The 72,089-nt window shown below is 38.0% G+C and overlaps 2 protein-coding genes and 1 non-coding gene across 3 annotated transcripts; all 3 read left to right on the top strand.

Annotated features, from left to right (window-relative positions):
* The first annotated feature begins 11,619 nt into the window (after positions 1-11,619).
* On the top strand, positions 11,620-28,507 carry CRISP2 (cysteine rich secretory protein 2). Its single transcript, XM_007193857.2, has 7 exons — positions 11,620-11,688; positions 16,071-16,187; positions 16,979-17,066; positions 20,842-20,987; positions 21,719-21,816; positions 26,039-26,127; positions 28,380-28,507. The coding sequence occupies exons 1-7, from the start codon at positions 11,620-11,622 to the stop codon at positions 28,505-28,507; spliced, it is 735 nt and encodes a 244-aa protein (XP_007193919.1).
* Positions 28,508-42,150: 13,643 nt separating this feature from the next.
* RHAG (Rh associated glycoprotein) lies at positions 42,151-62,717 on the top strand. Its single transcript, XM_028161765.1, has 10 exons — positions 42,151-42,313; positions 51,593-51,776; positions 52,321-52,471; positions 54,194-54,341; positions 54,531-54,697; positions 56,830-56,967; positions 57,513-57,634; positions 61,562-61,635; positions 61,846-61,919; positions 62,637-62,717. Exons 1-10 carry the CDS (start codon positions 42,151-42,153, stop codon positions 62,715-62,717), a joined length of 1,302 nt encoding a protein of 433 aa, XP_028017566.1.
* Positions 62,718-64,611: 1,894 nt separating this feature from the next.
* Positions 64,612-64,719, top strand: LOC114235510 (U6 spliceosomal RNA). The gene has a single exon (XR_003621668.1). It is a non-coding gene; the product is annotated as a U6 spliceosomal RNA (small nuclear RNA).
* Positions 64,720-72,089: the final 7,370 nt, after the last annotated feature.

The raw sequence follows: 72,089 nt of genomic DNA, 5'->3' as shown, positions 1-72,089 counted from the left end.
GTTTTTTAAATTCCTCGTAAAAAATGAAACAGAAGAAACGAAATTGAGTTATTTGTAGTGAGGTGGATGGAGTTAGAGTCTGTCATACAGAGTGAAGTAAGTCAGAAAGAGAAAAACAAATACAGTATGCTAACACATATATATGGAATCTAAGGGGAAAAAAAAGTCATGAAGAACCTAGTGGCAAGACAGGAATAAAGACACAGACCTACTAGAGAATGGACTTGAGGATATGGGGAGGGGGAAGGGTAAGCTGTGACAAAGTGAGAGAGTGGCATGGACATATATACACTACCAGACGTAAAATAGATAGCTAGTGGGAAGCAACCGCATAGCACAGGGAGATCAGCTCTGTGCTTTGTGACCACCTAGAGGGGTGGGATAGGGAGGGTAGGAGGGAGGGAGATGCAAGAGGGAAGAGATATGGGAACATATGTATATGTATAACTGATTCGCTTTGTTATAAAGCAGAAACTAACACACCATTGTAAAGCAATTATACTCCAATAAAGATGTTAAAAAAAAACAGCATGAATACTGTCAATATATCACAAGGGCCACATTAGGTTTTGTGATATACATCATAATATAAAGAGCACTGTTAGAGCACAAGCTGGGAGCCATTAAATCATTCTAAATCACTGTTACATTCCATTAGTGTCAATGGTGAAACCACATAATAGGCTTTACTACAAACTTCACCTTGGTAGGCCATTGTCTCTAATAACCACTTCTCTATGATGTGGTGTCATACACAGAAATCCAGGGAGATAATAAAGTCTCCCTTATTTCTTTTTTATTGGATAGGTAAAGTTAAATTTAGCTGTAAGTAAAAAAAAAATCCTGAAGCTTTGTTCACTAACTGCGAGTTGCTGCTATTTGGACAAAAAAAAAATTAGGCAGACTTTGGAAGAACAGTTTGAAATACATTTAAAACCTGGCAATGCTGAGGCCAGGGTAGGCTGGGCAGTACCAGCAATTACGATGTCATTTTTGAAATGCAGTTTAGCACATTTGTGCGCCTCTTTACACTTTGGTTCAGGAGCAGAGTATTGATTATAGAAACACTGTAAGTTTCAAACCTGCCTTTTCCCTCATTCTCCCCTGGTTTGCGCTGTACCCTTTTAAAAAGTCATTTGGGCACTTTGTTGAGGTGAGGTTGGTAAGGACTTCAGCTCAAACTGAGATCAATTTTCAAATGTTTCAGGGAGACTTGTTGTACAGTGTTCTGTGCCCCTCTTCTTTACAAAGAGAACCATTTATTCCCCTCCCCCTACTACGAATTTAGTCACAATCCCTTCACTCTATTTCTTAGATACACTTACAAATATAATGCTCACTGCAAAGATTTCTACTACACAATAGACACCTTTGTTATTGGCTAAGGACGTTTTAGGATAGGATAAAATAAGTGAAAGTCAGATGCAATTGCATAAATGAATAATAATATAATGAATGACTGAAATAATTCATCATTTAATAGACTACCAGATCAAAGACAAAATTCTTTATATTCTCTCTGTATTAGCTTTGATAAATTGTAAAGTGTTTAAACAATTACTGATTGTAAATAAGTACTTATTTTTTTAACATCTTTATTGGAGTATAATTTCTTTACAAAAACAACAATCTACCCTTTGCAGGTGAGCTTTGAATAAAGCCAGTTTAGGGCATTGAAATAGATTATTACTCTAATGGCTCCACTTTGCTTTTGGTCCATTCTTTAGGAACAGACTTTAAAAAAAAACAATAATACTACATGTATCCCTCTGATAAGATGATGTTTTAAACTTAGGAAGAGAAAGCAATAAGGCAAAGAGGAACAAATAACAAATACATTAAGGGAAGTAGAAATAAGTCACCAGGAGTTGAATACTTCAGAAGGATAAACAAATAAAAATCATAGGGAGGAATCTGTTAGATGTACGTTTATAAGAATTATCTAATAAAAGGGAAAAAAATAAATAAATTTGGAAATTATAAAGTAGATAAAGTATAAGAAATATAGAAATCCGGTCTCATACCTGGTAGACTTATTTAAAGTGTCCTCATGCCATGAAACACTTTTAGATTTCTCTGTTAATAGTGTTAGATTTCTTTGTTAATTTGCTTACCCAAATCAGATGTACCAGATTGACATAAAAACATGTCTCTCCATCCCTCCAATTTCTCTTCCCTTCCGTTTTCTTTTCTTCTTTCTCTCTGTCTCTATCTCTCTACCTGCCTCCCTCCCTCTCCTTTCCTTATCTTTTTCCCTCTGTCTCCCTCCCTTTCCCTCTTCTTTCCCATCTCCCTCCTGTTAGCTCTCTTGCCCCCTCTTCTTCTTTCTTTCCTTCCTTTTTAAAAAATTAACAGTCTTTTTCAATGCTGGGTTATGCATAATATGTTTGGAAATAGCAATGCAGGAAAGTGTTAACATAGCACTTCATGGAAGGAAAATTAAAAATAAAAACTTGAGCTATTACGGCTTTTTTTTATGAGGATTCGAACAGAAAAAAGCATAAGCTTGATTTGCTGTCTCTGTTGCCTAAAGAAAGTCTTTTAGCTAAAGCCTCACCTCTGACCTTGTTTTTTACTTTCAGGGTATATTGTATTTCTCTTTTTTGTTACATGTCTGGTTTGCAATGTCATTGGTGTTAATAGGAAAAAGAGAGAATTGCTGTTTGAAAAGTCCATGCTCTGCTTTATGAAGGCTAGCTTTATTTTATATTTTTGTGATATTTTCTTTTTTTGCTTTTGAAAAAAAATCATGATAAAGGTCAACTCTTAAATACGTTGGAAAACTTACCTGAGTCAAAATTACATTTAAGAAATAATAGATGTTATCTTCTGATGTCAAATTGGCATATCAGATTTTATCACTTAAGAATTTAATCTCAAAGTGTCATAAATAAACTGGTATCAGAATTAAAAGGAAAACATTGTTGATGTTTGTTCTAAAGCGCTGGTTTTAGGCTTCAAATGGGGAACACACTAGGTTTGATTTGTATCACACAGTTATCAGACAGAGTAGTTGTGTCTTCCAGATCAAAGGAAAAAAAAAAACTCCAAGTCAAGCCATATATTATTGCTTCTTAATTTCCTTTACCTTCTGATTCCAGAGAAGATTTTGCTGAAGGCTTAGTAAGAGTAAGAATCTACAGGGAATGCTTCACTTGTGGCTTTGCCTAATTCTACATTCCTTCTAGATGGAAATGGTGACGGTTGGAAAGTTGTGGGGAAAACTTTGCAGTAGGATTACACTATGGCTAATCTGCCAGGATCAAATAACCTACTTATTACTGAATATGCTAATCTATTTTCCATATTCTATACATCCATTCCAATTTTAAGAAACAGTGCTTAAGGAATCTGGATTAATATGTGATCATAAAGCCTGCATGGAAAACCAAGAAAAGCAATGCCATTAAATACTCTTTCATAGAAAAAAAAAAAAAAGAATTAGAGCAGGCTAGGAAACTGGAAATGCCCAGCCCGGGGATGGGGGTGGGGAGGTAGGTGGGTGAAAACAGGGGAGAGAAAGATCTGTGGGGTGAGGGGTCTTCTGATCCTCCATGCCTCTTCAGGCACTCAGGTTGGTACATGGCCTGATTCGGTTCAGACAGACGACAGAGTGGTCAGTTTTGTTGCTCAGCACCTAGCCACCAAAGACTCAACATCCTGTCTAAGATATCCTATTGAAACTCGTTACCTATTGTAAAAGACAAATCATTCTATTTATGTGAAACACTGAGTCATAGCAGAAACCTGAAGTCATTTCTAACTCTGGTTTTTCATGAGATCAAACTAAGTTTTAGTTTCTTATTTATGTTTTGAACGAACAGTTATTAGAAACTGTATATTACAAACAATTAGAATTGTGACTGAGGACTCTTCTGGACTTTATGTAATCTGCTGGCTTCCAGGAAAAGACATGAAGAGATATAGGTAGGACCCCCTAAATCCACTCAATACACGCCTGGCTATTTACAGAAATTACCTTCTAAAGAGTGTATGGGTTGGAGGCCTAGATAAGGAGTTGAGAGTCTTGAAAGTGTGCTGTGATATTCCAAGGAAGTTGGTCAACCAACAGTTAACTGAGCTTCTTTAAGAAGCTCATATCGGGAGTAGAAGGACGTGCTCTCACTCCCTCTTGCGAGAGCACCAGAATCACAACTGGCTGCTGGACAATCATCGACAGGAAGACACTGGACTTCACCAAGGAGGATACCCCATGTCCAAGGACAGAGGAGAAGCCACAATGAGACGGTAGGAGGGGCGCAATCAGAGTAAAATCAAATCCCATAACTGCTGGGTGGGTGACTCACAGACTGGCGAACACTTATACCACAGAAGTCCACCCACTGGAGTGAAGCTTCTGAGCCCCACGTCAGGCTTCCCAACCTGGGGGTCCAGCAACGGGAGAAGGAATTCCTAGAGAATCAGACTTTGAAGCCTACTGGGAATTGATTGCAGGACTTCGACAGGACTGGGGGAAACAGAGACCTCGCTCTTGGAGGGCACACACAAAGTAGTGTGCGTATCGGGACCCAGGGGAAGGAGCAGTGACCCTGGGGGAGACTGAACCAGACCTGCTGGTGTTGGGGGGTCTCCTGCAGAGGCAGGGGGTGGCTCTGTTTCACCGTGGGGACAAGGACACTGGCAGCGGAGGTTCTGGGAAGTGCTCCTTTGCATGAGCCCTCCCAGAGTCTGCCATTAACCCCATCAAAGAGCCCAGGTAGGCTCCAGTGTTGGGTTGCCTCAGGCAAAACAACCAACAGGGAGGGAACCCAGCCCCACCCATCAACAGGCAAGTGGATTAAAGTTTTACAGAGCTCTGACTGCCACAGCAACAGTCAGCTCTACCCACCACCAGAGCCTCCCATCAAGCCTCTTAGATAGCCTCAACCACCAGAGGACAGACAGCAGAAGCAAGAAAAACTACAATCCTGCAGCCTGTGGACCAAAAACCACAGTTACAGAAAGATAGATAAGATGAAAAGGCAGAGGGCTATATACCAGATGAAGGAACAAGAAAAAACACCAGAAAAACAACTAAATGAAGTGGAGATAGGCAACCTTCCAGAAAAAGAATTCAGAATAATGATAGTGAAGATGATCCAGGACCTCGGAATAAGAATGGAGGCAAAGATTGAGAAGATGCAAGAAATGATTAACAAAGACCTAGAAGAATTAAAGAACAAACAAACAGAGATGACCAATACAATAACTGAAATGAAAACTACACTAGAAGGAATCAATAGCAGAATAACTGAGGCAGAAGAATGGATAAGTGACCTGGAAGACAGAATGGTGGAATTCACTGCTGCAGAACAGACTAAAGAAAAAAGAATGAAAAGAAATGAAGACAGCCTAAAAGACCTCTGAGACAACATTAAACGCAACAACATTCGCATTATAGGGGTCCCAGAAAGAGAAGAGAGAGAGAAAGGACCAGAGAAAATATTTGAAGAGATTATAGTTGAAAACTTCCCTAACATGGGAAAGGAAATAGCCACCTAAGTCCAGGAAGCACAGAGAGTCCCATACAGGATAAACCCAAGGAGAAACACGCCGAGACACATAGTAACCAAAGTGGCAAAAATTAAAGACAAACAAAAATTATTGAAAGCAGCAAGGGAAAAACGACAAATAACATACAAGGGAACTCCCATAAGGTTAACAGCTGATTTCTCAGCAGAAACTCTACAAGCCAGAAGGGAGTGGCATGATATACTTAAAGTGATGAAAGGGAAGAACCTACAACCAAGATTACTCTACCCAGCAAGGATCTCATTTAGATTTGATGGAGAAATCAAAAGCTTTACAGACAAGCAAAAGCTAAGAGAATTCAGCACCACCAAACCAGCTCTACAACAAATGCTAAAGGAACTTCTCTAAGCGGGAAACACAAGAGAAGAAAAGGACCTACAAAAACAAACCCAAAACAATTAAGAAAATGGTCATAGGAACATACATATTGATAATTACCTTAAATGTGAATGGATTAAATGCTCCAACCAAAAGACACAGGCTTGCTGAATGGATACAAAAACAAGACCCATATATATGCTGTCTACAAGAGACCCACTTTAGACCTAGGGACACATACAGACTGAAAGTGAGGGGATGGAAAAAGATATTCCATGCAAATGGAAATCAAAAGAAAGCTGGAGTAGCTATACTCATATCAGATAAAATAGACTAAAATAAAAGAATGTTACAAGAGACAAAGAAGGACACTACATAATGATCAAGGGATCAATCCAAGAAGAAGATATAACAATTATAAATATATATGCACCCAGCATAGGAGCACCTCAATACATAAGGCAACTGCTAACAGCCATAAAAGAGGAAATTGACAGTAACACAATAATAGTGGGGGACTTTAACACCTCACTTACACCAATGGACAGATCATCCAAAATGAAAATAAATAAGGAAACAGAAGCTTTAAATGACACAATAGACCAGATAGATTTAATGGATATTTATAGGACATTCCATCCAAAAACAGCAGATTACACGTTCTTCTCAAGTGCGCATGGAACATTCTCCAGGATAGATCACATTTTGGGTCACAAATCAAGCCTCAGTAAATTTAAGAAAATTGAAATCATATCAAGCATCTTTTCTGACCACAATGCTATGAGATTAGAAATGAACTACAGGGAAAAAAACGTAAAAAAGACAAACACATGGAGGCTAAACAATACGTTACTAAATAACCAAGAGATCACTGAAGAAATCAAAGAGGAAATCAAAAAATACCTAGAGACAAATGACAATGAAAACACGACGACCCAAAACCTATGGGATGCAGCAAAAGCAGTTCTAAGAGGGAAGTTTATAGCTATACAAGCCTACCTCAAGAAACAAGAAAAATCTCAAGTAAGCAATCTAACCTTACACCTAAAGAAACTAGAGAAAGAAGAACAAACAAAACCCAAAGTTAGCAGAAGGAAAGAAATCATAAAGATCAGAGTGGAAATAAATGAAATAGAAATAAAGAAAACAATAGCAAAGCTCAATAAAACTAAAAGCTGGTTCTTTGAGAAGATAAACAAAATTGATAAGCCATTAGCCAGACTCATCAAGAAAAAGAGGGAGAGGACTCAAATCAATAAAATCAGAAATGAAAAAGAAGTTACAACAGACACTGCAGAAATACAAAGCATCCTAAGAGACTACTACAAGCAACTTTATGCCAATAAAATGGACAACCTGGAAGAAATGGACAATTCTTAGAAAGGTATAACCTTCCAAGACTGAACCAGGAAGAAACAGAACATATGAACAGACCAATCACAAGTAATGAAATTGAAACTGTGATTAAAAATCTTCCAACAAACAAAAGTCCAGGACCAGATGGCTTCACAGGTGAATTCTATCAAACATTTAGAGAAGAGCTAACACCTATCCTTCTTAAACTCTTCCAAAAAACTGCAGAGGAAGGAACACTCCCAAACTCATTCTATGAGGCCACCATCACCCTGATACCAAAACCAGACAAAGACACTACAAAAAAAGAAAATTATAGACCAATATCACTGATGAATATAGATGCAAAAATCCTCAACAAAATACTAGCAAACAGAATCCAACAACACTTTAAAAGGATCATACACCAGGATCAAGTGGGATTTATCCCAGGAATGCGAGGATTCTTCAATATACGCAAATCAATCAATGTGATACACCATATTAACAAATTGAAGAAGAAAAACCATATGATCATCTCAATAGATGCAGAAAAAGCTTTTGACAAAATTCAACACCCATTTCTGATTAAAACTCTCCAGGAAGTGGGCATAGAGGGAACCTACCTCAACATAATAAAGGCCATATATGACAAACCCACAGCAAACATCATTCTCAATGGTGAAAAACTGAAAGCATTTCCTCTAAGATCAGGAACGAGACAAGGATGTCCACTCTCACCACTATTATTCAACATAGTTCTGGAAGTCCTAGCCATGGCAATCAGAGAAGACAAAGAAATAAAAGGAATCCAAATTGGAAAAGAAGAAGTAAAACTGTCACTGTTTGCGGATGACATGATATTATACATAGAGAATCCTAAAACTGCCACCAGAAAACTGCTAGAGCTAATTAATGAATATGGTAAAGTTGCAGGATACAAAATTAATGTACAGAAATCTCTTGCATTCCTATACACTAATGATGAAAAATCTGAAAGAGAAATTATGGAAACACTCCCATTTACCATTGCAACAAAAAGAATAAAATACCTAGGAATAAACCTACCTAGGGAGACAAAAGACCTGTATGCAGGAAACTATAAGACACTGATGAAAGAAATTAAAGGTGATACCAACAGATGGAGAGATATACCATGTTCTTGGATTGGAAGAATCAACATTGTGAAAATGACTATACTACCCATAGCAATCTACAGATTCAATGCAAGCCCTATCAAATTACCAATGGCATTTTTTACGGAACTAGAACAAATCATCTTAAAATTTGTATGGAGACACAAAAGACCCCGAATAGCCAAAGCAGTCTTGAGGGAAAAAAACGGAGTTGGAGGAATCAGACTCCCTGACTTCAGACTATACTACAAAGCTACAGTAATCAAGACAATATGGTACTGGCACAAAAACAGAAACATAGATCAATGGAACAAGATAGAAAGCCCAGAGATTAACCCACGCACCTATGGTCAACTAATCTATGACAAAGGAGGCAAAGATATACAATGGAGAAAAGACAGTCTCTTCAATAAGTGGTGCTGGGAAAACTGGACAGCTACATGTAAAAGAATGAAATTAGAATACTCCCTAACACCATACACAAAATTAAACTCAAAATGGATTAGAGACCTAAATGTAAGACTGGACACTATAAAACTCTTAGAGGAAAACATAGGAAGAACACTCTTTGACATAAAACACAGCAAGATCTTTTTTGATCCACTTCCTAGAGTAATGGAAATAAAAACAAAAATAAACAAATGGGACCTAATGCATCTTCAAAGCTTTTGCACAGCAAAGGAAACCATAAACAAGACGAAAAGACAACCCTCAGAATGGGAGAAAATATTTGCAAACGAATCAACGGACAAAGGATTAATCTCCAAAATATATAAACAGCTCATTCAGCTCAATATTAAGGAAACAAACAACCCAATCCAAAAATGGGCAGAAGACCTAAATAGACATTTCTCCAAAGAAGACATACAGATGGCCACGAAGCACACGAAAAGATGCTCAACATCACTAATTATTAGAGAAATGCAAATCAAAACTACAATGAGGTATCACCTCACACCAGTTAGAATGGGCATCATCAGAAAATCTACAAACAACAAATGCTGGAGAGGGTGTGGAGAAAAGGGAACGCTCTTGCACTGTTGGTGGGAATGTAAATTGATACAGTCACTATGGAGAACAATATGGAGGTTCCTTAAAAAACTAAAAATAGAATTACCATATGACCCAGCAATCCCACTACTGGGCATATACCCTGAGAAAACCGTAATTCAAAAAGACACATGCACCCGAATGTTCATTGCAGCACTATTTACAATAGCCAGGTCATGGAAGCAACCTAAATGCCCATCAACAGACGAATGGATAAAGAAGATGTGGTACATATATACAATGGAATATTACTCAGCCATAAAAAGGAACGAAATTGAGTCATTTGTTGAGACGTGGATGGATCTAGAGACTGCCATACAGAGTGAAGTAAGTCAGAAAGAGAAAAACAAATATCGTATATTAATGCATGTATGTGGAACCTAGAAAAATGGTACAGATGAGCCGGTTTGCAGGGCAGAAGTTGAGACACAGATGTAGAGAACGGACATATGGACACCAAGGGGGGAAAACTGCGGTGGGGTGGGGATAGTGGTGTGCTGAATTGGGCGATTGGGATTGACATGTATACACTGATGTGTATAAAATTGATGCCTAATAAGAACCTGCAGTATAAAAAACCAAACAAACAAAACAACTAATACTAAACTTTCATTGGGTTATTTGTATGGAAATATGTTAATATAAATGTTTCAGAAATTAAAAAAAAAAAAAAAAAAAAAAAGAAGCTAATATCTTGGGACTTCCCTGGTGGCGCAGTGGTTAAGAATCCACCTGCCAATGCAGGGGACACGGGTTCGATCCCTGGTCCGGGAAGATCCCAAATGCTGTGGAGCAGCCAAGCCCATGCGCCACAACTACTGAGCCTGCGCTCTAGAGCCCACGAGCCACAACTACTGAGCCTGTGTGCTACAACTATTGAAACACCTAGAGCCCGTGCTCCACAGCAAGAGAAGCCACTGTAATGAGAAGTCCGTGCACCACAATAAAGAGTAGACCCCGCTCGAGGCCACCAGAGAAAGCCCGCACTCAGCAGCGAAGACCCAACACAGCCAAAATAAATAAATAAATAAAAATAAATAGATAAAAGAATTTACCATTGGCATAGGTTAATTAACTCTTATAAGCCTCAATTCCTTCATCGGTAAAACACCACCACACCTGTGAAGGTATGAGAGTGAAATTAGACATTGTATTTTGCCCCACACTGTCAATAATGTTCATTCCTCTCCCTTTGATAATCACACTATTGAGAAGAAAGGCAATACATGGAAGAGGTACCAACTGTCCACTATTTACAAATCAATAAGGTCTGAGAAGTACTGCAGATAAATAGTTTAGAATTTTCTTTTCCTCCAAGAATTTGGGAGTAGCAATTGCATAGGAAGACAGTTAATCTAAGCAGTATTCCTTTAATTTACAAAGTGAGTAATTTTTATATGATGAATGGTGGAGAAGAGAATATGAATGCTTCCTAAACTTTATATTCTTGTTGCTTCATCTAAAGGACCAAGGATTTTTTGACACATTGAGAAAGCACAATGTGGGCAACCCAATGCTGAGTGTCTTTTAAAAAGTTAATGAAGATATTAAATAACCTTTGTACCCAATCATGTATTCAGCAAATTCGAACAGGCTATCTTTTCAATATATTAGTTCTATTTGTATTTTTTCTATACTGGGAAATTTGAAAATATAGACAAGTGTAAGGAATAAAATAAATATAACTTCTAATGCCTCCATTGGAGAAATAACTACTACTAAAGTATTTGTACATTTCTGTGTAATCACAACCCTGAAATCTTGATTAGAGTTGTGTATAAATAAAAGGACAGAAAGATCTACTTTTCATAGACAAGAGGAAAAAAACTAAGAAATGGTATACACTAAAAATAAACTTTGCCCTAAAATTGAAATGAATAATCGATACAAGATCATAATTAACTGTGTCGAAATCTGTTTTTTTCCATATTTTTTTTCTGATGGGCTTAGGAGCAATAGAAGTGGGCAGAAAGAAGTGGTACGTCCCTCGCCTTTATAGGTATAATTCAAGTGCAACAGTCAAGTTCTTCAGCTTATTTTTTATTGTTCCTATCAGAGACAAGGTTGGTTCTATTATGATTCTACTGGCACCATATGACAGTCCTCTCTTGTTACATTACTTATAAATTTGGGAATCACGGCTCCTTTGAGATAACCAAGATCATTACGTTAGTTCTTCCCTCCTAGTTAGAGGTCCATGTACTACATGTTTCAATGTAGACTTTTGTTCTCTTTGACTTACTTCCTAGCAATGGCTTTACTCCCAGTTGTGCTGTTTCTGGCTGCTGTGCTGCTACCATCTTTCCCCACCGAAGCAAAGGTAAGGTTAAAGTGGAAAAATCTTTCCAGAGCTATGAAGGCAGCTCTGTGGGATGGCAAGGCACTTTGAGAGCGGAAGTAATGAGAGTGTCTAGTACATCACAGAGTACTCATTGGTAGCTCAGAGCACTTAACGCAATTATCTAGATGAAAGTTTAAGGATGAGCAGTCCAGTACAGCAGCCACCTGTCACACATGGCTATTGAAGACTTGAAATGTGGCTTTTCCAGAACAAGATGTACTGTAGGTATAAATTACACACCAGATTTCAAAGATTTAGTACAAAAAAAGAAAAATATTGCATTATTTTTATATGGAGTGTATGATGGAATGATATTTTACAAAATTAATGCATTAGGTCCTTAGGGCTGTTGTAAGAAATTAACACAAGTTTGGTGGCTTAGCCCAATAGAAATTTATTCTCTCACAGTTCTGGAGACCAGAAGTCTGAAATCAAGGTATCAGCAGGGCCATGCTCCCTCTGGAGGATCTAGGAGGGAGTCTGTTCCATGTCTCTCTCCCAGCTTTTGGTGGCTTCCACCAATCCTTGGCTTGTGGCTACATCACTGAAATCTCTGCCTCCATCTTCACATCACCTTCTCCTCTTGTGTCTCGTATAAAGACACGTGCCATTGGATTTATTTTTCATTCAGTATTGATCCCTGTCCTTAGGAACATACAAGTAGGCAGGAGAAATGGACGCACAATGAAATCATGGAGATAAAATGTGGTCAGACCCATGTTCACAGTATTTGCAGAGCTTTGAAGGGGACTCAGTATTGGGGGAGCAGAGAATAACTTATCCCAGGGTGTCAGGAGAAGATCAACCAAGGACCCTGTCTATTCAGACTTACACTTCAAAAGCTTACTCATGCTGGGACTTCCCTCGTGGCACAGTGGTTAAGAATCCACCTGCCAATGCAGGGGACACGGGTTCAAGCCCTAGTCCGGGAAGATCCCACATGCCGCAGAGAAACTAAGCCCGCGTGCCACAACTAATGAAGCCTGCATGCCTAGAGCCCGTGCTCGGCAACAAGAGAAGCCACCACAATGAGAAGCCTGCACACTGCAACGAAGACCCAATACAGCCAAAAATTATAAATAAATAAATAATAAATTTATTTTTTAAAAAAACTTACTCATCCTCATGTAACATCAGCCTTCTGTGTAAATTTAGGCTATTAAATTGCTATACCTTGTGGGAGCAATTCACACACCCTACTCCACCTCCAGGTTTAGGACCCATCCCCTCCAACACACACACACACACACACACACACACACACACACAAAGATACACCAAAAATATCAGGACCTGATTTAATACCTTATCAGTTATATTTCTGTTTCTAAAAGGAACAAAGTCAGCAATAGTCCATTTACTGGATGGCTTTGCTCCCTCCAAATGGCCTTGGAGATTTTTTTAATGGGGTCTTTTGAGCGACCCTATAAAATCTACCTATAACAGGTAGAATCACCCATAGGCAACATCGTTCTCAATGGTGAAAAACTGAAACCATTTCCACTAAGATCAGGAACAAGACAGGTTGCCCTCTCTCATCACTGTTATTCGACATAGTTTTGGAAGTTTTAGCCATAGCAGTCAGAGAAGAAAAAGAAACAAAAGGAATCCAAATCGGAAAATAAGTAAAACTGTCACTGTTTGCAGATGACATGATACTATACATAGAGAATCCTAAAGATGCTACCAGAAAACTACTAGAGCTAATCAATGAATTTGGTAAAGTAGCAGGATACAAAATTAATGCACAGAAATCTCCTGCATTCCTATACACTAATGATGAAAAATCTGAGAGGGAAATTAAGGAAACACTCCCATTTACCATTGTAACAAAAAGAATAAAATATCTAGGAATAAACCTACCTAAGGAGACAAAAGACCTGTATGGAGAAAACTGTAGGACACTGATGAAAGAAATTAGAGATGATACAAACAGATGGAGAGATATACCATGTTCTTAGATTGGAAGAATCAACATTGTGAAAATGACTATACTACGCAAAGCAATCTACAGATTCAATGCAAGCCCTATCAAACTACCAATGGCATTTTTCACAGAACTAGAACAAAAATTGCACAATTTGTATGGAAACACAAAAGACCCCAAATAGCCAAAGCAATCTTGAGAAAGAAAAACAGAGCTGGAGGAATCAAGCTCCCTGACTTCAGACTATACTACAAAGCTACAGTAATCAAGACAGTATGGTACTGGCACAAAAACAGAAATATAGATCAATGGAACAGAATAGAAAGCCCAGAGATAAACCCACGCATATATGGTCACCTTATCTTTGATAAAAGAGGCAAGAATATACAATGCAGAAAAGACAGCCTCTTCAATAAGTGGTGCTGGGAAAACTGGACAGCTACATGTAAAAGAAAGAAATTAGAACACTCCCTAACACCATATACAAAAATAAACTCAAAATGGATTAAAGACCTAAGTGTAAGGCCAGGCACTATAAAACTCTTAGAGGAAAACATAGGCAGAACACTCTTTGACATAAATCACAGCAAGATCCTTTTTGACCCACCTCCTAGAGAAATGGAAATGAAAACAAAAATAAACAAATGGGACCTAATGAAACTTAAAAGCTTTTGCACAGCAAAGGAAACCATAAAAAAGACGAAAAGACAACCCTCAGAATGGGAGAAAATATTTGCAAATGAAGCAACTAACAAAGGATTAGTCTCCAAAATTTACAAGAAGCTCATGCAGCTCAATATCAAAAAAACAAACAACCCAATCCAAAAATGGGCAGAAGACCTAAATAGACATTTCTCCAAAGAAGATATACAGATTGCCAACAAACACATGAAAGGATGCTCAACATCACTAATCATTAGAGAAATGCAAATCAAAACTACAATGAGGTATCACCTCACACCAGTCAGAATGGCCATCATCAAAAAATCTACAAACAATAAATGCTGGAGAGAGTGTGGAGAAAAGGGAACCCTCTTGCACTGTTGGTGGGAATGTAAATTGATATAGCCACTATGCACTGTTGGTGGGAATGTAAATTGATACAGCCACTATGGAGTGGGAATGTAAATTGATACAGCCACTATGGAGAACAGTATGGAGGTTCCTTAAAAAACTAAAAATACAACTACCATATGACCCAGCAATCCCACTCGTGGGCATATACCCTAAGAAAACCATAATTCAAAAAGAGTCATGTACCACAATGTTCATTGCAGCTCTATTTACAATAGCCAGGACATGGAAGCAACCTAAGTGTCCATCAACAGTTGAATGGATAAAGAAGATGTGGCACATATATACAATGGAATATTACTCACCCATAAAAGAAACAAAATTGAGTTATTTGTAGTGAGGTTGATGGACCTAGAGTCTGTCATACAGAGTGAAGTGAGTCAGAAAGAGAAAAACAAATACCATATGCTAACACATATATATATGGAATCTAAAAAAAAATGGTTCTGAAGAACCTAGGGGCAGGACAGGAATAAAGACACAGACATAGAGAATGGACTTGAGGACACAGGGAAAGGGAAGGGTAAGCTGGGACGAAGTGAGAGAGTGGCATGGACATATATACACTACCAAATGTAAAACAGTTAGCTAGTGAGAAGCAGCCCCATAGCACAGGGAGATCAGCTCAGTGCTTTGTGACCACCTAGAGGGGTGGGATAGGGAGGGTGGGAGGGAGATGCAAGAGGGAGGGGATATGGGGATATATGTATACATATAGCTGATTCACTTTGTTATACAGCAGCAACTAACACAACAATGTAAAGCAATTATATTCCAATAAAGATGTTAAAAAAATAAAACAGGTAGAATCATTTTACTAGAATACTAAATGCACTTCGACTGAACCTCAACATTCCTTCTCTAAATACATTCTAAATATATTCTTTCTCTAAAAACAGACACCATGTCAGGTCAAAGTTCCCCTTAAAGTCTAGGATGAGTCTTGATGTCCACTCTTACCCCACTGCTGCAGCCTGATTGAATGTGGATGAATCTGTCTTCATGTTCTTATTGTATACCTTTGTACACAATATTATAAAATATTATAAAACATTATCACTTGTATGTCTAGAAAAATCACACTGAGGGTTCCCTTGAAACTAGAAATTGGCATTTGCGGCCTCAGAGGAGTTTTTAATTTGTCATGCCGTGAATTCCATTCCCACTCTCAAAACTTCAAACTACTTCTTCCCTATTTGTCATTGCCTTGGTTCAGTTCATTGGCAGTGCTTAACAACTCATAGTGGCTTGAACTGAGCACTTTGTAAAGTCATCTCAGAGCCCTTGAATTAACTTATTCACCCTTAAATGCAATTTTCAAAAATGTTTAAAAAATAACCCTAATTTTATTTCCCTGTAGGATCCAACCTTTACTGCTCTGTTAACCACTCAAACGCAAGTCCAAAGAGAGATTGTAAATAAACACAATGAACTAAGGAAATCAGTCTCTCCACCTGCCAGCAACATGCTAAAGATGGTAAGAAGCAAGAGTATAAATAAAGTGGTGTGAACCAGCAGTGGTAAGAGCAGGCAGCTAACTGACATCTCTTAAGACTTTTGTGGCTTACAAAGTTCTGTCTCTATTTTTCTATTTCATTTAGCTCTGTCATGGGCAGGGCAGAAATGAATTTTCCTTTATAATGGTTAAAGAACTTGTCAAGATTACAGGGCTCTTAAGTTGGGAAGGCAGAATTTGGAAGCCCAATCTTCAGACATGAAATGTGAAGGTGTTACATTTTTGGCTCACTATCTTCCCTAGTCGAAAATAAGAAATCTCCTATCCTTCAGGATCAATGCCATTTAGGGTAAATAACAGCCCATTTCCCAGGGAATAGTCCATAAAAGCTAGATATCTCCCATGTGGACACAGCGGGCTACAAATGGAATTGGCTATAAACTAGGTCAGCTCATTACTATTGAAATGTAGTCAGACTATCTCACATGTTAATTAGTATTTAGAGCAGCACCATTATTAAAAATCTTAGGTGTGGCTGCTATGCTATCATAGTCAGATAATATTGTATTAGGTATTTCTCTCGGTAGACATACCTGTGGACTTGTCTTTGTGTGGAAACTGGCACTGGGACAGATAAAGACACACACACACACATACACACAAACAAAAAGGTACTTTCATACCAATGATAATTAGATAATACATCTACAGAAGTTTTAAAGTAATGCAAATCAGCCTACCAATTAGACTTTAAAGCATATACTTCACTGGAGTTGAATCTTTGTGTATTTTGTTTTTCTTGTGACCTTTAGGAATGGAGCAGAGAAGCAGCAGCAAATGCCCAGAAGTGGGCAAACAAGTGCACTTTAGAACACAGTAATCCAGGTGACCGGAAGACCAGTATGTAAATGAGTCAATGTTTGTTGAATAAATGAGCAAATAAAATATTAGATAAATAAAATAGGATAGACCATTCTGGGGCATTGTATTCAGAAGACTTTGTGAATAAATGTTGCTTATATGGCTGTATTTTTAAAATTAAAGTATCTGTATATAGAGAGATACGATAAGTACTATTTCAACTATAAGTTGATTATTTACATTATGCAAATTATTTCTTAAGCAGCATCTCATTTGCTCCTCTTGATCAGCTCATGGTGAACAGGTCATGCATAATCATTTTCCCGATTTTAAAGATTAAAAAATAAGGATGCGGAAGGAATGAATTATGCAAGAACACAACTGGAAGGAGTATCATATACTGGAAAGTTAACCAGGCTTCCTGATTTCTCACCCTTTGCCCTTTTTGTGATATTGTGTAGCTGTATGGTGTTTTGAAATCAGATTATTTTGCATTCACAAAATGTGTTAAAATATGTTGAACTGTTCTGAATTTTACTCTAAAAATATTTAAGCTTTTTTTAATCAGGATGAATATTTTGGGTGTGTTGATTCATTTTTTAAAGTTTTGATAACAAATTGTCAAGTATTTTTTATAGACTGTGCCTATAACGCATAGAATAATATACTAGACTCAAAAAAACTTTAAGACGTATCTTACCAATGATCATAAAAGCCATGAGAGAAAAAAAACTTGTATTCACAAACCTTACATAAAATGTTTCACATTATCAAGCATGATATACACATAGGTAAGCCCAATTTAAAGGTAGTGAATAACTTACCTGTTATTTCAGTAGAATTATTCTTGTTTATATTGTTGATGCAAACATTATGATGAAATTACAACAGGAGGCGACTGTGTTCAGTAGAACATTGGAACAAATGGTCTTAAAGATCCAAGTCTACTGTTAGTTTCTTAGTTTCTGTCTTTCTCTATTAAAGGAGATATCCAAAAATATTTTATACTCTCTTTAAGCAGCACATAAACATTATATTTCAAGTCACCAAAATGTAAATATTAAGAGAGGGCTGAAAAGGGTAGAGAAAAGTTTCTGGACTGCAAGGCAGTTCTTTCTTCTTTAAATTAATTTTACTGTGGTAAGAACACCTACCTTTTTTTTTTTTTTTTAGTTTTTAAAAAATTTTATGCTGCTAAGAACACTTAACATGAAATCTACCCTCTCAAGAAATGTTTAAGTGTATGATACAATATTGTTGATTGTAGGTGTCATGCTGTCCATCAGATATCTAGAAATTATCTTGCTTACCAGAAAGTTTATGCCCATTGATTAGTAACTCCCCATTCCTCCTTCCCCCCACCCCAGCAACCACCATTCCACTCTTTGATTCTATGAATCTGACTATTTGAGATACTTCATATTGATAGAATCAGGCACTAGTTTTCTTTCTGTGACTAGCTTATTTCACTTAGCAAAATATCCTCAAGGTTCATTCATGTTGCTGCATGTTGCAGAATTTCCTTCTTTTCTAAGGATGAATGATATTCCATTGTGTGTATATACCACATTTTGTTTATCCATTCATCTGCTGATGGACATTTAGGCCATTTCCACATCTTGGCTATCGTGAATAGTGCTGCAGTGAACATGAGAATGCAAATATCTCTTCAAGATCCTGATTTCAATTCTTTTGGATAAATACTCAGAAGTGGGATTGCTGGATCATTTGGTAGCTCTACTTTTAATTTTTTGAGGAACCTCCCTACTGTTGCCTACAACAGCTACACCATGTTTTATTCTCACCAACAGCATACAAGAATTCCAATTTCTCCACGTCCTCACCATCACTTGCTGTCTTTTGTTTTTTGATAACAGACATCCTGACAGGTGTAAGGTTATATCTCATTGTGGTTTTGATCTGCATTTTTCTGATGATTAGTGACATTGAGCATCTTTTCATATACCTGTTGGTCATTTGTATGTTTTTTTTGGAGAAATGCTGTTCAAGTCCATTTTGCTCAAGAAAGATTCTTAGTCATTTCCTCAGGCAGCCCCCAGAAAAGATGGATCTCTGACAGTCCATCCAACTCTTTCCCTCCCCAGGGAGAGGCTAAGAGCTGGAGTATTTTGTTTGTTCACTCTGTGCTGAACCAGGAAGGGAGGCTATGGCAACTGCCAGCTCAAGTATCTGTCTCTGTTCTCACTAGCCGCAGGCAGTGAGTTTATGCTAGGTCTTGATAGTATTCCAAAACAGGCAAGTCAGGAGCCAGTCCTTCAGGCAGCCTCTGGAAAATGTGTGGCATCAGATGACCAAACCAGCTTCTTCCCTCCCCAGGGAGAAGCAGGCAGCTGCGGGTTTTGTCGGCTTTCTCTGTGCTGAGCTGGGGAGAAGGGCTACGGCATCTACCAATCCAAACTGCCATCTCTGTTCTCCCCCAGGGAACAAGACTGTGCTCCAGGACTGGCAAGAAAGATGCCCGTTCTTTGGGTAGCCCCAGAGAAACTGGAGCACTGGACACGTTGATCAACTCTGCCTCCCAGGGAAGAAAGGAAAAAATGAAAGGATTTTTTCATTTGCTTGCTCTGTGCTGAGCCAGAGGGAGGAGTTATGGTGTCTACCAGCCCAACCACCATCTCCATTCTTAGCCGACTGTCTGACCTCCAAGACTAGCAAGACAGAAGCCAGCCTTCTGGGGCGTCCCCTTGGAAACGTTGGGTTGCTGGACACATGAGCCAACTCTTTCCCTCCCCTGGGAGAAGCTGGGAGTTAGAGGGTCTCTTCCTGATTGTATAACACTCTGCTGAGGGTAGGGATTCTCGCAAGAGGGTTTTCCAATCTTCTAGAGGCTTCAGTGAGTCTCGTTTCATATCCCTCAGCGTAAGGAAGCCTTTAGTTTTGTTTTTGGATTTCTGACAAGGGCAATTTGTTCATGAATTGTTGCTGAATCAGTGTGTGTATTGGGGAAAGGAGAGTCCAGGGCTTCCTACCTCACCATTCTGCTGATGTCACCCTCTGCAAGGTCCTTCCTGCCTAATTCTCTGAGGGGAATTTGGCCTTCTGACATTATGATTCTTGGATTAAGGGAAGATCTACAAGTTTTGAACACCTTCCTGATGTCAGTTGCCTCTTGATTGGGACTCTTAAAGACTGCCCATAAACCTTTTTTTTTCAAAGTTTATGCAGATTCATAATCATAAATATTTATTCTGGGTCCTATATGTGAAAAATCTCTGCTGAGGGTGGGTAAGAGGAGAGAAAAAATAAAATTTGGTTGTTGCCTTTCATAAGCTTACAATACAAAGCTGAGAGCACACACATTATACCTGTAAAGAATTTAGCATGAAAAAGAATGCATCTTTGACAATCCAGAGGGAGAAGGATTTTGTTTGGTTTGGTTTGGTTTTAATTTTTATTGAAATATAGTTAATTTACAATGTTGTGTTAGTTTCAGGTGTACAGCAAAGTGATTCAAATATACATATATATATATATTTTTACATTCACTTCCATTATAGGTTATTACAAGATATTGAGTATAGTTCCCTGTGCTATACAGTAGGTCCTTGTTAGAATAAAGTCTTCTCAACCTATTCAAAGTTTGCATATTGTGGCCAGCCTCAGTGGGCTAGGTAGATCTGTCTTCTATTCAGCTTTACAGTTGAAAAGGAATGGAAGCATCTTTTTCATGTATTAACAGTTAGCAAATACAGGCACTGAGTTTGAAGGGCAACATCCTTGTGTTCATATAGTTGACTCCTCTTGCCACGGCATGCTTTTTTGTTTTCTTCATGAGTGATCTGTTCACACTTAGGTACAAAATGTGGTGAGAATCTCTACATGTCAAGTAACCCTACTGCCTGGTCAGATGTAATCCAAAACTGGTTTGAAGAGCACCACAATTTTGTCTATGGTGAAGGACCGAAGAGCTCCAGTGCAATTGTTGGACATTATACCCAGGTAACCAGAACAAATGAAAAACTTCCGCCACAAATGCTCTAACAGAGAAAGTTTCTCCTAATGATGACCAACTCCAATGTTCAATCTGGGGGAAGGGCTTGAGTATAATAGAGTCCTGGCATTTGGCTGGTATTTCATCTAGAACTGTCATTTTTTTTTCCATGGGCTGCAAAATTCTTGGCAAGGAAGTACACTCTGTACTTTTCCAACATTATAAATGGATAAAGTAGTGGATGTACATGAAATTTAATATTTTTAAAGTTTGTGACTTTGTTTCAGTAATTTAAATATTTCCATAAGGTGTACGGCTACAAACTATAAGAGTCACTTTTTTTTTCAAATATTTGGCTGCGTTGGGTCTTCATTGGTGTGCGCAGGCTTTCTCTAGTTGCCGTGAGCGGGGGCTACTCTTCGTTGTGGTGCGTGGGCTTCTCATTGCAGTGGATTCTCTTGTTGTGGAGCACAGGCTCTAGGCACGCAGGCTTTAGTAGTTGTAGCATGCAGGCTCAGTAGTTGTGGCACGTGGGCTTAGTTGCCCCGAGGCATGTGGGATCTTCCCGGACCAGGGATGGAACCCGTGTCCCCTGCATTGGCTGACGGATTCCTAACCACTGCATCACCAAGGAGGTCCCAAGAATCACTTTTTTGTTTTACATTTGCTATTATTTGTTTTCTCAGTATTTTCCCCTCTTCTTTAATGTACTCTCATGTATTCCCTTGTGCATTTGTAGATTGTTTGGTACTCATCTTTCCGTGTTGGATGTGGAATTGCCTACTGTCCCAAGCAGAAGAGTCTAAAATACTTCTATATTTGCCAATACTGTCCTGCGTAAGTATATACTTTAAAGTCTAATGCCAATAATTCCATCAGCAATTTAATATTTTAAAATACTCTTACATTTAACTAACCAAAATAAAAAAGCATATTTTAATAAAGAGAAAGGATAAACCTTTGGAAATACTGCTTAAGGTAAGATACATTCAACTTATCAGAGAAGAGACCAAGTTCTCATTTCCAAGAGTAAAAGCTGAAACTCTCTTTCCTCAATTATGAAGTCATGTCTTTTCTCTCAATTGTCTTTCCCCAGGGCTCAAGGTTATTCTCTGGGCACGTGTAGTATGCATTTCTCTAGATTTGATGTCATCAGTTCTCACTAATTTCACACCCTAGGTGGGTGGAAGCTTGATGATTAAGCAAGAGGCAGTAGTGGAGTGAAAAATAAGGGATAGTAAATTGTGATTTCAGCCCTTTCTGCTGAAACGTTCCTATTCTTACTTATCTTGAAAACCACATACGTTATTATCATTAGAAATGATTCATTCTTCTGGGTCTCAAAGGTTTTTCAAGAGATCTTTAATATATTTCAGAGTCCAGAAAAAGGAAACATCTTAAGCTTTTGTTTCTCAGAAGTTTTCACAAAAAACTCCATAATGAACAATTCCTTACAGTCTTTATTTATAACAGGAAACATGCTCTTTCATTAAGCAAAATGTTTGAAGTTCTCCACAACAAATCCTATGGATAAACTGAAGACCTAACCTCAACATATCTGCTAGTCTTAATTTCTTTTAAAATTTGAAGTTCTTGACCACTACAGGCAGGGAGGCCCCAAACCAAGCCTCATACAGGATTTATTTGATACTATAGATGACCCAGGGGTATGGGTCTCCAGTTTGAGAAATATGACCTCCAAAGTCATTTTCCTGAAAACAGCTATTAGAGTTTAGTAGAAAGAATAGATAGGTCATTTGGGGAAGGACAACACGGGCCTAGGAAGACCCTGAGCTCACCTCCTCCCATGCACACACTGAATCTACACCTACACATATAAAGAAATTGCTCCTGAAGACCTGAAGGCTGATTTAGCAGCTTCTGTAGATAGAAGAACCACATAGAAATTAGTAGGAAAGATGGAGACACTGTATCCATGGGAACCCCACCCCCATTTCAGTGATCTGCAGTAGGAGGGATATAGCTGAGGGGCTTGAGAACAGAGTCACCTGCCCTGGGACACAGCAAAAAAAAACCCAGCAATTTAAAAAGCGCTCAGACTATACAGAAGGAAAATCCATCTACTATCCTGAGAGCTTCTTCCAAATGAACAGGGAACTGCTGGAGCCCTCTCCAGAGTCGGAGACACCAGTGAGGACCATTGTTTGGTCCCCCTGGGACTCCCCCGGTCCACACCTTCCCCAGCTGCAGCCCTAGCCATCCCACCAAGGCAGCCTTAAGCACAGTGCTCCCCAGGGACTTCCTCTAGCCTGGCCCATTCCAGTTCAAGCTGGACTGCTAAAGCCACCAGGCACAAGCAGTCACAGGGGATGCTCTTACACAAGGCCACTCCTTCAAGACCAAGAGCAGTAGCTGTTTAGCCTAAATCATAGAAAAAAACCCAAAATTTAGCAACTATACTCCAATAAAAAAATTTTTTTTAATAATAATGAAAACAAAATTCAAACAAAATGAGGAGACAGGAATATGTTCCAAACGAAAGAACAGAATATAACCCCAGGAAAAAACTCTAATGAAATGGAGATAAGTAATTTACCTGATAGGGTTCAAAGAAATGGTTATAGGATGTTCACTGAACTAGGGAGAATAATGGAAGAACACAATAAGAATTTCAGCAAAGACTTAAAAAATAAAAGAACCAATCAGAAATGAAGAATATAGGAACTGAAATAAAAAATACACTAGAGAGAATCAATAGCAGATTATATGATACAGAAGAACAGATAAGCGATCTGGAAGATAGAATAGTGAAAAATCACCCAATCAGAACAGCAAAAAGAAGAAAGAATTTTTTTTTTAAATGAGGAGAGTTTAAGGTACCTCTGGGACAACAGCAAGCTACCAACATCTAGGGGTCCCAGAAAGATAAGAAAGAGAGAAAGGAACAGAAAACATTTAAAAAAAATAATGCCTGAAATCTTCCCTAACCTGAAAAAGGAAACAGACATCCAGGTACAGGAAGCTAAGAGAGTCCCAAACAAGATGAACCTAGAGTTACACCAAGACATAATTAAAATGGCAAAAGTTGAAGCGGAAATTTCTAAGGCAACAAGAGAAAAACAACTAATCACACAAAAGAGAAACCCCATAAGACTATCAGCTGATTTCCAGGAGAAACTTTATAGGCTGGAAGGGAGTGGTAGGATATATTTAAAGTTCTGAAAAAACAAAAACAAAAAAAGCTTACAACCTAGAATATTCTGTTCAGCAAGGTTATCATTCAGAATTGAAGGATAGATAAAGAGTTTCCCAGACAAACAAAACTGAAGAAGTTCATCATCATTAAACTGGCCTTACAAGAAATGTTATAGGGTCTTCTTTAAGCAGAAAAGAAAAGGCCACAACTAGAAACAGAAAATACATATGAAAGAAAAAATCTCACTGATAAAGGCAAATACATAGTAATGGCAGTGGATTAGCCACTTAAAAAGCTAGTATGAAGTTTAAAAGACAAAAGTGCTACTATCAATTGTAACTGCAACAAGTAGCGAAGGGCTACACAAGGTAAAAAGATGTAAAATATGACACAAAAATCATAAAACAGTTGGGGGTAGTAAAAATTTAGTGCTTTTAGAAAGCCTTCGAACTTAAGTGACTATCAGCTTAAAACAGACAGCTATAGATACAGGCTGATATATATGAACCTCACGTTAAGTACAAAACAAAAACCTACAATGGAAACACAAAAAATAATGGAAAAGAAGTCCAAAGATAACACTAAAGGAATCCATCAAACCACATGGGATGTACAGATGGTAACTGGAATTATTGTGGTGATTTCATAATGTATAAAAATATCAAACCACTATGTTGTACACGTGAAACTAATAGAATATTGTGTGTCAAGTGTAACTTAATAAAAAAATTGATAGATCCTTGGAGAATGCATCCAAACTCACTGCCTGGCTGTGAGAGGGGAGGCATCGGGAACCAGGCATCTGAAGTGAGAGCTGAAGTGAATAATGAGGAAAGCGGGAGTGAGAGAACCTCCAGAACACTTTTGTGTCTATGTCACAATTTTTCCAAGGGCTACCACATGGACAGCCATGTTCTGTGCAGGAAGACAGATTCAAATACATCACTTTGGGCCCTTGGCTCCCTTGACACTACTGAGATTTGCATTCCCATGTGTTTTCCGATGAATTAGATAAATTTAACAGCCAATAGGATAATCATCATTGATGAGTTACAAGTTAGTCACTGTAATTGACTACACCCAGGCTACTGGCATTTATCAAAACTTTTTAATCTAACGTTCCTTTTTCGGTAAACATAAAAATCTCTCACGCACTACCTCTGGAAACTCACAAACCTTCCCCAGCTCTCCCTGACCCACAAACACACACACCACAAACTACTTAAATAGCACAATGCCATCTCGAAATTAAAAATATATATGTTGGAGCTTTACTGCCCCTAGTTCATATTAGAGGAATTAGGGTATTTATCCTTTTTCAAATATAAAATTATATTGCAATATTGAGTATTCTTTTTCATACTGCAACCTCCTGGCCTCAGGATCTTTCCCTGTCTCTCAAAGGGATATATTTATCCCTAGCTAGCTCTTTGCGGGGCACGGCCTTACCAATCTGACCAAGTCTACTGGGAGATGAAAAGTGTATTGCTGCAAAAAAGTTATCTGAATGCTTTAGACTAGTTATGCCAATGTAGCTGCCCAGCCTGAAGAATTAGAGTCAAGGAGATGGGTCGATGTGTGTGAAGTATTTTCTTAATTTGGATGTTATGTAAATTACATGTTGGGAATTGTAATTTTTCAGTTTGGTTTTGTTGGTTTTTTTTTTTTTTGGCCCGGCGGTGCGGCTTGTGGGATCTTAGTTCCCCGACCGGGGTCGAACCTGGGACCACAGCAGTGAAAGTGCAGAATCCTAGCCATTGGACCGCCAGGGAATTCCCCTCAGTTTTGTCAACAGAACTAAAAACATTACTTATATACTTATATATATTTAGTGATGATGTTGCCCTTGGCAACTAAACAGTAAAGTGAAAAATATTTGACAGTGTGTATTTTACATTACAGTGGTAATAATGTGAGTAAAAAGAATACCCCTTACCAACAAGGAACACCTTGTGCCAGTTGCCCTGGTAACTGTGACAGTGGACTATGCAGTAAGTTTAAAGTGATTAACTTGTTATTATAATCAAGAATTGATGTTTAATTTTCTTTTTATGGATAAAGAAATCTCCCAAAGTAACCAATTTAAATAACATCTTTATGCCAAGACAAAAAGATTACCCAACAGAGTGTGTTTAAGTAAACATTTTACACATTTCAATAACCTACATGTTCTCTGTAATGAAAAGAATACAGGCATACCTCAGAGACGTTGTTCCAGATCACTGCAAGAAAGAAAATAGGGCTATTAAGCGAGTCACACATATTTTTTGGTTTCCCAGTGCACATAAAAGCTATGTTTACACTATACTGTAGTCTATGAAGTGTGCAAGTAGTATTATGTCTAAAAAAAAAACCAATGTACATTAAATTAAAAATAATGCTTTTGGAAAAATTGCACCAATAGGCTTGCTCAATGCAGGGTTGCCACAAACCTTCAATTGTAAAAAACACAATATCTGCAAAGTACCGTAAAGTGAAATGCAATACAATGAGGTATGCCTATATTACCATATGTAAGATAATGAAACATCTAGCATCCATTTGTCTCTGTGACCTCACAGAGCTTATTAATAACTATACATTCATGCTTCTGATAAATAATTTCATCAGCGTTAGTATCATTACACCAAAGGTAGTATTTTGAAAGAATAAAAATGTATAAATCTAAGGATGTGAGACCACATTGTGTCTCAGTCTGTACAGGCAAACTGAATGTTTCTTTTGTGCAAATGAGTTCCTCATGCTGATTACTGCATTTTTTTCTATAGTATAATTGGAAGCATGGTGATTAACATAATAAATGATCACTTGCCCTATAAATTAATCATGGTTTTGTGCACATTTTTAATGACAAAATCCAACCTGTATATGATATGGGTTCATAGAATCCATAAAGATATTGTTGCAAAAGGAGGGAATAAAATAAATGTCATATGTGTCATTTCTAAAGTTGTCACGATCTGAAGTAAAAATAGCTGTTGGTTTTTAATAGTTGGGATACTTTTATTAAAATTATTATGAACAGTAGAGTTGACTCATTCCCTGAGATTTTTACCCAAATGCATTCACCTTTAGTCCACATTCTTTCTTACTGAATTATAGAACTATAATTCAGACTATTGATGATGTCAAAACTATAAATTAACTAAAGGAAAAAAATCAGCTAAAAACACATGGAATACTTCTACCTCTGCTGAATGCTATATTAGCTAAGGAGCTTGGAATTTATCCTATTAGCAATAAGCACTCAATTGAAAGGTTTTCAGCAAAAGAGTGACAAGGTCAGAATCATGTTCGATAAAGAGCTTTCTAGCAATGGTATGTAGAAACTATTGGATGGAAGTCAGCAAGAAAACTATTGAAAAACATGGGTTAAAAAGAAATTGAATGTCTTAACCTCATTACTGGGAAAATGAATAAAGAACAATTGGACAGGGCTGAGAGACAAGAAGTAAAATAGCCAGTGTTTGTTACCAGTGCTGGTTGGTGCTGGTCAGAAGTAGAAAAGAAGGAGTTCAGATTGATTCAGTTCCTTGCCTGAATGACTGAGTAGTCAGGGAGCCATTCCCCTGGGATTGTGGGAGGAGAATAGTCACCTTGGATCCATTGTGGGTAGGAGGATGAGTTTAGTTTGAGATTTGTTGGGTTTGGGGTCCCTGGAGAACATCCAAAAAAGAAACATTAGAAAGAAAGAGGGCATATTATCATTGTTTTACATCTCTATCTTCCCACTGGAATCACTTTCTCCTGAAAGAAAGCATTGGTGTCTGAGGCAGTGTGTCCAATAGGATGAAATGACAAGGATGTTCTCTATCAGCATGTATCTTACAAGTAGCCACTAGTCACACGTGGCCGTTGAACACTGTGGCTGGTAAGATTAAGGAACTAAATTTTTAATTTCGCCTAATTTAAAATAATTTAAGTTTAAATAGCTCTATCTGTCTAGTAACTCCTTCCATATTAGATTCTGTAGGTATTTTCATTTTACTCTCTTTGCTAAGGGAGAAAAATAGGTCAATTCATTTTAGAAACATGTCACCAAGTTCAAAATAAAAAGTGATGTATTAATCAGTGAGCTCAACTAAGGCACCTCATATGTTCCTCAAGAAGTGAAAGGCCCCTTGTGGCGTAAGTGACGCTGACTTGTTTGTCCAATCTTACCCACTCATACACTTTGAATATGTGGATTGTTTTTTCGCTACTGAGAAAAATGATAATGAGGTATCATCTGTTTTTGTTACAGCCAATTCTTGCGAGTATGAAGATCTCCTTAGTAACTGTGATTCCTTGAAGAAAAGAGCTGGCTGTGAAAAGGAATTGCTCAAGGAAAAGTGCAAGGCTACTTGCCTATGTGAAGGCAAAATTTACTGAAATGCCCAATTTGCATTGTGCAGGACTAAGTGGAGAAAATCTGCATCATTTAGTTGACACATACCAAGAGGGAAATTGTAGGCATGTTAGTTACAAATTTGATTCCAAACAGTAATGAACCTTTTTCTCCAGGATATTTACAGAGATGTCTTTCATACGATTTACAAAAGTAAGCTAGTTTATGACAACAACTTTGGACTGATACAAATTTGTCACCTTACATTTAATTAACTGAATCAAGTTGAGAATTTTGAAAGTTGTACAACCACAGGACTTAGTCACTAGAATTTTGGATTAAAATAAAGAATTACATGTTTCCTGAAACAACATGCCAAAAAAAAAAAAAAAGACTGTAACATTGTCATTCCTACTCCAAGACTTTTTACATGTTTAAAGAATGAATTCAAAGATTGACATCTACCTTTGTCTTATGACATCCTCTTTAAATAAAAGCAAACAGCTTTTAAAATAAAGAATTTATCTAAGCAAACACATGGATGTGATTCTTGAGTCATATTTTATAATATTAATATATAACCCCAGCTAGACTAGCCCAATATATGATTAGACAGAGCAAAATTTCCGAAAACATTTGCCTATAAAATTAAATTTTGGGAATTCCCTGGCAATCCATTGGTTAGGACTCTGCACTGCCACTGCAGGGGGCCAGGGTTTGATCCCTGGTCAGGGAACTAAGATCCTACAAGCTGTGTGATACGGCCAGAAAATAAAAAAATTTAAAAATTTAAAAATTAAATTTTAACAATAACAAAAAGGAATCAGTTGTATTCTCATTTTGCTTTTTGCTTTTTGACATTTTGCTCCCTTCCGCACTGGTTTGATATCCTACCTTTTGTATAAAAAGAATAGTAAATACAGAAATACACATGCAATTTCACATTTATGCAAAATGTACATGAAACATGGGAAATATATACCAGAAACTAATGAGATTGGTTATATAGAGTGGGTGGGTGAGAACGGGTTGGGCAGGATGGAGGGTGTCAGAAGGCTAGAAGAAAATGAGTGGGGTGTGACACTTCTCTATTTCCTTTTATATAGTTTTAGCTTGTGAATTTTGTTTCACATACTCTTTAAAATAAAATATCATCAACAAGGGTGGGGAGAAAAATCCAAAATGAAATAAAAACAAGAATAAAATAAACTGTATTGCACATAGATCAAATAATCACCATAAAGGGTGGGAAAAAAGAATCAATTCAACTGTTTGAATGTCATATTTGGACTGTATGTCTTCTATATTTATATAAACAAATGTTCAACTCTAGTCAGTAAGATTTTGTTTTGTTTGTTTTTAACATAGACACATGGATTAGTAATTCTGAAACTATGTATCCTACAAACACACAAATAAATATAAATAATGGAGCCAGGATTCTCACTGTTGGAGAAAGGCTTTACACACATGGAAAGAAGGAATACAGGATTAAACCCTGTGTTGTTGCATTGGAATTGGAGGTATTAGTGTGAATTTGTAGTTTTTCACATATACATAGAGGTGTTAGAGAAATAGTGAACAGAACAGAAGGAATTCCTGCCCTCCTGCATGGATAATTTTTGAAACTGGAGGATAAGAACATAAGGGTTCCCAGAGTCACTAGGGACACAAACCATTCTTTGGGATGATAAAAATTATTCGTAAAATGTAACAACAAAATGTAGTCTTAACCACTTTTAAATGAAACACATAGTGGCTTTGAGTTAAAGAAAGTTCCAGGGACTTCCCTGGTGGCGCAGTGGTTAAGAATATGCCTGCCTATGCAGGGGACATGGGTAAGCCCAGGCGCTACAACTACCGAGCCTGCGAACCAGAACTACTGAGCCCACGTGCCACAACTACTGAAGCCCGCGCACCTAGAGCCCGTGCTCCGCAACAAGAGAAGCCACCGCAATGAGAAGCCCACGCACCGCACCGAAGAGCAGCCCCCGCTCGCCGCAACTAGAGAAAGCCCGTGTGCAGCAATGGAGACCCAATGCAGCCAAAATATAAAATACATAAATAAATAAATTTAAATCGATGTGATGCTAATTAGAAATTTTTTTAAAAAAGTTCCAGAATAAAACGGTTTCACGTTGGCCCCATGAGGTATTAATCCTTATCCCGGCAAGGTTGGCAGCCAGCAACAAAGACGGTAGTAGCTGGCGAGCAGTCACTTCAGTGGCGTCCAGAAGACAAATTCATCTTTGAGATCTGGAGCTATTGGAAACATGTTCACTGAGAGTCCCCAAGCATCAGAATCCTTAGAGTCCCAGATCTGTGAAAGAAGGTGGGGTAGAAGAGTAGACAAAGAGCAGATGCTATGGGGGAGGTAACAGGATCTGTTAGCACACGTGAGAAAATCCCTGCGGGCACCCAGCAGCAGTTGGGTGAAAAGTGTAGGGTTTATGGCTCTTTCAATAGCAGGCAGAAGGGAACGCTCTCTTTCCTGTCACATACATGCACACACATACATGAAAACAACTGATGGAAACTGTCTTAAAACCAAACCCCCTAGTACTGGGAAATACGCTTATAAAATGTACTCTGGATCCATGTATAGAATATTTAAATGTCATCAGGTACTGATCTCGCCATTTCACATTGAGATCATGTTTCTCTTTTGTAAGTGAAATAACGCATGTAAGATATTTAGGAGTAAGAGAGACTAATGGTGCTCAGTAAATTCTAATTTACTTCTCTGTTTCACCTTAGTGCTACCAAAGTTAATTAGAAAACATTCTACATTCCAGGTGATATGCTGATTTTTTTACGTTCATTTTTTGCACTTTATCCTCGCAATAGTCCTTTTGTCTGCGTTTTGCAGGTGAGTGAACAGGGACAGTAGGGTGAAGTATTTTGTCCTGATAGGGACTGCCACCCAACATCAGAGCACAGACTCAACCATCATGCTTTTAGGGAATACACAATGCTGTTTCCTGATCTAGACTGAAATTAATCGACAGTTTGGATTAAAAATGCATTCAGACGGAGGATTTAATGGGAAATGAAATAAACTTTTATACAAAGTTCTTAGGTTCTTTGTTCTATATTCATGGAGATGTGTTTACTTTGGACAATGTGACATTTAAGACTTGTATTAATAGTTCAATGGTAGTCAGGCATGGACTACCTCCTTAGAATTTTATAAAATTACATCATGACTCAAGCCTATTGACTTCCATTTCTATTATCTTAAAAACCTGTTCTATAGTTATAAAAAAGGTGACAAGAAATAAATTAAAACTTGAAGAGAACTAATTAGGCTGGGTGAGAGCATGAAGGAGACTTCTGGAATTAGTATAGCTGGTTTCATAGCTATACACATATGTAAAAATTAAAGTGGCTATATACCCTTAAGATTTTGTGCATTTATTGTATATTAGTTATGCTTCAATTTTTTAAAAAAAGATGCAGGGAGGGAGGGAGGGAGGGAGGAAGGAAGGAGGGAAAAAAAAGGAAAAGGCAAAAAAAATAAAAGAAAATAGGTTACTATGATATGGCAAAGAGCACAGGTTTGGGAAGAAAATCTGGTTTTTGTTTGGTGCATATTATGAGTGGAGGTATGGAGTGGCAGTTGAATATATGAGTCTAGGATTCAGTCTAGAATGGAAATAAAAATTTGGAAATCATCTCTGTATAGTTGATACCTACAGTCATGATATTAGATTAGATTCCTAGGAAGTGATTGAAGGAATGTGCTAAATCCCAGAATATGCTGAAGCTTGGAAAATAAGATATAAAGGTTCACCAAAAGTGTCAAAACAGGAGAAGAAGTGGAAAGGACTGAAGAGTATAATGTAAATGAATGTCAGAGAGACAGATTACTGTGTAACTCCTATCATTTTTTTCAATCAAAGAAATGAATCTTTAAATTCTCTATGCCTGTGCAATTACCTGAAGGAGGAAAGGAATAATTCAATCTCTAAGGAGACACAAATGGATCATCCAGATGCTTGGGGAATACTGGAAACCTTTTGAAAATGATCATGAAATTACTGTCAGTTGATAGCTATCAGTTAATCTTGAAAAATGATGAGGAAGGAGAGCCATATAAGGTGACTGACATGACAAATGGAAGGAACCAGAAAATCTGGAAAGCTTGATATTAACCTGTGGGAAATTCCTATGATTTAAAATATTTTTCTTATCTTCTTATATTTAAAATATTTAACTTATCAACCCAATCAGGTTATACAAGCTCCTTGGAGTTATGGACGACTTTTCTCTTATGTCCCCTAAACACTCAGCACCCTGTAGAACAATATTTGATGTTCAGGGGATGTTTGTTGTGTTGAGTTGTTTCTAAACTCCTTTTCTATTTCTTATGTTATTATTTTTATTTTTAAATTCCAGATGGATTTTTTTGGTATATTCACCCTGCAAATATGAAGAACCAGAGCTTAAAAGGACCAGAGGTTCTATGGCCTACTCTCTTTTTAGAGATGAGAACACTGAAACCCTTTAAGAGGTTACAGAAGTAATTAGTGCAAGTTACAAGTCTAACATTGATTCTAAACCCAGGTTCCCTGAGTCCAATTTCAGTAAGTGTTTCACTAAAACTACACTTATTCTTAAATATCATCATTGCTTACCTCTCTACCATAATCATATTTGCCTTCATTACCTATTTCCTTATTCAGTATCAATCCCTCAAAAGATTATCTGCTTTGATTTTTTGGCATTTCCCCAAGTATATCTTTATTCATTGTTAAATTTGGTCTATGTTTAACTAGAACTCTGTTCAGTAACCCACACCCAGTACTCTGCTCAACATTAGCTACCGAGTAGCAACTTAATAAATGGATACATGAACAAATAAGTAAATGAAAAAATAACTCATTAATTGCTACAGGAATGTATTTTGTGAGACTGACACAGATTTTTTCAGAATCCAAAGGGTTCTTTACCAGAAGGATGTGTTGCCAAAGAATTCCTTAATGTACTTCCTGCTAAAATTGTACGTGAAAGAACACTACCTGCTCTCTAATTTAACAAAAAAAAGAGAATAGTGTCGGCTCCACCTTTTTGGTAAACATGGACCATCACTACTGTTTCTGTGGGGAAGAGGAAATAAGAGCCAGCTTCCCTTTGAAACATAGTAAATACAAGGAAGAAACATACATAAAGGAATACTGAAAGTTTAGTTGATTCCCAAGTCCTCTCTCTCTCTCTCCTTAATACGATGTTTATTGTTTTAAAATGTTAAGTTGATATATTGGTTGTTTGGTGCCTATAAAATTGAAAGAGAAAGTAACAGTGTCTAAAAATGTAGCATAAAGGAACATACCACAATATATTTATTTGATGGAACAAGAACATTGAAGTTAAAAGGCAACTCTGAGCATTGATATACATCATTATATTTATAATTGAATATCCAACTGAATATCCAACACCATTATGCATATCTCTGGTAAAAAAAGAAAAAAAGGATAGTCTTTCATTCAAAAATATATTAAATATATATTGAGGATCTACTATGTCCCATATGTACTGATTAGTTGCATTGGGAAAGCCTGACTTTATGGAAGGTATGGATCTCCTCAACATCTTAAAACAATGTGGGCAGGTTTTGTAATGTTTTCTAAATATAAAGAACTCCAGGACAGGAGGTCATCATTATTATCAGGGATGCACATTTGATTCAGCTTTTTTATTGGCAACTTGGAGTTGTGAGTTAGGATGCTGACTTGCCAAGTTTTAGGTCGAACTAGAGCTGGAGAGGATAACAAACTCAAAGGCAACATGAAAGTCATCAGTGGGGTCAAGTCAAACCAATGTACAAAAAGAAAGGAAGGAAAGAAGGAAGAAAGGAAGGAAGAAGGAACATTAATTGCATAACTCAATAATAAAAAAAATAATATGAGAAAAGACAAGGGATACCTAAAAAAATTATGTGACCATCAGAGGGATAATTTCTGCAACTTGCCAAGTCTTACTGCAAAACAACATAAATAAGAAAATCCAATAGAAAGATAGGCAGAAGTCCTTATCAGATGATAAAAAAATAAATACAATCACCAATAACATATGTAAGGAGGCCTGGCTTTATATATAGATATAGAGAAAGAAAACTTAACATTTTTCATGTATCACATTGATGAGAATTTGAAGTTTAATAGTACCCAGGGTAAGGGAAGAAAGCAATCACTTCCTTATGGGAGTACACATTAATGCAAATTTGAGGACAATTTGACGATTTTTTAAATGCACATATTCTTTGATCAGCAACTTCACTTCTGGGAAATTCTTCAATAGCTATATTTACTTTATGTATGTGAAAATGTCCGAACAAAATGATTTGATTGCAGTATTGCGTGGAATCGTAAAAATTTTTTAAAAAGGCTGAAAACAGCCTACCTGCTTAAATCTACATCAGGAAGGAACTGAATAAAGACCTTCTGGGATGTCTACAGGAGGAGTCAACACATTTTTTTTTAATTTTATTGAAGTCTAGCTGATTTACAATGTTGTGTCAATTTCCGCTGTACAGCAAAGTGACTCAGTTATACATATATATATACTTTTTTCATATTCTTTGCCATTTCGGTTTATCACAGGATATTGAATATAGTTCCCTGTGCTATGAGGTAGAATCTTGTTTGTCCATTCTCTATATAATAGTTTGCATTTGCTAATCCCAAGCTCCCAATCCTCCTCTCCGCCCCCTTCTCCCCCTTGGCAACCACAAGGCTGTTCTCTATTTGATGAACTCTTTTTGTAAAGGTCAAGATAGTAAAATTTTTAGGATTTGTGAGCCACATAAGATCTCTGTCACATATTCTTCGTTTTTTTTCTTTAATATAGTATTGGCACAGACTTCTGATCTAGAGAATGGGATACCATGGCCAATAAAAATCATTCATGTACAAAGAAGGAAAAGTCATGTGAAATATTGTTTGGCAAAACCAAAAAGAACAAAACGTGTTTTCTTTATCTAAAGACCTTCTTTCTTATAATACTGGAAAAAATGATATCCATCAGGCATATGTACATATATTTACCTTTTTCCCTCCTGCTCAAATGGGAAAACTGTCCTTGCTCCATCCAAAGCCAACCATGGCACCCATGCTCTGGAGCCCAATTCCTTTTGCTCACACGAAAAGCTTTTTTTTTTTTTTTTTCCTTCACAGGAAAATTTCACATTGTTGTCTTTGTTAATTCCTTCATTTAGACTTTCCCATTTTTCTCCTCAACCCACTCCATTCCAGCTTTCATCTCCTCTAGGCCTCTAAAATCATTCTCATTAGGGTAAGTAATACCTGAAAGACTTAGTAAAAGAGCGCCAAAGACAATTAGCCGAAGAAAAAGAACAACAGTGTCAGAGTCAGACAGACTTGCATTTTAATTGAGTCCTGGAACTTTTCTAGGTGCTGTTAGATTTTGGGAGTGATTTAGTTTCTTGGTTTTCCCACTTGTACAATGACAATAAGAAACAAACCTACCTTGATGGACTGTTTCAAGAATAATAATTAACCTGTGTAAACACCCTGGCAGCTATCAGGTGCCAGTGGACGTTTAAAAGGTCACTAAATGCTTACTGGAAAGACACATTAGTGCCTGAAGCCCAGTACGCTGATGTACCTTGATAAAACGCAATGGGGAAAGAACCGAGTCCCGGGAGGAAAAAAAAAAAGTTCTGCCATACTTTCTGGGAGGCCCTTCAGTTCTAACCTTATCTTTGGAAAGCAGCTTGCTCAAGACCGTGCCTGGTTTACACGACTTCCCTTTCATTTTAGCTGTACCCTCCCTTGGGCCTAACGGCCAGGACCCTAATCAGGCGGGATCTCCCTGGAACCCAGATACAAGTTTCTGTCCCCACCCTTCTCCTCTACTATCACCTCCTTCTCTTTTGTTCTTTATTTTAATTTTGTACAGTGGAATTGCAGCTACTGCATTTTATTATGCGTGAATTTAGGGTAACATGTTTGGGACCTAATCCTTTCTTGGCAAGACTGTGGAGAATGAATATTTTTCAACATTAAAACTCTTCTTCACCTTAACCAAGTAACCAAGGTTAACATCACCAGTGATAAAACATATCCATATCTCATACTCCGTGATATGATAGGAGGAGAAGGGCAGTTCACCTCTGGAGTAGTTAACCCTAAAATCCATAACCCCAGTCTAATCATGAGAAAACATCAGGCAAACCCAACTTGAGGAACATTCTGCAAAATATCTGAGCAGTACTCTTCGAAAACATCAGAGTCTAAGAAGGCACGATGACTAAATGCAATATGGGACCACGGATTGAACCCTGGAACAGAAAAAGGACACTAGCAAAAAAGTCTGGAGCTAATAGTATTGTACCAATGTTAATTTCCTGGTTTTGATCATTGTACTATGATGATGTTAGATGTCAACATTAGAAAAAAACTGAATGGAGGGTCATAATGAACTCTCTGTTATCTTTGCAATAGAGATAAATCTTAAGTTATTATTCTAAACCTAAAATTATTCAAAATAAAAAATTTAAAAATCTCTTCTGATTCCTAATGTTGATAGGATATAAACACTTTAGTGGCTTTATTAGTTAAATAGTATGCCTTCATTTTTCCAATTTATTGTCCTTATACCAAGGTTTCAAATTTTTCCCCCAAACTGCCCCATACATTTGCCACTTTGTTAGCTGTTTAATAACCTAGATTTCACATCTCTTTTTGATTGATAAAGTACCTGCAGTATATTCTCTCTCATCTAGTCTTTACAACTTCTTGAGATGGAAAGGAGTCCTCACTGCCACATTAAAGATGAGCAAAATGGTGACAAAGGCAGTTTGAGATTCACTTTATGGTCTATGAGTTAGCAACAGAGTTTTGTCAGGAACCTGGACTGGTGCAATTCAACAACACTTTAAAAAAATGATGAGCAAAGGATCTGAATATACATTTCTTTAAGATATACAAATAGTCAAAGCACATGAAAAGATATTCAACATCATTAGTCATCAGGGAAATGCAAATCAAAGCCACGAGGTCATAGCACTAGAATGAATGGCTGGGTCAAAAAATCAGACAACAGCAACTGTGGATGAGGATGTGGAGAAATCAGACTCCTCATACACTTCTGGTGGGAACATAAAATGGTGCAGCCACTTTGGAAAATTGCCTGGCAGTTCTTCAAATGATTAGTCTTAGACCTAGAAATCCCACTCCTCAATATATCCCCAAAAGAAAAAAAAAGTATATCTACAACAAAAACTTGTATGTAAATGTTCATTGCAGCATTTCTCATAATAGCCAAAAGCTAGACTGAAAATTTTTGAGGCAACAAGGAGTGACCTCCTTAAAAAGGGGATGTTTTTATAGAATGTCAACTGTGGCTCAACACTTAACCCATAGTAATGATCAGATTTGAAGATTCTTTGTACCTGATCATTGGTTGATGAGATTCATCCATTTAACAGGCAGGGGTAAATACATGTTAGTGATCCCCACTCTTTCCATAGTAAAAACTACATTTAAATAAATATAGAATTATATTTTAAATATATAAGTGTATAACAGTCCTCAACAGGATAGAAATGTAGTTTTCATATCTTTTGATTTGAAAAGTACATAGGGCATATTTTTTTTTCTCAGTGCAAAGTTTGAAGTTCATAGCAATTTTTAGTATTCTGTAATAAAGCCATTATGTATCAGGGACAAAGTTTGGGGACATCTGTCGAATAACTATATGCAAACATAAAATATTCTCTATTATCTAGATGTCCTCACTGGGAAAAAGAGTGCCCCAAGTAAGAAAGTTGACATCTATCTTAATTTGATAGTACCTTCCAAATTAAAGTAAAATAAAATATAATAAACAGAAGACAGAGCTAAAATTGGAAATGTCTTCCTTTAATATTTCAGAAGATTCTTTGACATTTTTCAGTACCTTGAGATCAGCAGGAACCTAAATTATCTTACATAGAAAATGAAATGGTATAGCTGAAAGAAGTTAAATTTAGGAAATTGGACAGACATGTCTGGCCAAGCTCTGCCTTCTACCTGCTGTGCAACCTTGAGCAAGTTGCTTAAACTCTCTGAGCCTCAAGTTTATTATCTATCTATAGAGTTCTCTTCTACTTGGCAAAGTTAGTTTTACTGTCTTTGTTAAGGATCACTTCACAGGTCCTCTAGCTCTTCTTATGCAACGCCGATCATATGAGGGATGTTGAATTAACTTTTCTAAGGTGCACAGTATCTCCTAGGAAGATTTTGACTAATATTCCTCTAATTGTCCCTGGGATGTAGAGTTAAGGAGATTTATTGCTATAAACTAAGGTGTCCATGAGAATTACCAAGGACAAGAAATGATGAGGAGATTCCTGAGGTAAAATTACATTGAAACAATGGGGAAGTAAGGCCAAATTTAAAACGGACTTTTTTTTTTTTTGGCTGCTTTGGGTCTTTGTTGCAGCGCGCGGGCTTTCTCTAGATGTGGCGAGCAGGAGTTGCTCTTCATTGTGGTGCACGGGCTTCTCATTGCGGTGGCTTCTCTTGTTACAGAGCATGGGCTCTAGGCGTGTGCTTCAGTAGTTGTGGCACGCGGGCTCAGTAGTTGTGGTTCGTGGGCTCTAGAGCGCAGGCTCAGTAGTTGTGATGCACGGGCTTAGTTGCTCCGTGGCATGTGGGATCTTCCCGGACCAGGGCTCGAACCTGTGTCCTCCAGCATTGGCAGGCAGATTCTTAACCACTGTGCCACCAGGGAAGTCCCCAAAACAGACATTTTTAACCAGGGTTCCATGGATAGAGTGCAGGTGGTCCATGTACTTGAGCAGAGAAAAAAGTGCATTTAATTGAAATTCAGTATTTCCATTAGTAGTTTTATGACTTTGTCACCAATAGACATCCCAAATAATTTTCTCTCATATTATTCTTGTTCCAAATATCTTAAAATAATGAGTAATAATTGTTTATACTCCTACTCCTACTTTGAAGTTATGCTAGTTATTAGAAATGCCACTAGATCTTGTTATTTTCTATATTATGAAGAAGCATCTACATCAGACTTTTGGATTTTATTATATTTTGATCAATGAATTTCAATGCAACTGGTTACCTTGATAATTCTATGCATGTTATTTTGTACATTTAAGAAATATTTCGAGAAGAAATTCAGAGGCTTCAACAAACTGCCAAAAGTGTCCATAGCACAGAAATGTTAAGAACCCTTGGCTTAAGACAAGGGCCTACACCTCAGACAGCTGCTTTGGGTGTGCTGGTGCTCACTCTGGTCCTGTAACCCAGCTCGGTGGTAATATTCTGGGAAATAATTCCACAGCCATGTAGGATGATGAGGAAACACAGGGCCCCCCAGCTATAGCCCTGAGAGGTGGAAAGAGCCTTTTTGGGGACAGGAAAACTTTTTCTTTTCTTCACTAGATACATATGGGATCCTAGTTCCCCGACCAAGGATCAAACTTGGAATTCAGGCCCTCTGCAGTGGAAGCTCAGAGTCCTAACCACTGGACTGCCAGGGAATTCCCTGTTACTTGGTTTTTTACAACCTTGTGTAGAGTTTATCAGAGTAAGTACTTTGCCTTTATGATCTGTTGGAGTTATCACAAGCACCCTTTGGGCCACTGCAAAACCAGAAATCAAAGTGGGGGACGTACACGTGTGTCCCCGAAGTTAACCATCTGAACCCACTCCTGTGGTGCCATCTTTCACTCAGTATGATAATTTCTAGGTCCTTCCGTGTCACTGCAAATGGCATTATTTTGTTCTTTTTTATGGCTGAGTAATATTCCATTGTATATATGCAGCATTCTTTTTTTAAAATTAATTAATTAATTAATTTTATTTTTATGGCTGTGTTGGGTCTTCGTTTCTGTGCGAGGGCTTTCTCTAGTTGTGGCAAGCGGGGGCCACTTTTCATCGCGGTGCGCGAGCCTCTCACTATCGCGGCCTCTCCCGTTGCGGAGCACAGGCTCCAGACGCGCAGGCTCAGTAACTGTGGCTCACGGGCCCAGTTGCTCCGCGGCATGTGGGATCTTCCCAGACCAGGGCTCGAACCCGTGTCCCCTGCATTGGCAGGCAGACTCTCAACCGCTGCGCCACCAGGGAAGCCTATTTAGCATTCTTAATACTGAATGCAAGACCCTTTATAATCCAGCCCAGCTACCATTACAACTTTATCACCAGCTACCCCACACCTGGTCCCTCCCCATTTCTCCCAGCTTTACTTAACGAACTGCTATTCCTCAAATATGCCATGTTCTTCCAAGCCTTATGCTAGTCCCTCTTTCTGTTTTACTGGTAAAGCCTATTTATTTTTTTAATGCCTCCGTCCATAGCATTTCATGTGCTAGTAGTGTTCTTGGGCCAAGACAAAATGAATTGCTGCCTTATTTATGTTCCCTAATACTTTTACAAACACTGTTATATTACTTATCTGTTTTTATATGATCACTTGCTTATATTTCTGTCTTCCCAACTAGATTAACTTCCTCAAGGAAGTTAATAGACCCATTCTATACTTTGCTTACTTTTGTGTCTCCTAGAGAGCCCAGCTCAGTGCCTGTCATACAATTAGCACCAAGTTTCTGCTGAATTAAAGTTACATTAGAGTCTAGACACTAGGAATAATGCCACTTGCAGCAACATGGACGGACCTAGAGATTGTCATACTGAGTGAAGTAAGTCAGACAGAGAAATACAAGTATCATATGATATCGCTTATATGTGAAATCTAAAAAATGGTACAAATGAACCTATTTACAAAACTGAAATAGAGTCACAGATGTAGAAAACAAACTTACAGTTACCAAGGGGAAAAGTGGGGGGAGGGATAAATTGGGAGATTGGGATTGACATATACACACTACTATATATAAAATAGATAACTAATAAGAACCTACTGTATAGCACAGGGAACTCTACTCAGTACTCTGTGATAACCTACACAGGAATAGAATCTTAAAAACAGTGGAGGGTTTCCCTGGTGGCACAGTGGTTGAGAGTCTGCCTGACAATGCAGGGCACACGGGTTCGAGCCCTGGTCTGGGAGGATCCCAAATGCCGCGGAGCAACTGGGCCCGTGAGCCACAACTACTGAGCCTGCGCATCTGGAGCCTGTGCTCCGCAACGGGAGAGGCCGCGATAGTGAGAGACCTGCGCACCGTGATGAAGAGTGGACCCCGCTCGCCGCAACTAGAGAAAGCCCTCGCACAGAAACGAAGACCCAACACAGCCAAAAATAAATAAATAAAGAAGCTTTCATTGAAAAAAAAAAAAAAGGTGGATATATATATGTATAGCTGATTCACTTTGTTGTACAGCACAACATTGCAAATCAACTATATTCCAATAAAATTTTTTTAAAATAATTAAAAATTTTTTAATTTAAAAATGTAATAAAAAGGGGGAAAAAAGAGTCTAGACACTTGTGTGCGATAGATCATTTCCATCAGCTGGCTTCTTTCAATCTATATTGTATTTTCTTCAAACCAGCATTTACAACAGTTTGATTACAGAGCATAATTCACTCCAGTGGATGGGGCGTTTTCACCAGTCTTGCCCATTTTTTTTCTTGCAATGTCACTGGAGTGCCTTGAGCATGCAGCTTAATTCTACACACAGAGCAGCCCCTCTGTCCTTATCAACCTCCCACAGACCGCGAAGCCCTCAGTGTGCCTCTGTCCTTTGCCACAAACATGAGGTTCACATTCCCTCTCATGGCCATTGGCCTGGAAGTTGCCATGATTGTTTTATTTGGATTATTTGTTCACTATGAAACGGATCAGAACTTTTCCCAGCAGCCCAACAGCACCAAGTCACCTACCGTGGATGTGGACAGATACCTTGACTTGTATCCTCGTGAGTAAGCAATCTGCTTCTTATTGTACACTTTTGGGTTCTCAGAATGTGGACCCATTTTAGGTTCTCAGAATGTGAGGTCTGTAAATACTGTAACCCCTAGCACTCTACATGGGAGCTCCTTATAGAATTATGTGATGGTTCTGAGCGCTACGGTTATTATAAGTTTATGCTGGGGCATCTGGTCTCTGTAGTTAATGTGTTTGGGTAGAATCTGTGTCTATTAAAATATCAGAACAAGAAGCTGAAAATGTAAATAATTGATCAATGTTTTGTGTTGCCTACATGCTGCTAAATGACCTTATTTTTCCCTTCATCACTAGTTTTGCAAGGTATAAAATTATCCGCCTCCCCCCCAAAAAAAAGACTCAAAGTTAACTTTGGAGGAGAAAGAGTAGAAACAAAATGGAATATTGAGAAGGAATTCATGTAAGGGCCTTAAGGCATAAGAAGGGGTATTAAGGATGATATAGGCTGTAAATGATGTACTTAAGGTTTTATAATATTCTGAAAGGAAGACCGTTTGTTCCTCTGAGATGAGAAGAAACGTGTGAGCACCTGACATATTTTAAAAGCAGGACCCTTCCCTGGGAATGGCGACTGGAGGAAAGAAGGGATTTAGTTTCAAGTTTGGATAGGCAGGCTATGAAACACTTAGTGTAAAAATAATAACTACCATTTACTGACTGCTTACTATGAGCCAGGCATATTCATCACCTTGTTAACCAGGGAGGGAGGTTGTAATATAATCCTGTTATATAGACTGTTTTTTCAGTGAGGCACAAATAATTTTAGTATTTATTATTTATTAAATGTTAAATTTTATTAATTTAAATTATTTTTGTAGCGATATTTATTATAGTTCTACAGCATATGTCTAAGCTTTTTAAAAAAATATGACATTTGTTCTCTCATTCCTACACATTTTTGAGGGAGTTTATATAATGTGGAGTATTCTCATGTAGAAAAGGTGACCTAGAGTTGCCAAGCGACTCAGCCAAAATGCACATTCACAAGTTAAGGGCAGAGTTAGGACCATAAGTCAGAGACTCAGGGTCCAAATCTAGTTCTCTTTACATAGATATCCAAAAGAGTTCTTGATTAAAGAATTTTATAATTTGCAAGTTCAAGAACACCAAAACAGAAAAGAATTCTGTTCAACTCTGTATACTTTTGTACATTTCGTTTCTTCATCCAGTAAACGTTTTTACTATGCACCAAGCATGTGCTACAGCAAACTTACTCAAAGATAAAACAAGTAAGATCTCTTTATTGTAAGACTCCACTGTTCGGTGCACATGTAAACGAAGAGCTGCAGTATGGCATAGAAACAAAATGCCAAAAATATAATCTAAGATTAGTGTTATTCAAATAAAGTTATCTTAAGAGATCAAAAGCTTCATAATTTGCATAATTCAAGCTGAATTCTCTCAGTTCCAGTGTCAACACTCGTAGGTAAAACTTCAATTCAGAATTTGAGATAAAAGCCAAGTTGGAGAGAAGAGTTACTAAACATGGTCATTTTTTTCAAGCACCTAGCAATCACATGACCTTTATACTCTGCTTGCAAGGAACATAGAAATTCATTCATTTTATGATGCATTAAGAAAATATCTATTTAGCTCCCAATTCTCATCAAGCAGTCTTCAAGGTCCTAGGCTCTAGGCAGTGAATAAAGCAAAGCAAACAAAACAAGCAAAGTCCACGCCCTAACTATTACCGAAAGTGGAGTCTGGCTGCTCGCCGCTCAAAAGCCAATAAAGAAGCAAGTTTGATGGAACGGAAAGTTTGCTTTATTATAGATGCTGCAACTGAGGGGGAGGGCGGACTCCTGTCCAAAGGCCGACTCCCCCCCGCCCCCCGACAATCAGGGCGCAAGAGCTTTTATAGACGGAGGGAGGGGGCTACATGCAGAAAGAGCACAGTCAGCTCTGACAGTCCTCTCAATATTGGTCATCAGTGGTCTGATCAGTGTCATATTGACTGTTTTAAGTGCAGTTAGTCTTTAGTTCCAGGGTTGGTTTGTTCCCATTTCTTTGAGGCCAATTCTCAGAATTGTGGCAGCTTATGTCATGGCTACAGTCTGGTCATCATGTAGTTCACTTCTTCCACCTGGCGGGGGTTTCAGTGTCTATAAGGCAGCTCACAGGATGTGGCTCAGGATATTACCTAGAGCCCATGAGGAGGAACTAAAGGTCCTTGACTTTGGTTAATGACTAAACTATTATTATTTAGTCTTTTTGGACTGCTATTCTTTGCTTCTGCATTTTCTCACTTCTATTAAACCTATTCTTTGGCTAGAGTTTTTCCACACACAAAAGGCAGGTGGAGGGCATGGACAGGGGGAGGACCATAGGGTCCTGCTCTATTTCATTATGAAGTTTACATTCCAATGGGGAAACCCAGACCATATATATATATATACACATATATATATATGAATAGATATATATTCAATACATATATATATATTCATATTCACATGTATACTGTGCCGGGAGGGGAAAAGCATTTACACATATATACATATATGTATATATGTGTATATATATATATACACATATAGATATGCATATCTGTGTGTAATACAAGCAAATATATACATGTATATATTTGCCTGTATGTTATACATACACACAGCACACAGCCATACACTCACACACACACACTCACATGGTAATAAAATGCCACACCAATAAACAAAGCAATATTTAAAAAATAGATGCACCTGGACAAGGGGGATATCCTTTCAGCCTTTCTCAACCAGGGTTATGTGAATGAATTAAGTCTTACTAGCCCAAGGCATCCACTGCATACAATTAATTAACTTCTCTTCTGTGCTTCTACAGTGGTACCAATCCTGTACCATCTCTGAGAGAACTAGAAAATAGTTACTTAAATCATTGTCTTGTTCCATGGTTTAAATGAGAAATCTGATTGAGAAAGGCAGTTAATGTAGAGTCTGGATAGGTCTTTTTGATATGAAGTGACATTAAACAGAACGAAAAGGGGCAAGAGAATAAACTATATGGAAACGGAACAAGGACATTTTATATGGAAGAAACAGCAAGCGCAAAGGCCCTGGGGTATTTAGTATATGCAGTGAGCAAGCAGGGAAAACAAAGTCAGAAGTGTGAGAGTTCGAGTGCTACAGAGCCTTGTAGACCGTGGTAAGCAAATTGTTTTTATTCTGAGTTGAGAAACAATTGGAGGACTTTGAGAGGAGGAGTATGATATGACTTAAGTTTTAAAGACATTCTTCTGGATGTTAAGTAGAAAAGAGTTTGTAGGGGGTCAGGGGAACAACTAGGAAGTCATATACGAGAACCATCCAGTAATCCTGAAGAGATAGGAAAGTAGGCTGGGCCAAGGTCATAATGGAGGAAGTTCCGAGAAATGGTCAAATTCTGGCTATAACTTGAAAGTATCGCTAAAAGGATTTTCTGTTATATCAGCTGTATCAAACATGAAAACAAGAGAGGGATCAAAACATGATATCTAGGGCAGGATTCTTTTTCTTTAAGGAAAAAGGAAACATCAAATCACAGTTGCCAATAATAATAATGATTAACAATCAACAGCCAACACACAGACACACACACACACAGAGACACACACACACACAAACCACAGCATCTTCCTCACTATAAGAGCAGTGAAGCCAGGACATAGGCAGGGGGCAGGATAAGGGAAGAAGAATTTAAGCAATAGAGGCCCCTGGGGGCCCAGAAGAAGGACATTAAGCAGAACACAAAGTGAAATTTTACATGGAAGGCAGTCTTCACTCATTCAAAATGCTCCCCATAACTCAAGTCTATACACAATTAAAAGTTCTCTCTTCTGTAAGGTGGCTCCCAAGATCTAAAATTCTGGTTAGTACTAATCTTCCAGTTCAGCTATGTTATCACTGGTTAAAATATTTTGTAGAACAGCCCTAGAAACCACACAATTATACTAATTATACCTATATATTTTTTCCTACATTTCAAACAATTGATGTACATCAAACTTATGCAACAGCGTAAGTCACTGGAGAGAAGATCATTAAATATTCACTCACTAAGAAGCAAAGTTCAAGTCAAGTCAACAACCATTTGGGGGCACCTACCTAGCGTCATGGACCGTGCCAGGTTCAGGGGTTCAAGCACAGAAGAGGCTCATTTCCTGCCTAAGAAGCTCACAGGGAGTTTCACCAGTTCTCAGTTGCAGTGTGGTGAAAGCTATGAAATTTTCCACAAATAAATAAAGTAGGACCTTAATTTATACTTAAAATAAATTCAATAGGATATAAGTTTATTCATCTCTCTCCTCACTTGCATTCCTCACTACGCAATGCAGAGAAAGGGATGATATCACACAATCCTGGCATCTGCTCCCATCCCAGGGCACAACTACGGAAGTGGGCAACACACCTGAATATCACATTGCATGTCATGACGGACCCCAGAGAAAACTCATTTGAGGAACTAGATACACTCTATGGTTTTTGGCCTTCATGGCACCCAGCAAAGTGTTGGCCACTTTGTTGAGGCAAATAATTTGAAAAGGAATGACGTTTGGCTGTGACTGTCAACTAATCCTTGCTAACACGTAGCAAGACTAGAGAAAAGTAGAGTTTAAGGAGAAGGCTCCTTGAAGGCTGTTAACATGTTATCAGAGATTCTACAAACACAAGGTCTTTAATGCCTACAGGACATTAAAACCACATCAATGAACTTTATGTCCTCTGTTAAACATTAGAATCCATTAGTCTATCTTGAACTTTGAGTGGATCCCATGTATGATCTTGTTACATTGTACATTGATCATTTGAAAAATACTGATTCACAGTTATGCAGATACTCCAAATGTTGACATATTTCATTATATAATATCAAAAAAGGATACTTGTTAATATCACCAACAATCTCACCAGAAACCCCAAGAAGTTTCAGAAAGCTGACAAGCTTGTAGTGGCAGACATAAATTTTCTGAAATTCCAATTTTTTAATTTACTTCTAATTTTTTAATTTACTTCTTATTTAATTAAGTATAGTTGATTCACAATGTTGTGTTAGTTTCTGGTGGAATTCTAGGTTTTTTTTAAATTCAAAATGTATTACTGGCACACAAAACAAATACTGTGAGTTCTTTTCATTGAAATCACAACATCACTTCGTTCATTTTTCAGAAAAAGTTTATACCCATTTGAAAAACCATAGTTTATATCAATCTTTTTTCCAAAAAAAAAAAAAATGGAGTTCTGTGGAAAAGTTGCTCACTCAGTTCATAACTCAAACAATAACAAACGTGCTTTTTCTTTTCTGAGACGACCATCATGTTTCAGTAGTGTTTTATGTGTAAAGACATGTATGAGAGGGTCAATAGTTACAATTAATAATTTTTACTGATTCATCAAGGAATTTGTAAGTAAAACTGGTTTTTTTTACTGCAAGTGTGTGGTCATGAAGAATACCAGACTACTAGTTCAGTTTGGTACCACTGCTTTCATTCATGCTAAAGTACAAGTAGTTTTCTATACCATTGTTTTTCATCATCTGCGGAAATATCAACACAGTGAAAAAGTCAAATAACATCTTGAATTAGAATTATCATAAAAATAATTTTAACCTCATATTCCCTGAAAGTGTTTCCAAGATGCCCAAGATGTCTGCAGATCACACTTGAAGAATTACTGAAGATATAGGTAAACTGGCAACGAATGTACACAGCACTAGAAATTATTTTATGAATTTCAATACCAGCAACAGATTAGTATGATGATTTATTTTTTAAATCTCAATTTAAGAATATGCTCCTATATTTATTCAGATATCATTCGGTTCGTTTATTTATTTATTTATTTATTTATTTTGGCTGTGCCACGCGGCTTGCAGGATCTTAGTTCTCTGACCAGGGATTGAACCCAGGCCAGGGCAGTGAAAGCACCGAGTTCTAACCACTGGACCACCAGGGAGTTCCTCATTCAGTTCATTTACTACAAAAGATTCAGCAAATCTAGATATACGTGACAGGCAAAAGGTTACTAAAAGTGCAGGGTAAATGATTCCTAGGAAATTGTTTTCTGCTATCCTAAGTGATACAATGCTTGAATACAGACTCACAGACATAGAAAACAAACTTATGGTTACCAGAGGGGAAAGGGAACAGGGATGGACAAATTAGGGGTATGGGATTAACAGATATAAACTACTATACATAAAGTAAATAAGCAACAAGGATTTACTATATAGCACAGGGAATTTTACCCAATATCTTGTAATAGCCTATAATGGGACATAATCTGAAAAAAAAATAAAATAAAGGCAAATCACTATGCCTTATACCTGAAACTAACACAGTATTGTAAATCTACTATACTTCAATTTTTAAAAATTGCCTGCTACTGAGAATATCTGATTTAGACAAGTCTTGGCAGCCCTTAAAACCCGTCAGAAGACTTCACAAAAGTACCAATCACTAAAGAAATCCCTTTTTCCTTCTATGAAGAGGATACTTAATTCCTTTAATGGCAGAGTCTTGCACCATAAAACTAAACTCATGACCCTCTCCTTTGACCCCACCCGCAAAAAAAAATTCCTAGTGCAGGATGAAAGACAATACATAATCCTAACTGTTTACAAACCTTTTTATCCATACCTTTCATACAGAATCATTATTTGTCAAGAGCCTTCTCAACTTTGTAAGCTCTCTTAGGTGAGGTTCTTTACGCCCCCTTGTGGCGAAAAGCAGTAACAAGAATTAGATTTGGGGGAGCGGTGGGAAACAGTGGAGCACTGTTAATACAAGAAATTCCTCCCTCTGTATAATGTCTGGTTTTCCAACAAAGGGAGAGGGGGATAGAATCTGAATAATTATTACTCCCAGTGTGAGACATTACAAAATTAGCTAAAACAATTTTTAAATTAGTTGGTTACTGCACACTTTAAAATCAGCTGATGACAGGAGGAACAAGAGTACTCTCGGGAAAAAAGAAAAGAATGTTTAGAAAAATAACTTGGCGTAATGAAAAAAAAAAAAACACAGTGAAGACAGTAAGACTGGGTTCTTATTTTTATTTTAGTTTTGTGATTATAAACAACTCACCTAACTTCTCTGGATCTTAGAGTCCTGCCCTAAAAACAAAATAAAATAAATGAAACAACTTATAGAGCTAGGAGAGACTTTGGGCTTCATCTAATCCAAACTGTTCTTTAAAGAGGAGAAAACTGAGTTGCAGAAAGGTCTAGGAAAATCATAAACAGTACGTCACGCATACTCTCTGAGCTCCACTCCAACTTAGTCTACAATCTAAATCAGATGTTTACGTAAAAAATTTAAATGGTGGTAAAACAATCTGTAAAAATAGATGAATGTATGTGGTCACCTATATTTCCAAAATCAAACAGGTTGATGTTAGTTGACAGTTGCCCATCGGCAGGTCAGGTAAAATCCCAATTCTGAAGTTCTCTGGGAAGATATGAGATGAGAGTGGGCATCCAGAATGCCGGAATGGGTATAAGTCAGATTATTGCCAATAGGCATTATCTCACTAGGAAAACAAAAAGACTGCAGCATTCTCCTCTCTGAGACCTCCCTCAAAGCTGCTAAGGAGAGGGAATCTTCAGAAATCTATTTTTTCCTTTTTCACCCTCCTCAGACTGACTGTCTTGGGAGGTTGCACCAACAAACAATAAAATGACCAAAAGGCTCACTGCATGGATGGGGTCGAAAGAATGATGACCCTGTGTGTGCCTGAATCAGCAAGTTTGTTCTGGTTTTCTCATTCTCTTTATTACATTTGCAGCACTCATATACAAGTGAGACTAGCTTCTAGACCACCAAAGGACCCTCATAATTCAGTCTATGATGCCAACTTCTGTCTGTCCTGGTGTTTGTCATAGAGTAAGATGGTAGGGTAAGTCCCCACGGCTCCAACCAGCCCTTTTCAAATACTGGGAATCTTTGGAAAGACAGCACCTTCATCCACTTCCGGGTTTGTGATCACTGCCACAGATTAGTTGATCGGATTTAATTGGAAAAGTTTGAAAAAAAATGTAGTATGCAAGCTGTGTTGGGGAGAGAGTCAGGACAGTTCTACAGAGACGAGGGGAGCCCAAAGGGAAGGTGCTACAGACTCTAAGAGCGACATTAGCCTGAAAGAAGGTTATTGGGGAGTGTCTTATGATCAACACCTGCAGCAGAAGTGTTTGGGCAGAGACAGAAGCCTCAGCTGACCCCACCAGAAACTCTGAGACTGGGATTGCCTAGCTTCAGGTGGCCCTCTCCCGAGGCAAGGGGACGCTCATGTGAACCAGTCATTGGGCTCAGGCTTCCCGAGGGAAGGCCTGTGACCTGTATAAGACAAGAGTGTTTCCCAGAGGGAAGGGAGAGCTGTCACCTGGCAGCACTCCCTACAGCCCCAGGAAATGTGAAATATAGCTTTTGCAGTATTGCAGATGAGAACACGGAAGCTCCCAGAGAATAAGTGACTTGCCCAAGGTCTCACGTTCACGTGATGCAATTGGGGGATATCAGCCTACATCTTCAGAACCAAGTCAAGTATCTGTTCCTCAAGAGGATACAGCCTTCCTTCCATTGGCTTAGAAAGTGTTAACAAAGACGTTATTCCATATGACTTGAATAATGACCTAGTAAGATTTCCAGCGCTGGTCCTACTATACACATTTGATAGATAAAGACAGCAGCTCATTCATTTAGTCAATGTTGCCTCTTTTCCTCTACGCACGCTTTTATGACAGATTCAGGGAAGCAAAGGATGGGTATGCCCTAATCCCTTCAATCAGGAAACTCACAATCTAGTGCAGGCAATGGGCACCTCACAAAATAACTATTACAGTGTGATACGTGCTAAATAAATGGTAATGCAATGTGACAAATGCTAAAGCTGAGGTTTGGGAAAGACGAGAGGAAATATTAATTTTCCCTGGAAGTATTGGGAAAGTCTGCAAGAGCGGGTGATACTTGCACTGTGTTTTGCAAAGTTTTCCTCAGGTGGAAAGTAATGGAAAACTCTTCAGGGAGAGGATGAAAGACACACTGGTATGATAGTGCATAGTCTTCCAAGAAAAGGCTCAAACACTGAATAATTTGCCCAAGGTCTCCTGGCTGGTAAGTAACCAAGCAGGCACTTGAACCCAGCCCTTGGCAGCCCAGTTAACGTTCCCTTTGTAGTGTTTTCTGAAAAGGATGTAGCACTTAGTAAATGGAATATGCTATGATGTAACATTTTCTCAGTGGTCCCCTTATGCAGATTTTTTTCCCTCTGCTCTTTTGCAGTCTTCCAAGATGTGCATGTTATGGTATTTGCTGGGTTTGGCTTCCTCATGACCTTCTTGAGAAAATATGGCTTCAGTAGTGTGGGCATCAACCTACTCATTGCTGCTCTGGGCCTCCAGTGGGGCACTATTGCACAGGGGATCCTGCAGAGCCATGGAGAGAAATTCCACATTGAAATCAAAAAGTGAGCACCCCTTATTTTCCAACCATTGTGTTTTCAGAGCAATTGTTTCTCTGCTTAGTCTCTTGACAGTCAGCCTCTGAACTAGCTTGCAAATTGTTTCCTTTCCATGATAGAAGATCGTTGGGATCCAAGAATCTAAATCAATGCCTTGCTCAACTGAGCTGGACCATACATTCATGTCTATATCCACTATGATTTGACCTTAAGGGTATGAGAAATCTCCTTCCACAAAATTATTATTCCTTCCTTATTAAGGTAATAATAATAATTATTATTCCTTTACCTTATTAAGGTAAAACCCTAAATGAGGTAAAGAACAGGTAGGTTAAAGGAAATGTGAGAGCAACTAAAGATTGTATGGTAATTGGAGGTGGGGGTGGGCAAGGACGTGGGAGAGGATAAAAGTAGGCCTGGGAGAAGCACCTGATGGGGACAGGTGGGGAGAGGGCCCTTGAACTCTTGACATGGTGGTGCTATAGTTCATTACAACCCACGTATGTGGGGTGTGCATCATTCTTCAGTGTCTTCTTTCTTCTTCCCTCAGCATGATAAATGCAGACTTCAGTACAGCCACAGTTCTGATTTCTTTTGGAGCTGTCCTGGGAAAAACAAGCCCAATCCAAATGCTGACCATGACAATTTTAGAAATTGCTGTCTTTGCTGTCAATGAATATCTGGTTGTCGAGATATTTGGGGTAAGTGTTCTAGTGATACTTACCTAGCTTTGAACCTCACAACACATGTATTGGATGCCCACTATATTCAGGGACAAACCTTGGTGACACTGATACCACAGCAAATAGTAATCATAGTAATCATTTGAGTGCCTACTGTAAACCAGGAGTTTGATAAACATTATTTAATTGCACTATCACCACAACAGTGTAAAGTAGGTATTATGATGTTACTATTTATACATGATAAAACTGATGATCACAGATGCTAAATGACTTACTTGCCTGAATCTGGATTCAAATCCAGAATTTTCTAGCTCTACAACTCTTTTTATTAAAATACATTTTCTATCAATGATCAATTCCTATTTATATTTCAACTACTCATTGAATAGCTCTTTCAAAGCCTTTTATTAAAGCTTAGATGAAATTTCTTCTCCTCCATGAAAATCTCATTGATTCCCGCAAGGAAAATAAACAGAATATTTCTGGGTACTCTCCAGTATTTTATTTATGCCTCTACTGAACATGTAATTCAATAGCAAATACTTTTGGTAACTTTCTAGGTGTCATGTGTTGGTGATTCAGTGACAAACAAATAGTTAAGGTCTCTGTTTTCATAGGGTTTACAATCTAGTGGGGGAGATAGACATCCAACAAATGATCATACATTCAACCATCTACCTATAGAATCACGCACACACACAAAAAAATATTATTATAGATTGCAACACATGCTTTGAAAAAATAAATGGAGCGGCTCTGAAGGAGTATACCTAAAAGACTTAATTTAGACTGTGGAATCAAGGAAGACTTGTCTGAGGAAGTGACAGCTAAGCTGGACCTGAAAGGTACATAGGAGTTTATCAAGCATGAAAATTTAAATAAATTTGTATCATTTTCCTACTTTAATAAGTACAGAGCAATGCCTTGGGTTTGGCACACTGAACTTTCCATCTAGAGACAAGAAATGTAGAAAACTGGATCAAATCCATTGTGTCCTAAAGAGGGACCTAACATGCACTTCTTCAAATGAATCTTGGACCTCAGCTGGTTTTCTTTTTCTTTGTTTTTTTTTTTTTTTTTTTTTGTGGCGGCACTGAGCAGCACGTGGGATCTTAGTTCCCAGACCAGGGATCGAATCCGTGCCCCCTGCAGTGGAAGCGCAGAGTCTTAACCACTGGACTGCCAGGGAAGTCCCTCAGCTGGTTTTCATATCATCATTGCAGGGTGAAGCTTCTTGAAACTTCAAGTCTTTGAGTTACAATGAAGTGAGCTTTTACTGCAATGTCAAGTGAATGCAAAAATCATGTTTGTTTTGTATCAAGTGCAATGCATAATATTTCACTGAGAATCTCCCTAACCTGGAAAAGTAACCTAAAATGTATTGAGTGCCCACTAAGGACCTAACAGTTGAAAAACATGGTCCCATCTAAATCTTACCACAAACTGTATTAGCTGGGTAACATTTCCCCATTTTACAGAACTGGAGATTCAAAGAAGCAGAGTAATTTGTCTAAAGTCACATCAGAGAAGTACCTGCCCTAGGACTGAAAGTCAGTTCTGTGTGGCTCCAATGCTTGCACTTTTTTGTTTTTCACGACCCTGTTTTATTCCCTTTCTCTGACACATTTTTTCTCTCTCTTGTTCTTTTTTTCTTTAACCCGTGAAGCAGTTCTTTCATTGACCTCCCTCCTGTAGTGAGTCTCACCTCTCTTTACATGAATGTTTTGCCACCCTCAGGCCTCTGACACTGGAGCATCGATGACCATCCATGCCTTTGGGGCCTACTTCGGTTTGGCTGTAGCAGGCGTCTTGTATCGATCAAGCCTGAAAGAAGGGCATCGCAATGAAGAGTCTGTGTACCACTCAGACTTGTTTGCAATGATTGGTGAGTTGGGATGAACTTGCCTGATTCTTGTCTATTTGGTCAGACGCAAGGGAATACCCCTATTTTCCCCTAACTCTTAGATAACAAAGCCTAAAAGTAAAAACATCTTGTCAGTGCCCAAGGCAAACGGCTTCCCCTGGACTGTCTTCCATATTCAGAACTAATATCCCTTTTTGTGATTTACTACAGGGACTCTTTTTCTATGGATATTTTGGCCCAGCTTTAATTCGGCCATCGCTAATGCTGGAAAGAACCAGTACGTGGCCATCGTAAACACATACTTCTCTCTTGCCGCCTGCGTGGTTACAGCCTATGCATGCTCCAGCCTTCTTGAGAGCCAAGGCAAGCTCCATATGGTAAGTGCCACGTTAACCCCCATGGAACTTTCGCTAAGCGACCCTGATGGCTGCTCTGATGACTAGTTCATTTCTGCATCACTGCTGAGCTGCCCGAACAAGTCATAACACTGCAGACCTTGGAGAATAATCTGAAAATAACATTCCTTTATTCTTCAAATGTGTACTCTGGCAAATTAAAAGTGTTATCAAGGAATTTACAGTCCAGTAGGGAATATAATCATGCAAAAATCAAAGATCTGAAGCGTATTTCTTTAATGATAGAGCTAACTGTCCCCAAGTTCTTAGAAAATCTTTCTTAGAAACAGGAATTTCTACAAGAGTAGAAAAAGAGAGTGGGAGAATGCAAGTTGATCTTATTTTTCTAACAGCAGATATTTCTCTCAGAGAAATAACAACTAAATGTGATGTGGGATCCTGAATAGGATTCTGGAAAAGAAAAGGAATATTAGTGGGAATACTGGTGAAATTCAAAAAGGTATTTAATAATATTACACCAATGCTAATTTCCTAGTTCTACAGTGATGTAAGACGTTAACATTGGGGGAAACTGGGTGTGGTATATATGGAAACCCTCTGCAATTTTTTTGTAACTGCTACATGTCTAAAATTATTTCAAAATCAAACTTTTTTTATATCTCCCCCAAAATAGTCTTTTGAGTTTCTTGCCTAAGAGCTTAACGAAATATCAGTGAAGGAATAATCCTCAGATCAGCCACTCTTCTTTTCTAAGCTGAGGGAGAAAAAAGATATTGTACCAAGATATTACTTTCTTTTTTTAAATTTTTATTTATTTATTTATTTATTTTGGCTGCGTTGGGTGTTCGTTGCTGTGTGCGAGCTTTCTCTAGTTGCCTCGAGCGGGGGCTACTCTTCATTGCGGCGCGCGGACTTCTCATTGCAGTGGCTTCTCTTGTTGCAGAGCACAGGCTCTAGACGTTTCACTAGTCGTAACACACGGGCTCAGTAGTTGTGGCTCGCAGGGTCTAGAGCACAGGCTCAGTAGTTGTGGCGCACGGGCTTAGCTGCTCCACGGCATGTGGGATCTTCCCAGACCAGGGCTTGAACCCATGTCCCCTGCGTTGGCAGGTGGATTCTTAACCACTGCGCCACCAGGGAAGTCCCACTAAAATATTTCTAAGCGTAGCTAAGGACATGTATTTCAGTTCTCTACAAATTGTTTCATGAGAAAAAATTGAAAACAATAAAAAGAAGCAATCGTACATGTACAGCTCAGTGGTTTTCTTTCAAAAGTATTGATAACCTGTCTTCCTCTGGCAGCACTGCCAGAATATGATTTTTCTGAGGAATTCTGGTAAATGGAAACTGGTTACTCTTTCCTCCATCCTCAAATGTTCTCAGAAGAGTGACACTTGCAAAAGCTGTTGTCTTTGATGTGTAATGTGTACATTTCAATGTCTCTAAATCCCCTCTTTGATTATCAGAATATCATGGACTCTGCAAAAGCACACAGTGGCCACAGGCCTCTTTCAGTTCACGGTAACCACAAATGCATTCCAAAGCTGCATAAAGAGGCAGAACACTGCCAGAATAACTGCTGTATAGTCCCACCCTCCTACTACAACTTCTTTTGATTTCCTCACATCCCTCTCCACACTGGTCCTACTAACGTGATCTCTCATGCACGACCAAAGAACCCTACAACAAGGATACCAAGTGTCAACTGCTGGGAGGAAAGGCCTTCTGAAATTACAAAGAACCTTCTTCTTAAAAAGGAATCCTGGGACTTCCCTGGTGGCACAGTGGTTAAGACGCCATGATCCCAGTGCAGGGGGCCTGGGTTCAATCCCTGGTCAGGGAACTAGATCCCACATGCATGCCACAACTAAGAGTTCGCATGCCACAATTAAGGAGCCCTTGAGTCACAACTAAGGAGCCTGCCTGCTGCAACTAAGACTGAGTGCAACCAAATAAATAAATAAATAAAAATTTTAAAAATAAATAAAAAGTCCATTCCCCAATAATATTAAAAAAAAATAAAGAACGAATCCATAACCCTTCCAACTGAAGAATGTGTGGTGTGTGGAATCCACTGAATCCACGACTGCTACAGTCCTTTTGAACTCCTCCTCCTTCCTCTCACCTCACTCACATTTCTGTGCCCTACACAGGTTCACATTCAGAATGCAACCCTTGCTGGAGGAGTGGCTATAGGCACTAGTGCAGACATGGCAAATACCCCATACTATGCTATGATCATTGGGAGCATTGCAGGAATGGTCTCCGTGTTTGGGTTCAAGTTTCTGACTGTAAGTATTAACAGATACTCTGAGTCAAACTTTGGATCTGCTGCATCATCTTCTCACATCCCACCAGCAGAAAAAAGCTATGAAAAGTCCTTTCCTAAGCACCTCTCCTTCGGTCATTCAACATGTCAGTGTTCCAGTGGTTTCTACTCTTTCTTGCTTTCTTTTGTTTATATCAGTTAATTATAACAGTATGAACTGAACATACTTGTATTACTTTCCTCAGGGCAGTTCCATTAAAGGTTTTGTTGTTGTTGATGTTTGTTTTGTATAATTAAGGACTCTGAGCCCTATTCGGGGGATTTAGGATACCATCAGTGGGTAAGAATGAGTAGGAGTTAAAGTCACTCACCTTCAAATCTATCTACCTAAGACTGAAATGAGCAGTTTTGCCATCAGTGTATTCAGATTCTTTGATGTAAGCAGGTTTCAGATGAAGATGGGGAACTGGCCTGCAGATAAAAATTCTCCTGCATGGTCATTGACTTCAGTCACACAGCTCTCTATAGCTAACAAAATAATAAAGCTTCCTCTTTTTACAATTTTAGCCATTTTTCACTACTAAACTGAGGATCCACGATACATGTGGGGTCCATAACCTACACGGCTTACCTGGTGTGATAGGAGGCCTCGCCAGCATTGTGTTCATAGCCTTGGAGACAGCTGACAGGTGAGTGAAAGAATGGGTTTTCCTGTTCCCCAAGGTCAAGTGCTGTTTTCTCTTACTCTTAGAGAAACCCAGTGATGAGACAGCTTTTTCTTTAGCAGTCCAGACCACAGTTCGTAAGTACTGTTCTTACTGAAGCCAAAGAGACACAACCAAGATAAAAGAATTGTATTGGAAGATGTTTCTTAACCAGCATTATTGTTTTTTTTTGTTTAATTAACGTGTTAATTTAAATTTCTCTACCATAGGCAACTGTCTCATTGCAGATAGGACAATTTAATCATCACATTCAGATTACAGTAGGCTTACTCTTTTACTTAGTCCTACCAAAATCAAGCATATGGGGCATATGTGATGAACTGGCAACCTCTGCATCCAATCCACACAAAGAAGAATGAGTTAGCATAATGTGGAGAGCACTTGGATCTGGGGAATCAGAAAGACTGGCATATGGTTCCAACTTTGCTACCTAGTTAAGTAGCTTTTGACAAGTCACTCAGCATGTCTGGTTCTAAGTCTTCTCATCTGTAAAATGAGAGACTTGTACTATTTATTCTCTGAAATCCCTTCCAGGCTATAACAGACCTAGATTCTTCCCCAAGTGGCCAGAGAAAGAACAGCCATCAGTCAAATTTAGGAGAATGGAAGTGATGCCATAAGCCATCAGTCGTAATTTTATGCAACAAGATTGGAACAATTTGATATGAATGTCATCCATGCAAAACAGCTAGGAAAATTGTAGAGTTCAGATCACTCAGGGAGTAAGAAAGGAGGAAACAAAATGCTCAATTTTTGATTGAAAACATGAGGAAAAGGTGAATGTGTTTGATGATGTCTCAACAAACCACTGGCTGGAGTTATATAATATGAAAAGAAAGTGTTTCTCTTCCATTTTAGCAGATTAAAGTATTACCATTTTAAGACCAGTAATGATAAATATTTGAAAAACTTGCTTCATCGTATTTTCTACTGAATAGAAAATTTGCTTCCTCTTCATGTGTATAGGTGACCCATTTCTTCTGTATTTTTTTTGTTTTTTTTTTTGTTTTTTACTACTTTTGTAAATTTGGAGGACAACCCTAGAGATATCACATCTTTTAGTTCTTTCCAGGACCCAACAGAGTGTTGAGACCAAACACTAATGTATTTTAATGCAAATCAAGCGTGACAAAAGTTTGAGTTAAAGAGTTCAACTCCTAAGTATTATAGTGTGTAAACGTTCTGCACACACACTTAAGAGGTGTCTCAGGATTAGAAATAGAGGAATTCTTGAGCATCATGCCTGGATCAGTTCCATAGATGCAATAAAACTAGTCTGTCTGGCTCTCAAAGGCTGGGTCTTGCTGGGTGGCCAGATTCGGGGTAGGTTTCATGGTTAAGAGTCTAGTCCTTGGGTATACAGGCTTAGCAACTTCTTAATTTACTCAGGAGGCGTTGAGGGGGGCAATCCTTGGAAGGCCCATTCACATGTGTGGGTAAAATTCACACATATTTCACACAGCAGATAAAATACCTTTGTACAAGAGCCAAATCTATTTACTCACATGTGTCTATTCAGAATATTAAAATGCAAATCGAGTTTCTTGGTACGCATAGAACAAGGAGAAGTTAATATACTTAAGGGACATTTTTTCAAGTTATGGCAGCTTTACTCTAATAGTGCTGTTAATTTTGTCTAATTCAGTGTTTTCCAAGCCTATTTTATCATGGAATAACTTTCATCAAAAACATCTTTTAATACCTTGTAAAAGATCTTGGCAAATTCTAGTAAAATTAACAGGCAGCTTACAAAAGAAGAAAATCAGATGAGTAAATACATATTAAATATTCAACCTTGCTAGTAATCAAAGAAATGCAAATTAAAACAAGTTATCCATTTTTCAGTTATCAAATTGATAAAGATATAATAAACTATAATATTGAATGGTGGCTAAAGTGGAAAAATGGGGATATAAATTGTACAAGGTCCTATTTGGAAATGCCCTTAAGAAGAATATAAACCTTTACTGATAATCCTATTTCTAGATAGGTTTTATTTTAGGGAAATTATTGGACAAGTCCATAAGCATGTTCCTAAGAGGATATATTCTCACAGCATATTTAAAAATATGAAACATCAGAAGCAACCTAAATATCCAACCTATAGAACTATAATTACAGTATATTTGTACAGTGTAATACTCTAGCAATTAAAATTATGATCCAGATCTCCATTTACTGACACGAAAAAACATTAAGATTTAATGGGAAAATCAGTATCATGACATGATTGCATTTTTATAAAAATACTTGCTTATATTTTACATGTTTATACTGATAAGATTGGAGGGAAATTAAACTTTTTCCTTTCTTTTCTTAATTAGTGATTTTGAAATTTTTACAATGATCACATATTACTCGTACAATTTTTTCTTTAGTAGAAAAAAAATAATAAACCCTTCAAATAAAGAGAAAAAAAGGAATCTGAGTTAAGTACATTCTTTTCCCTGAAGGATGAGGAAGAAACAACACATTCTCCTAGTTCAATGGTTTGCTTTCCTGCAATAACTCAACTATTTGTTAATTGCCTGTTAAGAGTGAGGCACTGTGCTAAGGAGATTCCCACACTCCTAATTCATTTGACACCCTTATGCATTTCTATAGCTTTTTATCACATTCTTCTATTCCCCAAATTATAAGGAATTTTTCACTCATTTCATTTTAAGGTAACTACTTCTAAGATATAGATACACTTTAATATTTTCAGTGAGTTGTCCCTACAATACATGTTAAAATTAGCTTTCCTGATTTTTAATTTCATCACAATTGTTTTTTGGGGGGATGAAGTAAGGAGAGATGGCTGCTCACATTTGTTTTGTATATTGCTCCATCCTCAGTGCCTAGAAGGGAAGCTGGCACAGAGCAAGTACCCAATAAGTAGTTGTTGAATGAATCAGATTGCCAGTCAGAACCTTGTACCACATTTTTAGAAAATACTAAACCCTCTAAGGAAGATCTTTTTTTTTTTTTAAATATCTTTATTGGAGTATAATTGCTTTACACTGTTGTGTTAGTTTCTGCTGTATAACAAAGTGAATCAGCTATATGTATACATATATCCCCATATTCCCTCCTTCTTGCGTCTCCCTCCCAACCCTCCCTATCCCTCCCCTCTAGGTGGTCACAAAGCACCGAGCTGATCTCCCTGTGCTATGCGGCTGCTTCCCACTAGCTATCTATTTTACATTTGGTAGTGTATATATGTCCATGCCACTCTCTCACTTCGTCTCAGCTTACCCTTCCCCCTCCCTGTGTCCTCAAGTCCATTCTCTACAGCCACTATGGAGAACAATATGGAGGTTCCTTAAAAAACTAAAAATAGAACTATCATATGACCCAGCAATCCCACTACTGGGCATATACCCTGAGAAAACCATAATTCAAAAAGAGTCATGTACCACAATGTTCATTGCAGCACTATTTACAATAGCCAGGACACAGAAGCAAACTAAGTGTCCATCGACAGAGGGATGGATAAAGAAGATGTGGCACATATATACAAGGGAATATTACTCAGCCATAAAAAGAAACGAAATTGAGTTACTTGTAGTGAGGTGGATGGACCTAGAGTCTGTCATACAGAGTGAAATAAGTCAGAAAGAGAAAAACAAATACCGTGTGCTAACACATATATATGGAATCTGAGGAAGATCTTTTCATCATTCCTGAAGAAAAAGGTAGTTCCTGTTTAAGTGCTTATAAGAATTTGTGAACGTTGATCAAGAGTTTCAAAGAAAATAAATATATGAGATAAAAGAAAAATTGTAACAAATGTTTGTTTGCTGGTATGTAATGATGCACTCTGGCCTGAAAGGGGCAGGCATGCATGCCCTCAGGAGATGAGCTTTTTTGCTGGCTTGGAAAAACAATGGAATTTTTTTGGCCTCCTAGGTCTGCCATGGCCATGCAGGCAGCTGCGCTAGGTTCTTCCATCGGAACAGCACTTGTTGGAGGGCTAGTCACAGGTGAGCATAAAAAGTAAACATATGTTTATATCTCATGCTCTCAGCATAATAGATGATAATAAACATTGGTAAATTTAAAATTTTTCTAAACTTCTGACAGTAATCATGTAAGCTCAAGGGGATGACTTTACAACAGTATTTTAGTTACTTTGCAAATTGATTTTCCTCTTCAGCATCATAACATGACTTATTTTCTCCCCACTTTCACAGGATTGATTCTAAAGATACCTATCTGGGGACAACCAGCTGACCAGGACTGCTATGATGATTCTGTTTATTGGGAGGTACTATACAGCGTTCTAAGGACGTACATGATGACTACACCAGGGAAAGTTTTGCTCACCTCATGTCTAGATGTCTGTGTGGCATCCCTATGATGAAATCGGTTGAACTCCCTATTTATAGAGAGAAATTGAGAAAATGTGCCCAGAAAGATAAAATCAGAAGCTATGATATTTTCCAAAGCAGAAACTAGATGAAGAAAAGACAGACTTTAGTTGGCAAGTGCCCTTTCACTCCTCCGAGAGCAATAAAAAAGCTCCTCATAAAACTGTAAGAATCCTGGGCAGTGGTGTGAGATTTTACCCCACATATAAAAGTAGACGAAACAGGTGGAGCACGCAAGGTTGAAGAATTTCAGTGAGTACACAAGAGGTTCTAGGACTAACAAAACATCAGCTTCTTTCCATCCTCCGGTTTCTACCTCTTTATTTCATTGACATTTTCTCCCAAATTATTTCCTGCAAAGCTTAAGACTGAGAGATATTTGGATGTGTTCCATGGGATTTTCAAAGAGAACAGGTTTGGGAAAGCGAATGTAGTCAGGGTGGGCGGGATAAATATTTTTGTTTTATTATTTTTTCCCAACTCAAACAATTTTTATTTCCAGTTTTTTCTAAGCTTGAATAATAATTACAGAAAATCTTTGTTTCAATACTAACCTCTGACAAGCCCAGTGAAAGAAACTAACAAAAGTGCCCTAATCTCTTCTTTTTTTTAAGGTCCCTAGGAGGACAGAACTGGACATGTTCAGTCATTTCCATGAACACGGCAACCACAACCAGTTAGAACCTGAAGCCTAAAAACCATTCCTGTGCCTCCGCCTCTTTTCCCATTGCCTAGACTTGAAATAAAATGGCAGCATCCAGTGAGAATATGGACCAGAATGAATAGATCCTGAGCCCCAAATGTCCAGTGTGAAAATGTTTTAACATAATCTGGTGCTGTCTCTTGGCATCAATGATCGTTTAGTTGAAGAAATGTGACATACAACAGATGGTCAAATGGATTCTATTCAGGACTCCCAGATTACTCTTGCCAGTGGGTAGGTACAGGGTGAACGTTCCATGTATTTTCTTGTATCTTTTTTTTTCCACATAGAGGAAAATTTACAAAGAGACCAACATTTTCTAATCATGTCTTAATGTACATACTATGCCTTCAATCCCAAAGATTATAAAACCTAAGCCAATGAAACAATAATTTATGTAAGAAATCTATATAAGAAGTAAGAAAGAAATGTATGTATGTAAAGCAGTAATATGATTGTTTTTTGACTAAGCTCTCTTGATTTTAAAAATGGTCTAGTTAGTAATGTTATGTCTTTGTTTTGTCGGCTAAAAAAAAATGCACAACCTAAAAGTTGAGAATCGTGTTCTATTTGGTAGACTTTCTGAGGACATAAGCCCGGGAGACAGCCTCTCAGAGAGTTCTGAGGGACTGCTTGGAAGAGGTGAGGGAGGAACCAGGATATACAGGAGTTTTGCAACAAAGACCAAGTAGTCAGAACATCAAAAGATTATTGTTAATGAAAGAAAACCAGACATCTCAAGTTAATGAATTTAGCACTTTTCTATGTATGGGAAGATGCAAGAGTCTGGGCTCACTGAAATCATTCCTTTGATGTGCACCTCAGCTATCTGGGGCCAGTAGCCTGTTCTTCCCCATCCTGAGTCCCCTCAGGTGCACCGCTGGGGGTGGCTGCAGTGCCTGAGGGCTTGCTGGTAGGCATCCTGCTGTTTGCATCCTGAGCTCCTTCAGGGCTCACCCTCAAGAGAACAGGTAGTGGCTAATGGCTGCAACATCCTTTGTTTACTGATATGGCAGGCGACATGTTTCATTCACAGTTTGAATATTCTTATGCTTAACTTCTTTTGCATGTTTACTATTTGCAACAAGAGCTCAAATGCTATCTGACCAATGTCTGTTTTGTATAAAATTTCAGTGGATTAAATCTTATTATAAAATAAAGCATTTGTCTTTTTTCTTTGGTGGTTAGAATTCATTTTAGTAACAAGCACACACACACACATTACACACACGTACACACACATTCCTCATACTTAGTCCATACTCAATTCAAATAAATTTTTACTATGTATTCACTGCAAAAAAAAATCAAGTTAATGTCTCATGTTATAGGGTACGTTTTGAAGAACTCAGTTTTAGAAAAAGGTAACTGACATAGTCATACAAAACCATTTCTAGGGAAATAACATAAAATTTTTTTCTCTCTGTTAATGCTGAAGATTTTTCTTCTATTTCTGGAGTCCTGGTCTCTTGCCAGGATGCGCTTAAGTATCAGTGAGGCCCTGCCATAATTAACAGGACTTCAATTCCTAGATGCTAGAACTGAAAAATTATAATAACAGTTAATTATTTAATATGTTATTGCTCTGGGAAAATAGTGTAATTTATTTGTAGATCCTAAATATTTTACTAGATAAATAGGTGACTTCTTTCAAACCTGCATCAGTTTCTCTTTCAAATGGGCTTTTTGAAAAAGTTCACCTATAAAAGTCCACTGTCCCCACTCTTGCTGATCATCACAAAGAATCATTTTCGACACCAGGATGTCCCAAGTCCTCCTTGTTCCTCTGATCATAAGGCAACATTCAGAGGGTCTCCAGAGAGTTCATTTGGATATGCAGGTCAACAGGTTTCAAAAAAAACATTTATTCTAAAGTGGCTACTTGAATGCTCGACTGGGCAGCACGTATACTAAAATTGGAATGATATAGTGAAGATTAGCAATGGCCCCTGCACAAGGATGACACTCAAATTCATGAAACATTCCCTATTTTATAAAAAGGGGGGCGGGCACTTTCCTGGTGGTCCAGTGGCTACGACTCTGTGCTCCCAAAGCCGGGGGTCCGGGTTCGATCCCTGGTCAAGGAACTAGATCCCACATGCCTCAACTAAAGATCCTGCATGCCTCAATGAAGATCCCACGTGCCACAACTAAGACCTGGCAGAGCCAAAATACAAAAAAAAAAAAAAAAAAAAAAGATGCATGGAACTTCCCGGGCGGTCCTATGGTTTAGACTCCGTGCTCCCAATGCTTCAGGGGGCACGGGTTCAATCCCTGGCTGGGGAACTAAGATCCCACAAGCTCTGTGGTGTGGCCAAAAAAAAAAAAAAAAAATTACATTAAAAAAAAGATACAAACTATTATGTATAAAATAAGCTACACGGATATATTGTACAATACAGGAAATACAGCCAATATTTTATAATAACTAAAAATGGAGTATAGCCTTTAAAAATTATGAATCACTATATTGTACACCTGTGACATATAATACTGTACATCAACTATACTTCAATAAAGCGGCTCCTTGATATTTTTGTAAATTGTTTCATCAACATAAATTCAAATGTCAGCTTTCTGCATATTTTATTGGTATCCTCCTAAAATGAAACCTATTAAAGTATGACCAAATGTCCTCAGAAAATACTTGGATATTTTGCTCAATGCCTCTTTGAAATAACTAGACTTTCCACAAGTTTTTATTTTGAAACAATCTCAAGCTTTCAGAAAAAGTTAGAAGTAGAGTACAAGGAACTGTTTGTTTCCTGAACCTTTTAAGTTTCTGGCCTCATTATCCCTGAATATGTTAGTATGTATTTCCTATTAACAAATATTCTCTCAACCAGAATATAATCATCAAAATCTGGAAATTAACATTGCTAAACTATGACCATTGTTAGCTCGGGCTGCCATAACAAAATACCATAGTTTGGGAAGCTTAACCAACAGAAATTTATTTTCCCATAGCTCTGGAAGCTGGAAGTCCAAGATCAAGGTGTTGGTCAATTTGGTTTCTGGTGAGAACCCTCTTCCTGGGTTGTAGATGTCTGCCTTCTCTTTGTGTGCTCACATGGCCTTTCCTAATTGTGTGAGCACAGAGAAACAAGAGAAAGCTCTTTGCCTTCTTATAAGGAAACCAATCCTGTCAGATTAGGACCTCACATTTATGACTTCCTTTAACTTTAATTACTTCCTAAAATCTCTGTCTCTAAATACAGTCACATTGGGGGTTAGGGCTTCAACATGAATTTGAGAAACACAATTCAGTCCATAGCAACTATCAAATCCTGAGACCCAATTAAAGTTTCACCAAATGTCCCAATGATGCCCTAAACAGCAAAAGGATCCAGTTCAGAATCACATTTTTGCCTTTAGTTGTCATTTCTCTCTAGTCCCTTAGTCTGTAACAGTTCCTCAGTCTGTCTTTGACTTTTATGACCTTGACACTTTTGAAGATTATAGGCCAATTATTTTGTAGAATAAAATAGGAAGGTCAGGGGCTTCCCTGGTGGTGTAGTGGTTAAGAATCCGCCTGCCAATGAAGGGGACACGGGTTCGAGCCCTGGTCCAGGAAGATCCCACATGCCGTGCAGCAACAAAGCCCGTGTGCCACAACTACTGAGCCTGCGCTCTAGAGCCCGTGGGCCACAACTACTGAAGCCCACATACCTAGAGCCCGTGCTCCACAACAAGAGAAGCCACCGCATTGAGAAGCCCACGCACCGCAACGAAGAGTAGCCCCTGCTCGCCGCAACCAGAGAAAAGCCCGTGCGCAGCAACAAAGACCCAACGCAGCCAAAAATAAAAAAATAAAATAAATTAAAAAAATAGGAAGGTCAGTGGCCTCCATCATTTCCTTAACTAACATACAGTAGTTCTATTTACTGACATCCATTTTACTCAACTCATGGAATTAAGCAAACTGTCTGTTCTATTACTGTAATCATATTATTCAAACAAGTATATGTTACCAGTTTACTTAATAATTGAATGATGCAATTTTAGCAGTTTGCCAATATGGAGTCTTTCTGAAACACCCAATTCAATACTTATTCATGTTTTACAAGTGCACTTAATGTGAGTGGTAATTTCTATGTTGACTTTATCAGAAAGTGCAAAGTTTGGGAGTTCCCAAGACCACACTCAGTTTCAATAATTTGTTAGAAAGATTTACACAATTCAGAAAAGCTATTATGCCTGCAGTTCCAGTTTATAATAGCAAAAGGATACAGATTAAAATCAGGTGAAAGAAGCAGCACATAAGACAGCGTCTAAGAAAGTTCCAGACACAGTCTTCCAGTGGTCCGCTCCCAGTGGAGTCAAGCAGACTGGGCTTACTAGCAGCAATGATGTGTGGCAATGTGCATGAAGTACTGGCAACAAGAAAGATCACCCAGCCTTGGTTTCCAGGGTTTTTATTTGGGCTTTGTCACATACACTTGGCCGGTCACCCACGTGGCTGACCTTAGTGTTTACCCTCCAGAGACCAGCTATTACCACACAGCCAAAGACCACACCATAAACCATATTATTACCAGAGACCATCCAGGTGGCCCAAGGTTCCCAGGTAAACAAATACACTTTATCAAGCAGGATATTCCAAGGTTCAGGGATTACCACCCAGAAGCTCAGAGCAAAGGCCAGACCTCAAACAATTATATGTTATCAGTTTACTTAATCCTTATTTGAATGATGCATTTTTAGTAACTTGCCTATATAGAACCTTTCAAAAACATCCAACTCAATGTTCACTTGTTTTATAAGTGCAATGAATGAAAGTGGTCATTTCTAGATTGGCTAAATTAGAAAGACTATAAAGACAAGTTGCTAAAACAACAACAACAAAAAGAAATAAAGAAATTGCTCTTGCATCAGACAAGAGCAACATATAAAATAAAATAAACAAGACAACAATCAAGACTGGGAAGTAAACAACACAAAAATCTAGAAAGATTCTTCATTCAGATTGCTTGTCTAGTTTCTTTCTGTTATTTAAAGAATCTGAAGCTGAATATCTTAGACAATGCACTTTTTGTGTAATTTATGCCAGGAAGAAGATAGGAAATTTCAATCAGCAGACCCAAGGGTAAGCCCTTGACTTTACCACAAAAAGTTGGTGAATGAATGCATGTGTGTGGATCTTTATTCTCTAATCCTTTTTTTTCAGTTTTTAGCAATTTTTTTCAATAATATGTCAAACATTAGATAATAGGGATTTGACAGTGTTGAATTTTACCTAAGCCCTGTGCTTCTGGAAACAGGGAAGTTTAAAGGAACCTCACAGTTCACTGAAAAAAAGAAAAAGAAAAAAAAAAAAAGCCTTTCCGCATATGATTAGATAAGACTCACAAAACCCCTTGTTTACCTGTGACAAGGCCAGGCACAAATTCCTATGCTTTGCCTCATAACTTATTTCCTAAACTACTCATTTCACTGACCAATCAGAACAAAACGCTTGTTAGACAGACTGGTTAAGCTTCTCTCCTTCCTCCAGAGCCCTGAACTTTGGCCCACACCCATCATGAGCCAGCAGACAACCCTGCTCAGAATAGGCTGGCTTGGGGTGGGAGGTGTGAACATTCTCTGACACTATCCCACCTGTCACCCCGCTTCCACGCACCCTGTCCTTCCTGGCCTTGTTCACCCCTCCTCTGTACTCCTAAGATGCTTGCGGACTTCATTATGATCGCAGCATTCACCCTCCTACAATAGTCCCTTTCCCTGCCTTGCAATAATCCTTTTGAACTAAGTCTCTGCTTTCTCAGTTGGTTTTTTATTTGACAGATGTGACTAAATGTTGGGGCTATATAGATTATAGGTTACATTTATGTAAGGGAAACTAGGTTAAAATTCACACTGAGGCAAGAAAAATAAGGGAAAGTTCAAGAGTGAATATGAAAATGAAGTTAGGGACCCACTCATTTGCTTTAAAGATTCTCAGGGGATTTTTAGCTGAATATGTATATAAATATATGTTTTTGTCATGTGAATATTCTTAAATCTAAAAATGTTATATGTATATATTTTATATATATAGTATGTCTATCTATGAACCTAAAATATTTTTTCTTTCTTTCCTTCTGTTTGTTCTTTATTTCTAATTTTCTTCCTTATTTCTCTTTCTTTTCCTCTTTTACAGACTAGAAGGCCTCTCTCCCCTCTACTGCTTTTTTTGAGTCACTACCCAGTTGTCAGCCAAATGCTGCCCTTCCTTGCCCCCCTTTCATGCTTTCCATGCCCTTTTAATCTCAGGCTTGGGCACAGGGCACAAAGCCCCTCTCCCTGAGGTCCACCCCTAAAACATAGCCCAGCTCTGAGGCACTGAATGCTTTTGGTGTGTTTACACCTTATCCATTCCAAAATCACTTAAAGTAGTAAATAATACCATTTAGATTGATTGGACAATTTGATTAAAAATCTCAAACTCTACTCAGATGGCCTATTTCTGGAATTCTTTGTATTTCTGGTTCATGTCTTAAATCTGAGAGATTAGTTTTTAATTATTGACTAAAGAAATTGTGGTATATGTATACAATGGAATATTGTTGAGACTTAAAAAAGGAAGAAATCTTGTAATTTGCGACAACATAGACAGAACTCGAAGGCATTATGCTAAGTGAAAATAGATAGAGAAAGACAAATAACATATTATCTCTCCTTGTGTAGAATCTAAAAATATATATACCAGGGCTTCCCTGGTGGCGCAGTGGTTGAGAATCTGCCTGCCAATGCAGGGGACACGGGTTCGAGTCCTGGTCTGGGAAGATCCCACATGCCGCGGAGCAACTGGGCCCGTGAGCCACAATTACTGAGCCTGTGCATCTGGAGCCTGTGCTCTGCAACAAGAGAGGCCGCGATAATGAGAGGCCCGCGCACCGCGATGAAGAGTGGCCCCCACTTGCCGCAACTAGAGAAAGCCCTCACACAGAAACGAAGACCCAGCACAGCCATAAATAAATAAATAAATAAAACCCAAAAGTTAAAAAAAAAAAACAAAACAAAACAAAAATATATATATATACCAAAAAAAACCCCCAAAAAACTATGTTCATAGATACAGAGAATAGATTGGTGATTGCCAGAAGCAGGGAGTAGAGAGTAGGAGAAATAGGTGAACTGTTTTTTGGGTGGGTTTTTTTGGTTTTTTTTTTTTTTTCTTGGTATTTTTAGTTTAGATAAATTGAAAAGAATAAAAGATAGAAGAGTTCATCACCAGAAGGTCCATACTACAAAAAATGTTAAAGGAAGTCTTTCAGGCAGAAAGAAAATTATACCAGATGGAAACATAATACACAAAGGAATGAAGAGCACTTGAAATGGTGATTATTTGGACAAATATACAACTTTTAAAAATTTTCTTACTATTTAAGTGCTTTAAAAGATAATTAAATTAAACAACAACAACAAAATAACAATGTACTCTGGTATTTATAATATATGTAAAGTAAAATGTATAAGAACAGTAGCATAAAGACCAGAGAAAAAGGAATGGACATATACTATTATAAGTTTTTATACCATAAGGAGTGGTGTAATATCACTAGAAGATAGAGAATGATAAATTAAAGGTGTGTACTAAAACCCTAAAGCAACTACTAAAATAACAAAACAGTTTTATAGCTAATAAGCCAACAAAGGCAATAAAATCAATTTATATTAAAAAAAAAAAGATAATCCAAAAGAACAGAGAAAAACAGGAAAAAAAGAGCAAAACACACGTAACATAAATAGAAAACAAATAGCTTAACAATATGACATCAAATATAAATGGGCTAAGGGCTCAAATTAAAAGACTTATCCTTGTCAGATTAAATAAACAATACAAAACCCAAATATATGCTGCCTTCAAGAAATACACTTTAAATATAAAGACAAGAATAGGCTTAAAAGTAAAAGGATGAGGAAAAGATATTCCATACTAACACTAGTCATAAGAAAGCTGGGAGAGCTGTATTAATATTGGACAAAGTAGATTTAAGAAAAAAGAATATAACTAGTTATAAAAAAGGTAATTTCATAATAATAAAACAATTAATCAAGAGGACATAACAATTCTAAATATTTATGCCCCTAATAACAAAACTTCAAAATACATGAAGCAAAATTGGATAGAACTGCAAAGAGATATAGGTAAATCCACAATTATGGTCAGAAAAATCATTACTCCTCTCTCAATAGTTAACAGCTGTAGACAGAAAATCCCCAGCTTTCTTCACTCAGATCTTAGGAGATAAGGTTGAATATATCCAGCAATTTTCTTTATACAGTCAGAATCAGAGCAATCAAGAAACATTTGATTGCTGGTCAGCTATCATCATTTCCAGGTGCTATATTAATCAGAGCCAGATGTGTGAATCACTACTGGGAAGTAGCAATATATTAAAGAAATTAATAGCCCAGGAATCAGGGAAACTTGAATTCTCTCACTTAATAAATACATGACCTTGGGCAGATTGGTGAACTTCTTAAAGCCTCATTTTTTTCATTTGTAATATTGGGATAATAACAGCATCACTAGGATCTATTACATATTGCATTACCTATTATTATGTAACAATTTGAATCAGATACAAGTCATTTTAATCCCTGACACACTCCCATTTGGTCTGATTGGAATCTCTTTTTTGTCTCTCCCTCCGTCCTTTGTTTTAGAAAAAGAGTTTAGTTGATGGGAACACTGTTAAGTGTGGATATCACTGAAACTAACAGTCACTTTCTATGCAAAGAAACACAGCCCTTTGTTCTGTGCCTGCAGCTGCCTCTTTTAGACTTGGCTCAAGAAGGTTTTTGTTAGTGCCTGCCAGACAGGATTATCTGGGATTGTGTTCCAGCAAGCCAAAGTCATGCCAAGCAGAGGAGTCAAGTAGTTGTGTATATTTAGTATCATGGCATGAAGCCACGTGTTGTAAAGAACACTGCAGCAGGAGCAGACCTAAGTCCTAATCGTAGCTCTATTAGGAAGAAGTGCATGACCCTTACCAAACCTGAACTCTCTGGGTCTAAACTGCATTACCCATGAAATGACAGAATTTGATACTCATGGTCACTCAGTTTCCGCAAATTCTATGTTACTAGGAATGACTCTCTAGAAACAAAATGTTCAGAAGACTTCAATCATTCATTTACTCCTGCATTTATTGACCAGTTTCAATTCAGTAAGTGCCAGGAGCTGTTCTGTTCTAGACATTGGGGATTCCATAGTTGGGGGCAGCGGGTAGGAATGGTCAGGGGAAGAGTCCTTGCTTTCAAGAATTTTTAATTCCTTGGAGAAAAAGAATGATACACTAAAAGGTAAATATATAATATAACGGCAACCAGTAAAAACTTGAGGAAATATTGTTATCAAGAAGGCAATATGTAAAAG

This window comes from Balaenoptera acutorostrata, chromosome 10 (genome assembly GCF_949987535.1).
Source record: "Balaenoptera acutorostrata chromosome 10, mBalAcu1.1, whole genome shotgun sequence".
NCBI classification, from domain to species: Eukaryota; Metazoa; Chordata; class Mammalia; order Artiodactyla; family Balaenopteridae; genus Balaenoptera; species Balaenoptera acutorostrata.
This window is presented reverse-complemented; position numbering and strand designations above follow the sequence as displayed.

Coding starts and splice junctions, on each gene's coding strand:
- CRISP2 (XM_007193857.2), top strand. CDS start 11,620: ATGGCTTTACTCCCAGTTGTGCTGTTTCTGGCTGCTGTGCTGCTACCA. Junction 21,817..26,038: donor ATTTGCCAATACTGTCCTGC/GTAAGTATATAC, acceptor TTTACATTACAG/TGGTAATAATGTGAGTAAAA. Junction 26,128..28,379: donor CTGTGACAGTGGACTATGCA/GTAAGTTTAAAG, acceptor TTTTTGTTACAG/CCAATTCTTGCGAGTATGAA.
- RHAG (XM_028161765.1), top strand. CDS start 42,151: ATGAGGTTCACATTCCCTCTCATGGCCATTGGCCTGGAAGTTGCCATG. Junction 51,777..52,320: donor TTCCACATTGAAATCAAAAA/GTGAGCACCCCT, acceptor TTCTTCCCTCAG/CATGATAAATGCAGACTTCA. Junction 61,636..61,845: donor TGTTGGAGGGCTAGTCACAG/GTGAGCATAAAA, acceptor CCACTTTCACAG/GATTGATTCTAAAGATACCT.